General features: G+C 44.4%; 2 protein-coding genes across 3 annotated transcripts; one reads left to right on the forward strand and one right to left on the reverse strand.

Annotated features, from left to right (window-relative positions):
* Positions 1-351: 351 nt before the first annotated feature.
* eif3ea (eukaryotic translation initiation factor 3, subunit E, a) lies at positions 352-27,453 on the reverse strand. Its single transcript, XM_076096461.1, has 14 exons — positions 27,138-27,453; positions 26,630-26,757; positions 23,907-24,024; positions 23,540-23,657; positions 21,736-21,778; positions 19,934-20,038; positions 14,925-15,050; positions 14,538-14,662; positions 12,154-12,280; positions 11,340-11,441; positions 7,788-7,897; positions 2,266-2,368; positions 1,649-1,783; positions 352-523 (listed from the first exon to the last, which is right to left on the reverse strand). Exons 2-14 carry the CDS (start codon positions 26,717-26,719, stop codon positions 488-490), a joined length of 1,338 nt encoding a protein of 445 aa, XP_075952576.1. The 5' UTR covers positions 26,720-26,757; positions 27,138-27,453; the 3' UTR covers positions 352-487.
* Positions 27,454-37,812: 10,359 nt separating this feature from the next.
* Positions 37,813-59,199, forward strand: emc2 (ER membrane protein complex subunit 2). 2 transcript variants are annotated; one of them, XR_012955819.1, is made up of 12 exons: positions 37,813-37,886; positions 38,481-38,594; positions 40,729-40,793; positions 41,809-41,894; positions 43,602-43,659; positions 47,997-48,082; positions 48,357-48,416; positions 51,761-51,842; positions 52,109-52,219; positions 53,887-53,942; positions 54,086-54,190; positions 58,557-59,199. XR_012955819.1 is itself a non-coding variant. In XM_076096673.1 (11 exons), exons 1-11 carry the CDS (start codon positions 37,847-37,849, stop codon positions 58,641-58,643), a joined length of 894 nt encoding a protein of 297 aa, XP_075952788.1. In that variant the 5' UTR covers positions 37,813-37,846; the 3' UTR covers positions 58,644-59,199. The 2 variants fall into 2 exon arrangements, 1 of the variants encoding a protein (XP_075952788.1); XM_076096673.1 differs by lacking the exon at positions 53,887-53,942.
* The last annotated feature ends 12,890 nt before the right edge of the window (positions 59,200-72,089 follow it).

Consider the following 72,089-nt stretch of genomic DNA (forward strand, 5'->3'; position numbering starts at 1 on the left):
TTGTGTCCGTCTGGCTAATGGTTCTTTACGGCCCTCTCATGTCCTCAGAGGGGCAGGATGACTGGCAGAGAACGCGACCGCCGGTCTCTCTGCACATCACCTCAGTTTGCCCCCCCCCACCCTCCAGCTGACTGCCTGCCACGGTGAAGCGGACCACTGAAAACACCATAAAACCAACAGACTAAACAGCCATTCATCATTACTGCGCACACATGAGCTGTCCCGCTCGGTGACTCAATGCGCGCATTAAAACTTCGTCGGGTATTACCGACACAGAAAGAAGGTCTGACCACTCAAACCTCAACCGCCGCTTGTGCTGTCCAGAAATAAGGCAGTCATGGGTGAAACCGGTTTTCGTTGGTCACTTTTATTGAACTGGTGATGACAAAGTGCAAAAAAAAATAACAGCACTGTGCTCTTTGAGATACAAGTGTGGAATAAAAAGATGCAACTCAATGACTGGGATGGATCCGTCTTCGCTATGTGGCTAAAATCCAGTTTCAGTACCGGCCCAGTTTGGTGTCTGCAAAGAAAAAGAAAAAACGCAAAATTAGACTGTTTGTAGAACATTTGAGGCCGATCACAACAAAATTTCGCTGTGGGAAATGTGAAAAAGTTCCGTACATATGTAAGCAGTTAAGTGCTGACGTTGTGCTGTGAGGGGCTGACAGGGACCCGAAGCCGCCGTCCCAGATGGTAGGCAGTACACGTTCACTGTATGCAAGTGATTTGTAGCCTAGAGGACAGCAGGACGTAATGGCGCTCTACGAGTTGTTTGCAGCCTCTTTTGTCTAATTACAAAATTTCTATAATGTGTGGGGGGGGGGCCCCTTTGCTCCTTTTTTTTTTTTTTTTCTTCTACAGGACAGGGTTATGGCAGCAGATATGCAAACAATAGGGAGGAGGGTAATTGACACATCAAAAGATGGCCCAAAACAAAAGGGTAACATTTTAACATGTCTGTCGCAACTCCGTGGCCTTGGTGCCGCCAGGTGCCGGTTCCCATCGATCCGATTTGACGAGGGCGCGCGTCTTTTGAGGAGCGGGGGGAGTCGTGTGAAGCGACGGCTTGCAGCGCCGGTTCGGAGTTATGTGCGTGATTGTGACATTCTGTGTAGTTGTAGTGCTTGAAAAGTCTACATGCCACTAAAAAGGTGCACACGGTCAACATCAAAAACACACTTAAATGGGCTGACGGGACCCCGAGCCAGACATCTGCAACAGGTCCTAAGTGCAGGGAACTCCAGGCTCTAAGTGATGTTCACCAAAAGCTAGTGCGAGGGTCCACCTTATTTACGTTGCTGGGCTGAGTCACAGAGCTCAGCCATCATTTTATGGTTGTTTGGAATCTACCTTGTCATTAGGCCTTTGAAGGGCAATGGAGGGATGAAAGCGTTGGCTCTGTTAAACTTGCTCTTACTGGCTTATTTTCGTGTAAAGAGAGCTTTTGTTGATGGTTGCTCATCAACATTCTTCAGCCTTGTTCTTTTGAGCTGAACATTTGAGGCACTTTGGACTGCCCCCCCTCCCCCCCGCCCCCCGAGTTTCATGTTGACCTTTCAAGCAATCTGACCGGCTACGGGGCGGGCGACGAGCTGGGAATGGTGGTTTGTGTGCATTTCGTTTGTACAGTGTGTGCTTTACTCGCCTCGGTCTTGGTGCTCTGGGCCTGCTTTTTCTCAATGTTCATGGCCAACATTTGGCTGCGGAACGAGAGGCTCTTGGTCTTCTCAATCACCTGCTGGTAAGGCGATATGGCGTTGTTCCCCATGACCACATGGCCCTGCAAACACGGACAAAAAACGGACAACAGATTCAGCAGCCGATAAGCCAATCACATTCGCTCTTGCAGACACACCACGCCACAAACGCCAACCAGAGGCCGCTTAGGTCCCAATTCACATCTACTGTAGGCACATCTAGATAATTCTATGTCATTCTGGAGGACTGGGCTATGATTTGTTGATTACAGAGAACCGTTGTGATGTCTATGGCAAAACATGCAGGTTCGGAGCCTCACAAAGGGGACCCAACAAGGGTGAGATATCATGGTTACAATGTCTTTACGGTGCACCTTTCAATTACAAAATCAGGAGATAAATAATGTCTCCTTATCCCTTTCAAGTCACACAGGAAGAGCATCTAAAAAGGGCTGGATGTACCACTCCCCCCCCCCCCCCCCTTTGCAAAGGGCTGCTTAAAAAGCTTTGATTAATTAGTTAAGTGGCGAGGCGACCGATTGAGGAAGAAGACGGAAGGTCTCACCAGTTTGGAGTCTATCTTTGCATCCAGCCGGGCGTTGCGGATAAGATTGACGATCCATCTCTCGGCGTCCTCGGGGGTCATGTTCAGTTTGTCCGCCAGCATGCTGTTGAGGAAACAGAGACTTAAAGCTCTAACCTGGCCGTAAGGCAACAGAAAAGGAAGGAAGGCCTGTCTCAGGGCAGATTGTCCTGAAAATGAAGAGAATACCCAAGGATGCTGACCCTGACTAAGGGCCCAGTCTATGCTGACCCTGACTAAGGGCCCAGTCTATGCTGGCCTGGGACTACTGGTACCATATGAGGACCTCATAGAATTAGGGAATTATCCCCTCAGAATTATGTTTTGAAGGATTATGAAATTCACCACCATCACTGGTGATATACCAATTTAGCACATCAAAACCTAAAGTTTGCACTGACCCTGCATTAAAACCTTACATTTCAGATTCCACCAAATTGTCTAATCTGTTTTAGCCACGCTAGCAGCACAGCGCTACGGATGGCAATGTTCGCTCAGATTTAAAATATCAGTTAGTATTACACTTTGGTTTATGACCAAATACTTGAGAAACTAATCAGCCTCAGCTGTGTGCTGACACAAGCATTAAGCTCAAAGTGCTGCTGTGTCCGAGTCGAGCCTCACAGAGCCGCTAGCAGTTCTTGTTCAAAAGAAAAATGTCAACAAAACAAAAACGCCATTTCATAATATAAATAAAGTGAAATGACTACAGCTGAGTAGAATAATATGTCTTGTTCAAATCTCTGCTGTTACAGATCCCTCCTTTGCAAACAGCGACTTCATTTACCCCGGGCTGCTGTCTGAAGGTGCTGATGCATATAGGAAATATGTCATAACACCACATAACTCTCAGGCAAGCGCTGCACTACATCATGATGGATGTTGCACATTATGTGCAAAGTGACTCGTCATTATTTTTCATTCGACAGTGCTAATAAATGGCCGACACATTGTGTTCAGGCAAGAAAAGTGTACGACACGAAAGCCACCCCGAAAACACTCCTAATGGCCCTCTACTAATGGAGGCTTGATTTACAGACCTGTAAGAATAACTCAATTAGACATGCTGGGACTACCCCATGCTGCGAGCCACTGCAGTTACTTATCCTTCTTTTTTCTTCTTCTCTCCCCACCTGGCTGCTGACACTCGTCGTGACACACTGGTCCCACAGTGACTGTCCCCTCACAGTGAGAGCGGCCCGCTCTTTGATACAGCGGGACGTGGATGTGTCACAGCAGAGGGTGGGGGGGGGCTGGCATTCTTTGATCCAGAGCTTTCCCCAGTGCAGCTGGCTTCCCTTGTGGCTTTCAAAATAACTAGACCCCCTCTCGATACCCCCCCACCCCCCCTACGTTTCCTGCCCTCCTTCCTCCTGTCTGACCCCCACCACCCTCCACGCCTACCGCATTTCATATAAGGGCCCCAATAAATACCACTGCAAATCTCTGTGTACTGCCCACACTTACTACAGCAACCATACCTCTCATCTCAAAAAGCAGGAGACCCCTCCCCCCGCTGAAAAAAAAACAACCTATTACACACACACACACTTTGTAATTGTGTATAGGAGTAATAAGGCCTATAATAAAGCAGTTCACTCTACTAATTATCACTTCCTGGTCCAGTCATCACATTTTGTGAGACCCGTTCGGTGAGTAAGCAACGATCTGCCCGTCCACACCACTTCTCACGCCACGGCCCCGCAAACTCAGATCCCCACTACCAGAAATACTGATTCCAACTGTCGCTCTCAGAGTCGGACTTATTTAAGACATTCTTTTGGTGGAAAGTAATCCTTGGGATTTGTGATAATGTCTTTCTTACCTCAAGGCTCACCAAGACAACCACTTTCTAACCCATGGCAGTTGGCAAAATGGTGGCAAAGCCACATACAGAAGGGGGAGGAGATGATGTCAGTGTCTGGATGAGGCATTAAAAGCATAAACAACAAATAAAAGCGTTCCCTCGACATAATGAGCCAAACAGGGTTTGGTCGCCCAGTGACAGCGCATTTCTCTCAACACTCTCACCGCGGTGGAGTGATGGAGGATGTGGACGACGAGATAGAAAAGCACCGGCTGCGAGTTGATTCGTGTGCGTCCCAGCAGCCCGGAGGAGGGAAAACGGACACAGAGAGACTGATCAACCCGTCACTCACGCCGACAAACTACCAACACAGCTCTGCTGGACAACTGATTACACGCCGGGTCCTCAGAACCTGTTGAGAATGATGCTTGACAACCAAATTGCTCCTATGGATCGTTATTGGGAGCCTAACAAGTTTGGAAAAGTGTCAGCTGTCTCATGACGGCGCGTTTAGGTGGTGATGGATAACACATGCCTGTGATCACAGACACACACCATGGACATCACAGATTTGAGTCTGCAGGCCTGAAGGTTGCTAATGGAGAGTAAACAGCACATTTACCGATGGTTATAGCTGACGGCTCAGTCAATAAAGCATTTTGATTTGAGTTGGTGTCATTTGGATTATAATGCAATATAATATATAATGTAAATAATATATAATGTAATGCAACATGATGCAATCGAAAACTTAAAATACCAAAAAATAACTATCGAGTTGAATCAACGCCTGCCGGACACAGTCAACAAATACTGGCAAATAAGCCTCACGGATATAGGATGTTCAACGGTGTAAAGCTACAAAAACAATAGTCAACACTCACTGACAATCGAGTAATCCCAGGCAAATTTGAATGAAATTTGTTATTGGTTCCCATTTTACCCGTGTGATTAAGTGATTGCTGTGCAGGGGTGCTGGGTGTTTTGTTTGGCAATCCAGTAAAGTGGGGGCGCATGTCAGTCAAGTCCAGGTCAGATACGACGATCAAAACAAACACGATCTGGTTTGCTCGCCGGGGGAGTTGAGCTAACCCCTGACCTCTCTGAACGTGATCCGTGCTACATAACACAGGAACACAAGGGTGCCGCCCCCCCGAGGGCCTCGGCCCGTACCAGCCGAAAGCCCTCTAATTCAATTTATAAAAGAAAGTCTGGCAATGTTTTCCGCCCAGGAAGGACATTTCTATATCAGAGCAGGGTCACTTTATCTCATTGTCTCTCTGAGAGGTGTACGGCAGCTCCCCCGACTCAAACCTCAGGGTGAAGGGGGGAGAGAAGAAAGAGAGGATGGAGATGTGAGAAGCAGCAGGGAACGGGTCAGACTCATACAACCCATAATATTGACATCCTTTGGCCCTTAAGCCAAGCAGACAGCCTCCACGACCGGTTTTATTTTACACAACCATGATCCCGTTCGTCGGGGGAGAGGGGATCACTTTCATTTCGACCATTTACTCACTCTGGCTCCTGAGCTTTCGACTTTAGGCTAGTGGGGGGTGGGGGGTCCTTTGGGTCTCAACCTCACACTTAAAGAGAGGGGTCGGGCTTGGGGGTCTAACTCCGTTAGAGGACGATGGGGGGGGGATCTTTCTCAAAAGGAGAGCCTCCTTCACACGCCTGAATGCGTTGTTAAACGCTAACATATGATAGTGTTGTTTGGGAGACTCCAAGCCATTCGGAGAAACCTTGCCTTTCGACTTGGGGTTGAAATTGATTTTTTTCGGGGAAACCGAAATGATCATGTGGTCTTTTTAATGACTCAATTGTGAGGTGGAAAGATCCTCAGTGTTGCATCCAAATACACGAGACACTGCGTCCAACTACCAGTGGGCTGTTGTGTACAAATGCAATCTGGTGATGACGGCGGAAACGAAAAAAAAAAAAAACACACACTGCCCAAATGATCATGTGTCTACAGCGTTTACTCCAAATGTCAAAGGACGACTGTGCATTTAGGGTCAACGCAGGGTCTCGCCACTGAGACGTTCATGGGAGGACTGAGGAAATAAACCCTGTAAATCAAACAAGGAAAACAAAGCCAAATTGGAAACACACTCAGGACACTGAGAAGTCTAGACAAAAGGATGTGTGTGTGTGTGTGTGTGTGTGTGTGTGTGTGCAATTCCGAGTGCATGCGGACTCACAGTTCGACTGCCTACAGTACATTCTACAGAAGCCTTTATTGCATAAAATAACTCAATTACGCCAACTTCTGGTCTACTTTTGTGTCCCAAGCTGTGGTCAAAAGGCGAGCTAAATATCTGTGAAACCATCACGGCCAGCGGCTGTACAAATGTCCTCATTAAAAAAAACAGCCATCAAATTCATTTGAGTCCACCCTTGGGCACAGAGGGCTTCTGGGTAGAGGACTAATGACTTGGAATTTGGGTGTCTTTCAGAAATAGACAGCGCTCTGTCCATCGTCATAACGCCACCGAGAATAAAAACAGAGATCCCTGAATATGACCCGAAATTGGTGTTCCTGCTTTTAAAAACAAAAGCATAAGAAAGGAAGAAAAAAAGGTGAAAAGTAGAAAAATCGCCGTTTAACTTCCTCTTTCAGTGTTACTACTAACCTTTGTGGTCCTTAACAAGTAAATGGATCCAATTGCAGTAAGTCTGCCAAAAAGAACCCGGACTCCTAATCAATTCCAGACAATCTGCAACTGGAGATTTCGACAGGGCCCGATCGTGTTCCACGGTTCAACCTTGACTACAGACCTCGGCGACTCTATGTAACAGTCAGCGTCATCATCTTCGTGTCAACAGAAGTAATTCGCTCCCTCTTGCCGAGGAACACCGTGCGTTTGTGGACCGTATTTGAAGCGCAGAGCTTCCTTGGAATCTTCCACGTTCACTGCGACTGTAGCTTCTGAGGGCGGCGGTAAATATGTGACGTGCGTTACCTGGTGTCAGAGGTTAGAAATCCACCGTTACGAAGATGGGGAATAATGGCAGAGAAGTGCGAATGCTCTGTCGTTATCTTACACACTTTCTAAAATTGATGTTAAGAAACAGCCAAATCCCATAATCTCTGGTAATGGCGGACAATTACTATAATCTTTTTTTATGCTCACTATAATTAGCATTGACTAAATTTCTTGGTTTTGGGGAAGCATCCAAGGTCAATTTTATTTTAATGTAACTAAATTGGATTTTGAACTAGGAATCAATAGAGACCGACAGAACCCGCTGACCCCCGTTTACCCAAAGAAAATGAGCTGAAAGATTCCTGCCCGTCGCAGCAGCTGGGAACGTCTAAAGCCGCCTAAACCCTGACCTCTCCCTGGGAGAAAACGCTCCGGGAATTGGCTTCGGACAGGTGGTCTTAAAAGTTGAGTGCGCAGAGCAACCTGTGGAGACCTGGAAGCAGTTAAACCTCACAATACCTAATCCTCAAGATGTGTGGGGGGGGTCAGCATTGGCTGTGTGTCGGAAGGGGGCAATAAACACTTATCTGTAAGGAGAAATTCCACTTATCACAAAGCCCCGTGCTCTTACTTCCTGTTTACAGAGTGCTCACAAAGGCTAGTGATAGCACGTAGGACTTCCTGTTAGTCTTAAAGGGATGTACGTCTGTGCGCTGCAACACGGCGAGTGTCGTGTCTCCTAGAAGCAGAAGTGTTGCGGGACTCACTTGATGCTAATGCACTGGTGAATTCGGCAGAAGGTCTCAAAGATGAAGAGGCGGGCATTCTCAATGAAGTCCTCCAGGCAGGCGACCAGGAAGAAGTCATTCACAAGAACCTAGAGAGACAGAGAGCATCGTTACATAAGAGCAAGTGTGAATACGATGCAGAGTTATTTCTGCCTGTTTATAGGTCTGCCCTCCAAGTCGGTCTTACAGCTGTGTACGGTCTGAGTAAGGCCAAACTGTTAAATAAGACATTGAACAGCAATGGAGAGTCACGAGTGCAGCATTACTTGTTTCAATCAGTCTGTCTCCGGGCATTCATGTCTGATTCAACTAAAGAAAAATAATCTATTAACCGAAACCAAATCCAATACATTGTATACAAAAGGTTTGGAGTAAACAGTGAAGGGAGGACCATACTGGCTACATTTACGTTGTCAAAAAGGTTTTATCGAGTTCCCTGTGCAAGGTAGTAATCCCGGGCCGGGCAAGGTGCTTCAAATCAAACATTTCAAATTCAACCGCCTCACAGGACGGTGCAGGAATAGCAGAGCCTACCACAGAGGTGACCACACCGCCTGTGACTTATCACCAGTCATCTGGTCTGCTGGTAGAGTCAACTCCACTATGCAGGATCGCCGAATGCCTCGGCTACAGTCGGCCAACAACCGTAGCAGCCACCAGTCCAAATAAACTCACAGATGAGAGCAAGTCTCCTCAGCCGTCTGCATCACCTGTGGCTTGTTACGGCCTCGCTTTGGACACTTTGACACCGCCGCATATGGCCAATTCATCTGCTGTAACTGCTCGTGACCCGGCTGTGGCCCCAGAGGTACCGCTGTGTGCGTGTGTGAGAAACGCTCCCATTTCTCACTGCTTTGCCGCATTCCGACTCTTCGTTGAGCGCTGTTTCACATCGCAGGCCTCCATCTTTAAAAAAAAAAAGTTCTCCCAAGATTTGCCCGCTCTTTGTTTGATTAAGCTCAGAAAAAGCTGCTAACTGCGCAGAGCTGCGCTTGAATGAATCCCAACTGCATGGCGCTATCGGGCAACGCGCGTTTCAGCTACGACAGCGCTTATCTAAAGGCTGATGAACTTTGAACAGTTAAGTGCCCCAATTACTGTCATCTGGGATTCAGACCACGGAGCTTCAGCTCATTCTGAGAAGGGGCTTGAAGAGCCCTTTTATGCCCAATCTGAGGGCCTGACTATAGGTAGACCTATACTTTTCATTCTTTGACGTGCAAGCGTCTAACATCTGACAGTGATTCCAGATTGGGGTGGAGTGGGAAAGAAAGAAAAAAAGAAAACTGTACAGTCCGAGGAGGACAATTTAAACCAAGCTAAACCCATTTATAAGCACTTGGCTCAAACCATTATACAGGGAACACTGAACCAAAGACAGGAGAGCTGAAAACAATACCCATATCTTGCTATTACAGCAATCAGTTAATAGATGGCTGCCACTCTTCTCAATGGCTCAAAATTGATGCATTACAAATGCTCATCAAGACGAGAGCCCATCCCAACGGGGTATCAGTTTACCTCAACCCCTCCAGTCTGTGAAACCTCCCTTCAACTCGGACATAATGCACGTTTTAAAAGCTTGCGTGTGAATTTCTGCAGAGAGAGAGAAAAAAACTGCATTGCTGACTTCAAACAAGACCATTTGGGGGAAAAATGTTTGCAGACCATCACAGGTAATGCATTAAAGGTGCCGTTTAACAATTTTTTTTGGAACCACCCACCTCGCTAGACCTGCCTGTGAACTGAACGGAGGTCAATAGAGGGCTTTTGTGCCTACTGGACATGCTCTGATAAGGCCGACGGGCAGGCCGGCGTTAAAAGGCACCTGCAATAACTTGGGCTCTGACCTGAGAGCTAGTTTGTTTTTGAGCAACTGTTTAAACCACAGTAGAGTCTCTGCAAACAGAACCCCGTGAGGCGAGGTCAAGACCGACTTCCTAAAAAGTGTTGAACAAGGGCGTGTGTCATGTCTTCGCTGAAATAGGATACAACTCTAATAGTGTTGAAAATCTCTTAAAACATGCTTTGAATTGGGTTTTTTTGAGGGTATAGCTAAGAAAAAACAAATCATCCCCAGTGAGTTTGATGATAACTTCATTTGTTAAATAGTCAAATTAGGAAGTTGAAGACTCTTTGTATTAGCTTGAAAATAAGTTAAAACGAAACGGAACCGCCAGTAAACCGCTGACATGATTTATACATATCTACCCCTGGGAAGGAGCCATTTGATCGGGCCAGATGTTTTTCATTTTGGAGGCTTATCGTCAAGAGGCAGAAGATGAAAAAGGGGCCAAATAAGCCAGACTTTTGCCTTTTATTCCTCTGCAGGTCCAAATTATCGAGTCCGTAGGGGAAACCAAATTACAGCGTGTACGCAGAGAATGAACTACGTGATCAAGTTACCAAAATACACATACAGGACAACACCAGTTAGGACACCTGCTCTCTCTCTAAACTGGTTACTGTTCCCTGGACGTGTCCCACAGAATCTGACCAGCTCCTCATAACAGGGTCTGCTGGACGACTGCCATCAATGCTACACATCATTTATCATAATGATGCACAGGCTCTTCTTAACACATGTACTGTAAGGGCTGCTTGTTTCTAAAGCAAAGTACTACAAAGTAGCCAGTGGATGCTCTCTCTATGGAGAATGGAGGAAATCAGCACTGCTTCTTTTTTTTGGAGCATTTCTATTGCCTCTCAACATGGAGAAGGCGAGCCAGCGGCTCATAGTTAATGGTGCTAACAGTTCAAACAATGGGGACATTGCTAACAGAGCTAACAATGTTTACCTGAAGGGGGAACTGGAGGGCGGGCACTAGACGTTGCTTCACTACGCCTTTATTCAGCAAACAGTGGTTTGCTGCTATATTAATGCTCTGAATGTTAAAGAAAAAATTTAATAAAATTCTACTTCCTCATTTGAGGTCATAGTAACTTATCAAATCACATTGATCACCGAGTGTTCAGCTTAGTAGCAAACACACAAAGAGGACTTTTAGAGTTTACTCATTCTATTCCCGCATCAAGAACTACTACTTACATGCAGCCATTACAAACCAAAATTGAAATAAATGCTCCAAATGGCCGGGCTATGACAGATCTCCCTCTTAAAACGAGTGTCTGCACGCCTCCGCAGAGACTTCTGCTTATAAAGCTTTTACTGTTAACTACCAGCCTGATGGGTCAATTACAGGCCATAGTAAAATGTGACTGCAGCCTGAGTCATGCAGTGTCAAAGAGGACCTCCATATAACTGCTCTGTCTGAACCAGACCCAGGCAGAAGTGCAGCAGATAGAAACACTGAGTGATCGGGGAGAAGGTCGGACAGAGATCATGTGATTACTAACGATGTTGACTGCCATGCTGTGCGGACAGTTCAGGAGTGTGACCTGCACAACGGAGGTCCTCAGAAGACCTCTGTTTAGTCACGGAGAGGCACAATAAACCAAGAACCAACTGCTACTTTGGGAACAAAAGGGTTGAAATGAATTTTGGCGAGGGTTACTGAAGCCGTTACTCACCGACTCACACTCCCTGAGTTTCTTCTGAGCACTGTCGAAGTCAAAGTTCACGTACAGGCACTCCACAAACTCTGTGATTGGATCTTTGTAGGTGTAAGATTCCTGGAAAATAAATTAGGATAGAATAAAATCAATCAGCAGGCCCGAAAGACATCAATGTGATTATGGATCATAGCTGCTTTAGCTTACGTTTTTTTAATGAAGTCAATGTTTAGCTATATTACGATGACTAGAATAAAGCAGACATAAACACCATAAAATGTACCCGTTTCTTTTTGCCATCAAGTAGAAATCAAAAATCATAAATCCTAGGTTGTTTTAAGACGGTGACAATAATGACTGTGTAGTCAAAATAACAACCTGCAGGGCACAATAGTTAAATAAACAACACTTTTCTAGGGCTTGAGTGAAAGCACATTGTGAACTCTGAGGCGGTCTAAGTCATGCTTCGAGTCAGAGACCCAAGCTGACCCGAGGCCGCAGAGTAGAGAGCGCTGGGCACACGTTTTAGTGATTAAGACCAACGACCCACCGCTCAGACCTCTGCCGTAGCTACTGTCATTGGGTGGAGAAGGCGTCGCTAGAGTACACATTCACCAGAAGTAACGAGTTCAAGGCTTTGCCAGCTTGGACCTGAACCCACATCCACTCACTGAGCTTAAAAGGAAGCGTTAGCGGAGCTATTGGGTTACATTCAGTTACTCATCCTCCAAAGCCGGTGTGGCCGATGAGCATTGAGCTGATAACTGTGTGCACTTTATAAACACAGAGGGTTTGAATAAAACAACAACAACAGAAATAAAAAGTGCGGTACCTGCTGAATGACCTTCACCAAATCCTTCAGGACCTGCCGACGCTTGCGGACGTCCTTGTTGGTAATGATCGCTGTGGTCAGGTAACGCAAGATGTGTGGGCACATCGTCTGGATAGCATTGAGGTATCTGGAATGAGGAAGGATAAAGATGATCGGACTGATGTAAGCAAAGACATGATCTTTACAAGGACACATAATAGAACATTTTGGCTGCCCATCGGGCTCCTGGCATTTAGAACAGAGGCGAGGCCTTTGCGGCTAAAACAGATACAGATATGTCCGTACCGGACCCTCGCTCCTGGACGTGGACCCAGCATTAAGCCATCTCTTTCATTAGTGTCCTATGAGAGGGAGGTGGAAAAGGAAACCCTGGCGAGAAGATATAGATCAGTGAGCAGGGACCTGCCCAGTAGCCGAAACCCGATCCATCAGGGACTGATGTTTCAACCACAGGTCAACTGGCTGAGGGCTGAACACAAGAGACAGGACGCTGTTACAGGCTGATTCTAATCCCACACCAACTCTGGAGACAGGGTTCTGTAAAAACAACGCGCAAGGTCTGCTGGCACACACACACAAGCACCACTTTCCTTGTCAAGATGGCAGTCAATCGACCATTAACTGTATAACCAAAACTCCTTATTGGTTTCTAAATGTCTATCTTTGAACTTCACCCTCCACTCAACCCCAAATTGACCAAAATTCAATCTGAAAAGAGGAAGTGGAGTGGGCCCCCTCGGGTCTTCAATAGCTAAAGGAACACATGGTGTTCAGAGAACAGTTTAATTAGCTGGAACAATTAAAGGGACAGGGGACCTGTGGCAGTAGTGATGTCGAGTCTAAAAACAGCAGCGGCCATTCTGGTTTATGGAGGGCTCTCCCACCCTTTGTAGTTGCTCGACTCCCGTGGAAGACCGCAACGCTCCGCACTGTGTTCCTGATTAACTTACACCTACTCACTCTCCGAGGGGGGTGGGGGGGGGGGCTCCAATAGCAAGCAATCTTGCATGAGTCATCATACCATATCTGGGGTGGGGGGGGCATTCACCCCACTCCACTCGGGGGACTTCATCTTTTTTTCTTTTCTTTAGTTTGGAGGCAACAAGCGTCGCTGCTCTGGTTTGCTGAGGACGCTACTGAGCATGCAGCCAAGAAATCGAGTACGAGTTCAAATTTGCTCTGTTCAAGGGGGACTGTGGGAGAACACAGAAGAGGGACACGGTAACGGGGTCACGTTTCACGGCTCGTCTGGAACAGAAACTCATGTGGAACAATTGGAACGAGTGATATAGACAATCGAGTGACTCGCGGTGTATCACGGCGGTGGTGTTTGCCCAGTTTGCACCTGTATCATACTTGGTTACTGAGCACCGTTTCCCCCTGAAGTCGGTGCGGTCCGTCAATAGTACACAAACACGGCTTTGGACCAACATCTGCTGACTGCAGGGGTGAGGGAGGTCAAATGTGGAGCCGAAGGCCAGCCGATGGTCACCGACTTCTGCCAAAGGAAGTACTGACCATCAGAAGATGGGAAAACGAGAGCCAAGCCTCAGCGGGGAAAACATGAGGTTTCCCCGCTGTGAAACTGCAAAGCACACAAAACTACCTCAGTTTGTCCACACAGATGGCTGGGTGAGCTTTTCAGGAGTAATTATTGGGCAGGCCTCCTTAATCGTCCACAATAAAATTAAAAACCAAGTAAAATCCGGGGAACCAGACATTTGAGTGTGCTGTGTTGTGGTCGCCTGTCATACTCTCTGTGGCGGCCAATCATCTGCACAATTATGCAAGCCTGCAATCAGAACAGGGGGAGGGGGGGGCAACGACATCAAAATAGGCGGTGTGCAAATTTTAACGCAGTGTATAAAGTTTCCGATCTGCGATGCACATGGCCTCGTTCTCGACTTGGAGAGTAAACAGACCACACGAAAACACACACTTCTGAAAGCACTTTAAAAATACCAGCGGGGTTCATGAAGAAGCCCACCACCCAAAAATGTGTTATTGAAGCAAATGGTTTTCTTCAAGTCAAGTTAATGTTATAGAATCACCTTCAATTACCTTTTCTCCAAATCCTCTTTGGCTCCAGAATTACCTTGAGGCTACAATACTACTTTCATAGCTCTGCTATTTAAAACGGCTTACATTAGTGACTATTCTGTGTATGTTTTAGTTCAAACTGGTTTGCATCTCATTGTACCTTAATGAGCCGACAAGACACAAGGTTCACCCAAGCTACAGAACTTTGGCAACTTCCTGTTGCCCTTGTTTTGTGGAGATGGATCTTATCTTTACAACTACTTCCGGGTATTCTTGTCAACGTTTCGCAACTTCCTGGACGTAAAAGCAGGGGTTAGAGCGAGAAACTAAATAATGTTACTTACTGTGGCTGGTACAGAAAGAGCTCAATGATGTTGTCTCTGCCCTTGGGGTGGTTGAAGAAGACAAAGAGAGACCAGTGAATGAGCCATGTCCTCTGCTGGAGAGCTTGGAGAGGGGAGGTGACCGTCTGGACAAAGACAGAAATACAGGCAAGGGAGGAAGGTGAAGAAGATGACGGGTAACAATAATCATCAAGCATACAACCACTTCATACTCGAATCCAAGTTCTTAAGTAGTCAAACGAGTGTGTGTGTGTGTGTGTGTGTGCGTGTGTGTGTGTGTGGACTAAGATGCCACAGCAGAGCTCGACTGAAAGTGAAACGTCAATATGAGAGTCCATGTAAGGGAATCGAAATGTGGTATCAAATTCAGAGAAGTGGGGCATTTACGTTGTTATCGATAGTCTCCCTCAGGCGGGTGAGGTCCTCCATGGCAGCCTCCCAGTTCTGCATCAGGATCTCAGAGGCCAGCTTGCCCCACAGAGAGTTCAGGGCATTCCTGTCTGTAGCCGGGACCTTGGGAAGAGACACGGTGACTGTTAAAAACCCGACGCGCACACCGCTGCAACATGCAAAACAACAGATTTCATACACAGTGAGACTGGGGCCACGACTTGCCAGGCTTTAGTGGCCTCTTCTCTTATTTGTACTGGATGAATGTATTAAATGATGTCATCCTCAGGGAATGAAACTCGACAGAAAAAGAGACACGGATCACGAAAGGCTGTTTAGCTTTAAATGAAACCAAATTTTCTGCACTTTTAGATACTACAACCACTGCATTGCAGTTGACCATAGAGTTTGATCGCTAGATTACCACATTAAGTGAAGGCCTATTTGGAGCATGTGTGCCATTACGCTGTCTGAATAGTTTGCTAGAACTAAAGCATGTTGGTTGCAGTGCAGTTTACTTGATCGGGAAAGGCTGAAGGTCCTCAAACCTAACGGCCAATCAGCAATGACAGACTTGGAATCAATACCTGCATCGTAGGTTATTAGAGGGCCTTATTTACAGCAAGCATTTTCTATTTATATCACCAACAAAAAGTATAAAACTAAAATATGGGTCCATCTACACTCCACACCTGAAAAATCCAAAATTGTGCTATTAACTTCAATTAAATGAAAAATGAGCGACCACCAACCTGAAAGACTAACAAGCAATTAGACGGGTGGGGCACACACAGCCAAAAGATATTCCTTATGATAATGTTTTAGTTACTGCACAATGCTGTTGGGTGAAACAATTATACAGGTTGTACAAGCTAGGATTAAAAGAAAAACGACATCCCTGCCCAAGGGCGCGTTGTGTTGCTTTATAGTTGACACTACACCGACGTCCACTCTACGAGGACAGATGGAGGAGGAGACTAAGTAAAGAATCTTAAGTTCAAATCTCAAGAAACCACTTTGAGATCTGGTAAGTTGTGACGGGCTTTGGTCAATTTATATTTTGTTTTTCTTATGAAAGAAAAAAATATTCAATGTATCCATTGATGATTAATATAACTAACGGCAGCTTTAGTGATGAGACTGAAAACCTAAGAAATAACAATCGCAAAGACATATCCTGTGCACTTAAACATGACTATACATTTTTTGCGTTTTTTAACATTTTGTTTTACTCTACTTCAGTCTTGAGAATGATAATTGCAATAACCCCCCCCCCCCTTTCCCTCAGTAACTCTGGACAACTCCGTTGTTATCACGAGGTAATTAGGCTGAAATATGAACCGACACTAACAAGACACATCTTTGTGAGGATAATCACTCACACAAAAATGTCAGAGGCTACTGTTTCTGATTTCCAGAACAGACTAGAAACAAACAGAAAAAAACAAAGAGTCAGGTAATGAAGCACAGGTTGAGAATGCCTCTGAACCTCAGCGAGGCAATCACTCTGTAGTAGGACACTGGACTGCACCCCGGGGCTCATGGGAAACTCTGCGCCGCGGTGGTTCACGATAACACCAAACACCAGACGCAGTGACATGAGTCAAGCAGGAAGTCAGGGTGGGTGTCTGCTGAGCGGCCGGAGAAACCGAGATCCTAACCACACACCCCCGTCCGCCGTCGGACAGCCGCTGAAGTGGACTGTGAGACACGACAGACGTGCAAGCAGAGGAAACACTAAAAAAAGAGCAGGCTTCCGCAGGAACCCCACAAATTGGTGAAGATTATCCGGATATAGAGGATTTCTTTTTTTTTTAACTTGGCAAATACCATTTAATCTCTGATAACATGTCAACGAGCTGCTATAATGACATGGTAACATTTAGAAAGTCTCCTGTGCCCATCTATCCGGTACAACAGACGTTCTTTGATCACACACCACAACTAGGGTCCATTATAAATGTTTTTTAAAGTGTAGAAGTCCAAAGAAAGATCAGCATTGTAACAGTGAGGAAAAAAAAAAATAGCTCCACTGCCAGTAGAAAGGTCAGCGTCTCATCTGTTGAAAGTGTTGTGTTTGTTATTTTTTTTCCCTCTCCTGGAAGTCCCTGCCTGCTACGTTTGGCTGACCTTCAGGTCATTATGGCAACTTTCTACACACACTCACACACAGTCTGGCTTTCACTAGTGGCCACGCTAGAAAAGTTTCAGTACCTGGGTTTTTCCAGCAGTTACCTTAAGTTTCCATTGGTTTGTGAAACGGGCACATTTTCGTTGACTGACCAGCAACAATAAATGGACTGTGTTGGTGATCCGTCGGGATACTTAATCTTTATTCTTAACATTCAATCCCTGCATTAAGTGATGATATGAATAAGTTGCTCTTTTCGGGCTAGGCCACGCTGTAACTGGACCTGAGGCATGGATTTTGCAAGGCTGGCTTCCTTCGTTTAATTGACTGGGTTTCCCACGTTAAATGACTTTATGGAGCCTCACCTCTCCCATGCGGGGGAGGGAGAGACGGACAAGGGGCCTGTGAGGATGGGAGGTCCACAAAACACCGAAAAGAGAGGGGGGGGGGGGGGGTATACAGACTCACACTAATGAAATCCATTTCCACCTTTTCCACGTCTGAAAAGCCTCTCGCGTTGTCAAGAGTAAGCAACAGATATCTAGTTCCAGAGCCTGATCTGCTTGGAACTCAAAATGTTTTAGGGGTAAAACAAAAAAAACAATCAGTGCTGGACTTCGAACAACATACCTCAATTAGAGCAATTTTGGTTTATTTAGACTGAGTTGCAAAGCCATAAACAACTGTTGTTGGAACAGTGGGACATATCCATTGCAAGCTTTTGAAGACCTTTCTTAAATGCTTTCTTTTTTTGGTCGGGAGTGGAAGTGGAAACCTCGGGTGAATTACCAGTCATCTTGTCTCGGATGTTACTCGTCCTTCTACAGATTTGAGCAGATCAGTAGAAAAACCCATCAAATGAAGTGCCCGACTGCTTCGGGTTGCTTGTAGCGATGCGGGTTCATCATCGCTCGGAGCCACTGCCAAGTCTTTCCAGCATAGTGACGTGTGCACGACTAGCCAGAGTCACTGACATCCCAAAAGACAAGGGGCGACGCGGTGCAGTATCAAATGCCAATTAGGAGAGGAACAAAAAGACGGTCTGAATGTCTTTCGCTGTAATGAATAGACAAAATGTTGAACTTATTCTTGCCCATTCTTTCAGGGGCTGATTTTGGCGCGAGTCCCTGGTTTACCGCAGAGCTAAATGCCGAACCAAAGACAAACAAAAGCAGGAGGACAAGTGAGTGACACTTGGAAAACCACTGGCTACGCGGGTCGGTTCAACTGGTCATTATGGGACGTTCAGTTGGGTTGGATTTACAAACACTTGATGCGAGATAACATCGAAGAGAGCTGAATTTCTGCTGGAACTGTGGTGTTATTACAACTGGAACAATAATCTAAGTCAACAAAGGGGAGCTACTAGGCTGAGGATGCCCGACATGTGACCTTGAAGGCAGCTTCAGCGAAGGCAACAACTGACGCCAGCCAGGCGCAGCTGCTTGCATAGTTAATGATGTAATCACCTTGGACGCAGACCTCAGAGCTGCTGTACAGTTCACACCACTCGGTAACTTCACAGTAGAGAACTCTATGGTTGAGATAGTCAATGAGTGCAAAGTCTAGGTGCCTGATTTCTCGCCCCAATTCCTGGTTCCATTGGTAAGGGGAAAAAAAGTTTACTTTTTATCATAAAAATTTGTGTTATGACCGGCGCAACACAACCTCCACTTGGTGTTGTTTCCTCCAGCTCACTCTCTTACATTTAATAATACACAAGCTGGACACCTGTTGTGTTTCTCATGTGAACTCTGGACAATGTCCGGAGAATCAGGTCCGTGACTTAAAAAAAACTGAAATCACGTAGCGGTCTCGTAATTTAATAAACATAAACAACCAAGTCGCTTGCTGTTCCTTGAATTTTCAAAGTCAATTTCAGCGTTTCTACGTACCTCTGGAAGTTCCCTGAATCTCGTCATCTAATATGGAACATCGTTTTGTGGTCAATTTTGACAGCCCTCCTTCACTGTTAATGTGCCATGGGATCTAGTCAACAGCAGATCAGCGCCTGCTAAAAACTTCTATTGTGAAGTTACCTTGAATCTAACCACAAGCTTTTTTCTTCACATACCCCGAACTCCGGAAACTTCCACTTCACTAAGAATGCCGATCACTGCAACAATGCAGCTACCTGTATACCTCTTCTTTTGTGATGGAAGAAAAGCCCGGTCCAGAAGATAAAGCTGAACAGTTCAAATTCATTGACGAGAATACTGCGAATACTCTCTGTGAACTATAATTATCATCTTTTGCGTAACATACTTTGGCATTATTTGATTTTTGTATAAACATTTATCTACCTTTGGATTGTATGATTTGAAATCACAGCCTAATGAAAAGACGTCACAGGTGCGCAGCCCTCCCTGCTAACTCAGACATGCCTCGCATAACTTAAGCCCATCGTAAGCTCAAGAAGTCGTGACTAGGGACTCTCTGGCCACAGCACTCAAATCAATAAGCTGTCTGCTGAAGCAGACTACAGACAGATTATGCAGTCCGGTCCACCACTGATCACTTGGCCCCCGTAAGAGATCCTACTCCAGTCTTAGTGCAGCAGCCCCCCCCTCCCCCAATACTAAAGACGTGCGTGGAATTGAACAGGCAGTGACATCAGCTTTTCATATTCAATTACTTCTAAGTGTTCATTTCCTCTCCTATGCGAGCGTTGGCCTTATGAGGAATTAAAGCAATCCGGCAAACATAATGTGATGTTCAATGTCAGAGATGCCTTAAGCCAGTATATGAATGGGGACGGTAAAATAGTCCAGACACTCTGTTAAGTGAGGTAAGGCGTGCAGTGATCAGCAAACATCACTAATAAACCTTAACTGGTGTCAATGACGCTGAAAAAAAAAAATTAAAAAAAACTTACCAAGACGCGGAAGAAGTAGAGGTATTCTGCAGCTCCGGAGTAGTTCCCGCACTCGTACTGGAACTTGGCATATCTGTACAGCGTGTCCAAGTACTCCTGACGGAACTTCAAAAAGGAAGACGAAGAAAGTATCAATATCACAAACGGAGAAAATGTGAACCGTTGCCGGACCGAGTCAAAACAACACATATTTTGAAATCAAACATTGTGCTCGCTCTGTAATGTCATGCAGCTGTGGCGCCGAAGGAAATCCCCCGTTTTTTGTCATATATATTGGGTGTTTCAGGGTGAGGGCGAGTCATCAAATATTACTTCTCAAACATCTGGGCTGCAGCGAAATATATGAACTAAATTGCACATCAAATTATTTAATTGCATATTTATTTGTAGCAGTAACATCATTTGGTGGCACACCGCTGCTAAATGAATAGATAGCATATCGGTGGTATTCTGCCATGAGCAGCGAGATATTTCACTATATATATATATATATATATATTTATTTATTAGTGCTGGGCAAGTTAACGCGTTAACGCATTCATTAATTGACGCCGACAATTATTTTATAGCACGTTAACGCATTTTTTTATTTTGAAAGTCCGTGGAGGAAGTCATCAGCAGACTACGTTGATGCAGCTTGTGGGAGATGTTTAGATAAACAAAAGCAAGACAAGCAGCGTTACAACATGCACCAGCTGTTGCTCTGCCTGGAGACTACTGGACATCGCTGCGGTAAAGTCAGCAGACACTTACATTTTAGTGCACCGATATGCTGAAATTCACGGTAAACGCATTCAAACGGCACAGGTCGGGAGCAAGCGAAGGACTTTGAAAGTTAACAAATAGATTAGCGTGCGACAACATCCGGTTTCTTCAGACGAACATCCGGTTTTCAGAATAAGATGCCAACAATGTATGAATTATATTCACATTAAGTATAAAACATGCTACCTGCATCTCGTGAGTTAAAAGGAAAATATACATATGATATAAGAATGATATAATATAAGATATATGATCGCTACTGTGTAAAGAGAATACTGCTGTTAAAAAGCACCTTATTTGTTTTAATAAGTGTTTGCAAACCAAATGTTATTGCCCTTTTGTTCATATAGCAGTACTTTTAAAATAAAAGTGCGCAATACACTACCTTTGAATTCATTATTGAACTTTGTCATAACAATGCGATTAATCGCAAAAAATCCATGCGATTAAATATTTTAATCATAGCCCTATATATATATATATACATATATATATATATATATATATATATATATACACATATATATAGGGCTATCCTATCAAGCCTGCTCGTCTTCCTATATTTAACCATCCTTCCTGCTGTCCAGTATCTCACAGCAGTGCACTGACGTCAGGCCATCCACTGAGATCCAGTAGAACTGTGACGGGCCGTGGGTGCTCCTTTCCCACAGCGTGCTGAGGGGCCCTGAGGACAGCGAGCAGGTCAGCGGGACACCGGATTGGGAGGGGACCGACGGAGGGGGAGGGCGAGGAGCCAAACGTCCCGGTAAATATAGAACCTCCGGCATTCTTGCGGCTCTTTCCACGAGTCCGCGAGCATTTATTCTTAACACGTCACCGCAGAATGCAAATGTCCGCAGGATTTGTGCAAGCCATACAAACCCCGAAAATGAGTTAAGGGTTTTTGGGAAGTAGTTCTGCAGTTCCCTGCTCGGCCCGCCCCTCCCACTTCGCCCCCTAAAACAACCGTGGGTTCACACAGGAGCCATGGGAAATGCAGCGCAGAAGTGAGATGTCAGCAGATCGGGCCAACTTACGTTATGCTTTTCTGCCAAGTAGTCAAAGAGCATTCGTCCATCTCTGCAAAAGAAGAAAAAAGAGAGACAGTTCCTGTAGTTAGAGGCCATTTAACTTGAGTCGCCGTTTGGCTGACATCCTGGGGTTTCGGAGTCCAGTTCAGGTATATTTTTCCACTTCTGGTCAACAGCCGTACGTGAATGAAGACCACTCTTAAAACTGTGCGATCGGCTGTTTATCCAAGCCATGTCTAACAAATTATATCTTATTTCTCAGCACAGCTTTTAAGTCTCCATGGCTTCGTCAAAACTGGCTCCTCTAAGCTGTCGTATCGCCCGTAACCTAAAATGTGGACACCACATTTAAACATTGTGTGCTTCCAGAGTACGCTCACTTCTACAGTGTGACTGTGTGTTACGTGAAGCTCATTTAGGCCGAGGCAGAATTCTTCACGGCCTCAGCCCAGGACGTGTTGACGCGGATACAAAATATGTAATATTGTGCGTTGCACTTGTTATGGGATTTAGATGAGAGTCAGCTGCCGAGCTGTCCGACAAGTGGCAACTGTTGGTGGAAAAGTATGCACGGCATTGTGCCGCCATCTTCAGCGCCAAAAAAAGTCAAGGGGCCATCGGCAGCGTGTCGACTCAAAAAAACACCAAAAGTGTTTCTCGCTGCTTTAACAAGTCCAAACAAATGAGAACATGCATCAAAGTTCACCCTAATGGTGATCCTAATCCACGGAGTGCGTCTTATAATGACAGATTGTTTATAGATATGGTACTAACATGATTTATTATAATAGCTGGGCTCGGTTTCTGGCTTCAGCAGTTGTCCAAATAAAGCCTGGTAAGGCGTGTAGGCCTATTAGCTAACTGTTCAATGAAAGTACTTAGACCATTAGGTTCTATTAGCCATTAAAATGCTTTGTGGATCCGCACGTGTAAACCCCAAAGGACAGGATTCAAATATTAAACTGTTCCTGGTTTCCAGCTCTGGATGATCCTCTAATGCAGAAATAATGTTAAAAACAAGCAACTGCATGGAGCGTAACTTGGGTCATAATGATGGAGTAAAACTTTTTGCATGTCCGTTGGCTCGAGAGAGAGAATTCTTCATTGACCCCAGATGAGTTTCCTATTGTTTTACGAACCCAATGGTTTGAAGAAAAAAAGCAATGCATAACTTAAGACAGACATGTGAGCCCTCATCCAAAACAAAAAGGACGATTTCCTCCTTACTTCGTCCTGACAGCAACCTAACGATAGCACAGACATGTGCTAAGTCAATGTTGCCATTATCGGGCTTCCAATCTCACATAGCAGTTCCTACAAAGCCGCATCTTAAATAAACAAATGTCTGCAGCCCAACTGAAACAATATAACAAAACGGTATAAGCTAAAGAGAGAGGGAAATGGAAAATGCTTTTGATTAACTGTACACACTCCCGACAAGAAACAAAAAGGAGAGGATAAAGACCGAATGTGACCAAACTATTTTAATCACGGCGTACGACAAAACAGTCTTAATAAAGTTAACCGCAACATCTTGCGTCCCTTACTTTTTACGTCTGTATTTGCTGTAAGGCTGAATGCATTTTTCATTCAAAGCGGGCCGTTGCATGGACTCCACAGAATCCTTCCTTGGTGCTGCTGTGCCGTCTACCGTTTCAAATAACCCGTTCTACTGATCCCGGAATCACGGCAAGTAAGACCGGGAATAAACTCCACGACCTCACTGAGGCTTATCAAAAATCTATTTTAGGATAATGGTTAAACAGAGAAATGCTACTACTCTCTATTTAGCAAAGGAAACGGGCTTTACCTGGTGGACTGCATCTGCCTCGTTGTCTCTGGGTCCTCGAACATTTTCACAATGGGCTCCGTCTCGGACTGCAGCTGCTTCAGCTGGGCCACGACCTCCGTCCTCTTCTCCCTGAGAGCTGACACAGAGCGGATGAAGACAGTCATGAGCTCCAGCAGCACCATAAACCGACATTGTACACGGCCTGCTACCCCGAGCACTGAAAACACTATCAAAGTTTACTGCTAAATCAATTCGGAATGGAGTGCTGTGGTGTAGTGCAGTGCCCCTTTACGATTTCCATAAAGCAACATTAACATCTTCCTTGGGTTTTTTATTTTTAGTAATGGGGATGAGGAGTGTGTATCCACCAGGCGTCATCACTTACTCTGGGGAATTTCCTTGTCTAAATAAAGGCTTCTGTACACGTCCATGGCGAAGTCCACCATGTTAGTGTCACTGAGGAGGTCCAGTTTTCCATGAAGCAGCTCCTGCTCATTGTAGATCTGAGACACAGGGACAAGGATGGAAGACAGAGGTGAGTGTGGTGTTTTTGTACAATGTTATTATCTTCATTAGGTTCTGATGAAGTTATAAAGAACCCCCCAGACAAGCAGGGGTGGAGAGTAGCGAGGGCTGAGAGAAAGCCTAATTATACACGATAATGTATTGTCTTTCAATGGAATCATATCGTGATGAAATCATATTAAGGAATGATTACGACGTCTATATTGATAAAACGCACATACTAAGTCAAATTTCTCAGAAAATATGATTATTTTGCACTAAAGTTATTAATTAAATGAGAAAATAGTCACTTTTCATTTGTCAAGAATTTAGAAAACCCAAGTGGTAATTACATATAAACTATATATTTATTGAATTACCAGAAACATGCTATATATATATATATATATATATATATATATATATATATATATATATATATATATATATATATATATATATTGTGATATATATGTTAGAGATATGAAAAGAGATATGAAATCAACTATGACACCAACAGTAATTTTCTATTATCTTCACTATATTTTCCATTAATGCCTTTGTTACAACTAGTTGTTTTCTACGATGCATTTTTTTGCAACATGACCCAAAATGAGCTGCCATCCAAGCTGTGGGGGTGCAGTCATGCAGGAGAACTTTAACAGGTCTTCCTCGTGGTACTAAGAGACATGCGCTTGTGACAGATATTAAGATTAAGATATTGTTATGTGCTAGGCAATTCCAAGAATTGAGAAAATCTGATTCATTTTTCAATTTAAAGGTTTGCTTGTTCTACGAATGTAACTCAAATCCCGTGACTGCACACTGGTGGCCATGTTGGATTGTTTCTGATAGATTAACAGAATCCTCTCGTTGAGCCGATTTTGGTGGATTGTTGAGACAGAATAATAAATTGTATGAGGAGGCCGCCATGTTGTTTCCTGTTTGAAAGGGCGAGTAGAGAACCAGGGACCAATCAGGTGCATTCCACAATAGGCAATGTCACCAGAGGGAGTATACACTTATTCATGAAGGGGACAATTTAATTGGCAGTAAGTCCTCTAGCGCACTCACTGGATTGGGTGGAGATGTAGCGTAACGCTACTTCTTTCAGCAACGGGCTGCTCCTGTATTATTGCCACATCAAGTCTTTACGTTGTAAAGGCGTTCATAGATGCTTCAGGATGAATCCCATTGTATCGGTCGCCTGTGCTATTGGAGAAGGTGAATCCTATGCAGGGGCCTTCATAATTCAATAAAGTGGTTTAATTGGCTACGTGTCCACATCAAGAAAACAACAGATACAGGCCACAATAGTTAGGCTAGGCAACTATTTTCAAGTGATCTCCTTGAAACCTTCATGTAGATTAAAAAACAATAAGTAAAATAATTGTATTAAAACAGAAATAGCTAAATTAGAGATTATCAACATACAACGCAAAGTGCGTTCCAGGAAATAACCATGTTGCACAGTGACTATTACTTAATTGATCCACTGTAACAAAAGAGACTTGACCTAAAGTGAAACTTGACTGGGACTTGCATAAAATAACTTAATGTTAATATCTTTGGCCCGTACACACTAAACAATATCAAAACATAAAGTTACTTGTGCTTTGAGTAATTTCATGTCAAATGGTCATTTTTAATTTTACTTGAGCAATTATAATCGGAGTTATCGTGCTTTTAACGTTAATTGAGTATTTTCATTAGCGTTACCCACCACTGCATGGCATACTGGCTAAAGGTTAGCTTGTTATTAGCTTAGCAATTTACGTTAAAGGTTAGCTAGGCCACCCTTACGTTACTATAAGTGAACATGGCGGGTGTCTGCTAATAGTTAACATCGTTAATAACGGTACATATCTTCCAGCTGTTGAGCAATACGTCACAACAGTAACCTAAATATGTGTCCCGTTATGTTATTACTGCTTTTTTTAGCTTCCAAGGGTTAGCATAGCCTGTGCTAGCCTGGGTATGACTGGTTCATTTCCCAGTATATAAGGTACTGGGCGGCATCTGGGCTGACCTGCAGTCTATGAAAGGCACCACAGAACAACTGTGTAACGTTACAACCATAGACTGCGTTCAACCCAGCTACTGATAACGAGTTTAGTGATAAGGCGCTCTCCAACAATCATCTGAATCTGAAACAGCGCGTGGTTGGCTCAACCATTGTAAAGTTAGTCGAAATCAAAGCATGACTTCCGGTACTATATTTTCAATGTAAAAATCAAGTAATGTGTGGTAATACGGTGTGTAACATAACATATAACTATTATTCCGAAATATCAAATTGTATTTTCTCTACATGTGTTGATCTGATCACTGACACGTTGTTCTGCTATTTCTTTTGTTCTGTTCTCCACAACAGTTTCTCGTTCCGTTTTTCAAAGGTGACATATTTTTCGCTTTTATTTTGAAGGCAGGGAGGTATATATCCGGCTCCACTCTGGTTGAATGCGTTTACTTTACACAGCTACAGAAAATGTGACCAACTCCTTAACGCGCACACAGCTTTTAAAACGGTTATAAAGCCGTATATAGCTTTTTGAAACAACGAAAAAATGTAACGAAATGTTTACGTGTTTATATATTTCATACCTCTTTTACAGACAGGAACTCCAGCAGAGGAAAAACGAGATGACGGTCTAAAAAGTGAGCAATTTTGGTGGTGAGGTCGTATTCCGCCATCTTTGCTCCGGGGAAAGGAAACCGGAAGTGTGATGCAGCTGTGTAAAGAGGGACTGACCAATCAGCGACATGCTCAACATCCTCAACCTCCAAGGTGTCTATCTATCTATCTATCTATGATAGATAGACTGATAGTTTTTTTGCACTTTATTTATTTATTTGTTTAACTATGCACTCTTATACCACTGTACACTCCTTTCAATATATTTATTTCTGATATGCTTGAACTGTTACGTTTCTATGATTATTATTATTATATTACTTTCTGGTTCTAGTCATGCTTTTGCAATGTGCAGGCATTCATAATATATATATATATATATATATATATATATATATATATATATATATATATATACAGTCAGGATTTCATTCAGCCCACAGCACTTAAACAGCTTTACTCAGGGTGACGAATGACCTGTTGATGACAGCCGATGCAGGATCACCCTCACTCCTCATCCTCCTGGACCTGACTGCTGCATTTGACACAGTGGATCACACTATCCTCCTAGAGCGCCTCCACACCACCATTGGACTATCAGACTCTGCACTCAAGTGGTTTCAGTCCTACCTTTCAGGCAGAACTGAATATGTCTCACTGGGAAGATGCAAGTCCAGACTGCTCCCTGTCTCCTGTGGTGTTCCGCAAGGGTCGGTCCTCGGCCCCATCCTCTTCATTATTTACATGCTCCCCCTCGGTCGTGTCATCAGCAGACATAGGATGTCTTTCCACTGTTATGCCGACGATACACAGCTCTACATCAAGGCTGCCCCAAGCCCCTCTGCAGCCATGTCATGTCTCACCGCCTGTCTTGGGGAGATAAAGGCGTGGATGAGCAACAACTTTCTCCAGTTAAACAGTAGCAAAACCGAAGCCCTCCTTGTTGGCACTCCACAGGTTCAGTCATCCTCCATAACTCATCTCACCTTCGACGGTCAGGTCATTCCCCTCTCCTCCACAGTCACTAATCTGGGAGTTAGGTTTGACCCATACCTCACCTTTAATGACCATATAAAACACCTGTGCAAAACCTCGTTTTATCACCTCAAAAACATCTCCAAACTCCGCCCCACTTTAACCCTGTCAGATGCAGAGAAGCTCGTCCACGCCTTTATCTCCTCAAGACTGGACTACTGTAACTCAGTCTTCACTGGGATCACTGCCAAGAACATCCAGAAGCTGCAATACATTCAAAACAGCGCTGCCAGGATCCTGATGAGAGTCCGGAAGTATGAGCACATAACACCCATTCTGCACTCACTACACTGGCTCCCTGTCTCATTCCGGATTGACTACAAAGTCCTACTACTCACACATAAATTCAGTTATTTCTTTTGTGTTTCTGTTTTTTTATGCTTACTACTTCTTTTATTATAGTTTGATTTTAACTATGTTTTAACTATGTATTTTTTACTATGTTTTTACTATGTAGGCTACTGGCTCTGTGGCACTCTGAGATTTTTTAAATGAAAAGTGCGTTACAAATAAAATGCATTATTATTATTATTATTATTATATACATATTTCATTATATATCATTTTATGAATATAAATACGTTGAACCAGGATATAGTGCATGTGTTTATGTTACACAGAGGAGCAATTATTGGGTTATGATCATTTTGCACTAAAGTGAGGTTGGAAGGTCACAGAGGTTTTCCTGCTTGGTAAGGGACCATACACGTTGTTAGTGCATGATCGGGGTTGAACCATTGTAGAACAATAAGGCCGTCCCCAGGGCTATTGATGTTTTCTCTGAACCCTCCTATAGACTTGTGATAACATGCCAGAATTATATATTTATGTATGTATTTTATATTTTAAAACAACAGTGTTAAACAAAAAAAAAAGTATATATTACTGGTAGGTATTACATAATTATACTTTTGTATTTAACATCTTATTAGAAATTCTAACATGTACACTAATGTTAATGAAACCCACATATATATATATATTAATAATAATAATAGAAACGTAACAGTTTAAGCATATTAGAAATAAATATATTGAAAGGAGGATGTGCAGAGTGGTAAAAGAGTTCCTATACCACTCTTATAAACAAATACATTAAAAAGTGTAAAAATATAATATAATATATATAATAACAAATGTAACATTTTACCCTTTCACTCTTGCACATGAATGGAAATGTGCATTTTTTTTTGTTGCTTCATTGGTTTCTCAAAAGGACGCACAACTGTGACTTGTAAATCTTTCAAAATTCCAATAATTTCCTTGTGGTGTTGATACAGTGAAACATTTCATTTATAAAGAGGAATACAAGTGAATGTTTTGTTGAATTTGAAAACATAGGCTTTCCTCCAGACACCACCAATATTTGTTTTTAAAAGCTTGTCTGTGACTATGAATGACTTCCTCATAGAACTAAAAAACATTTGAGGGAAAATACAGTCATGATGAACCCCACTCACGAGCCTGCTAAATTTGAAAGAAAACAACCAGATCATTTCCAATCAATTGACTTTCCCACAAGGTAAGAATGTCTTCACTGTGCATCTGAACCATCCTCCTTTCTTTTCCTTTACTTCAGCAGCTGCCTCATAAAGGTGCCCATGTGTCGACCATACACCCGGCTGACAAGAGCCAATATTAGCTACTAAATGGTCCATTTCTAATAGGTTTCACGACCTTGTTTTCTTGACAGCCACACGGCACTGTCTTATATCCTCACACAATTCTCCCCTTGTTACCACTGGACTCTCTCTCTCTTCCACTCCCCCCTCTCCCATGCTGCCCGATGGCAGGTAGAAATGAGTCATAAACAGACACCTCTCAGCATGGCCAGTTGTTGTTTTACTGGGTGCTCCTGACACAGTCAGCTCTGGTTCAGTGGCAGCTTGCTTTAATTGGAAAAAAAAAGAAGAGAAAACCCAGCGTTTACTCTGCTGAAGCCTCCTTTGTGTCGTCTGCTTCATTTCAGGAAAGGTTTGCCAGTAAAAAAGACTCACCAATACAACCATTTGGTCAGTTTGTCAAGTATCATTTGGGAATTTGTCTCTATTATACATATTTAATTCTAATAATTAAAAATTCTGCCAGTTTGGCTCCCGCTAAGTTGGCTTTAGGTCACAATGAAATACTTTCTCTGTTAAGCTTATTTACCACAGTTTTACTATACATACAATGTATTGCTTCATGATAATGTCTTCTTGCTGTGTGTGTTGTGTAATTATTTAACTTGTGCATTCTGGCTCAGTATTTTCTTGAAGCATTTAAAAGATTCATTGTGTTAAAATTGTTTGTGTAATCGTGATATTTGTTCTTTGAACCTCCTATTTTCCACCAGGAACCACACTTACAGTGCATATATACCTTTCTTGACAATGTTGTATGGTTAGGGACTGAGAGGAAATTATTAGAGTCTGAGAGGGGTCACAAAAAATAGGGAGGTTTTGTATTTTTTTTTTTTTCTGAAGGCCTGAGGTCAGGGGAGGGTCCTTACCAGCTGTGACGGCGTGCGGCTGGTGTTGTTTTCCGCCTTGTGAGTCTGTGTGTATGTCATAATGGCAAAATGTGGTCCTGGAGACACCGAGTGTAGCGGGAACTACCACAGAAACAGGTTTGAGTACTTTGCCAGATGATTATATTTCTGTCTGTGCGCAGATTTTGTCAACGCGATAGCGTCACAACCGTGTTTGATGCAGTCACGAAACTTTACAAGTGTGTCGTTGAGATCACAGTGAAGGTTGAGTTTGAAGATGGGTGTGGTCCGAGGAGGGGCGCCAGAAGTAAAGGGGGAAGGAAGCCATTGGCTCCTCCGCTTTACGCTGCTGGCACGATTCGGCGTTGCGGGTGGTGTGATCCCATCGCAAGATTATCTGTAGTTTATTTTATTATTAGTCCTAAAAATCTAAATATTATTTCGGCCTTCCTTTGAAACATAGTTTAGAGTTAAATCAAAACTTTATGCACCACGGTTCATAAAGATGTACTTTGCCATATACAGAGGATAACAGTTCTGGCTCTAAGTGGGTTTTTTAATGTGTACATTCGTGCTACATGTTGGAATTTCTAATAATCATGTAATACCTACCAGTAATTATATAAAGATATAAAGGTTTTTTTGTTCAACACTGTTGTTTTAAAATATAAAATATATAATTCTGGCATGTTATCACAAGTCTAGGAGGGTTCAGAGAAAACATCAATAGCCCTGGGGACGGCCTCATTGTTCTACAATGGTTCAACCCCGATCATGTACTAATAACGTGTATGGTCCCTTACCAAGCAGGAAAACATCTGTGTGTCCTTCCAACCTCACTTTAGTGCAAAATGATCATAACCCAATAATTGCTCCTCTGTGTAACATAAACACATGCACTATATCCTCCATTTTCAGTGTAATTTGAGCTGGATTTTATGTGCAGGGCAATAATACTTGCTATTACACAATATTGAAAGCAGCGGGAGGAATCTTTACCGGTCCAGGCAAAGCCAATAAGCATTCTCAGATCCAAATCCAAAAGGACAAGAAAGCGTGTGTTTTAAACACTGATGTGAAGGCCAAATTGCTTTGCTTTGTCTTGTTCCAACCGGCCAATCTTCATATAAAAAAATGGTGGGAGTATAGTATTTTGGAAAAGCATTTCAACTTCTAATTTCTTTAGGTTCTTCAGTTTCTTTCCTGACACAACACTAATGTAATTCTGCTAATAACACACTGACACTGAACACACAAAAACATGTTACATCATGTGCAATCATCTTTCCATTCAAAACAACCCCTGATCAGTTTTTACATTTGCAAAAAGAAGTCTCAGATATGCAGGAGCGTGTGAGGAGTGCATGATGAAATTTGCAAACCCAACAATCCTAGCCACTGAGCACTATTAAGGCCTGAACTATGTGCAGCCCGTGCTTTTTAAAAGGTCCAGTGCCAGGTTGCTCATCCATCCCCTTAGAGAAAAACAAAGCAAAACCAATGATTTGCAGAGATTTGGGAAAATGGGCAAGGGGTGATTGAAACAAACAATAAAGCAGTTCAGGGAGGTGGATTGAGGCAATTTCCTGCTGGACACTCAGTAATATCTTGGGTATCAGCTACATTAATCATATGATACTTTCAGACATTTTCTCATGCTGGCCAAACAAATATATGCTATTTTTCTTTAACTTCATTAAATAGCTGTGGCCATCACACAGCAGCAGGATCAATATATGCATGTATCCGAACTGAGAGAGCGACCGTGTGCAATTGACTCGTGGCACAGCAGTGGCAACTTCTGCTGATGTGGCATTGTGATCTTATGGTAGTTTTATCGACCTAAATGTCAAGTTTATGCAGTGAAATCACTGGGAACAGGAGTCCAGCATCATCAAAGCAGTCGGTACATTTTTACTCTCAGCAAAAGTCCATTGTTTTCTCTGGAAAATCGCAATAGTTTTTTTTTCCCTGGTGTGTCAAGTGAATTATCACTAGGAGATTTCAGGTTTTGCTGCATGAATGTAATAATGTTTGCTTTAGTGGCATTAGCAGCATACTCCTCATCTAACCACTTAAGCAAATACAAAATAGGGCAACCGTTTGTAGGTCTGATAATGAAAAGTGAAGTTGTTGCAGTCAGCCTATAAATTATAGTGACATTGTCTCTGTGCTAAGATGCCTGTTTTTAAGCTGGGACAGGGATTTTAGTGTTTTGTAAACCATAAATTCAGTGCTAAAAAAATAAATAATAACTATTCTGCCACTGGCAGTATTTCACTTTAGACCTATCTACATGGGTGTTGTATTATATTCTTTTGGAACATCACAGTGCTTCACAGAGGTCAACTTCCCTCAAATTAATTAAAAGGGTGGCTCCACCCAACTTACCAATTTAGCAAAAATTTGCAGAAATTTGCAGGTATAGCGCAACACTTTAAAGCAAATTTTAGATAGTGGCCAAACTGTGGAAAAACAACATCTGGGTCCCTCACGTGAAAAATACTTTTTCTGATTGACTTACATTGAGACGTCTGTAAATCAGTGGAGGATTTTAATGATGTGAATCAACTTCCCATGTACAAACACTTGAAAATCACTTATCTAAATCATTAGGTCCTACAAGTTAGAAAATGCATTATTAGCCCAATCCAGAGTTATTTTCCTTCCTCCGTTCATGCGAATGAGCCCCAGAACGGGGCTGCACCGAGGGCTGGGAGGTGGGGTTAAAGGAACAAGTGTGCATGCTCTATGGGCTCATGAATGTGGAAGATTGATTGCCTAAAAAGGTCTTGTTCAGCTTTCGGTTGTACTTATCTCTACCCTCTCATGTCACTTCTGGTTGCAAAAAGTGAATCTTCGTGAAAACTAAGATGGCGATGGCCAAAATGTCAAACTAGAGGTTTCAAAGCAGCAGTCCACAAACCAACGGGTGACGTCACTGTGACTACGTCCACTTCTTATAGTCTATGCTTCGCACCCACACACTTCTATGACCTCTATGTTAAATTCAGCCTCTTAGGGACGAAAATTGTGGTCGCCAATGGATGGGGACAATTTTGTGGACCGACCGAACAACAGCAAGACTGGTCCCAGCTGATCAAATAAAGTTGAAAATGTGCGATGTCTCTGTAATCCAACACAATACAAGGGAGGTGAATATAATTAGTTTGTGGTAAAGCATTTTAAAAGTATATATACAGTATATATACTGTATATATTTATTACAACATCTCTTTCCAGACACAGAGCCATTCCTACTCTGGACAATCTGCACCCACAGACCTCACTGTCAACACTTTACCCAACTTCCAACCTCATAGGACAACGGCTCCCCCTCCTCACAAATCCCAATGTAACCACTGCAAACAAGATATAACATGTTTGTGAATTTTTTCAGGTGCTGGTAGGTGGATTTTGTTACCTTCAGTCATGCCATGCTAGCGTTTCCCCCCTGTCTACAGACTTCATGCTAAGCTAAACAGCTGCTTGCTGTTGCTAGCTTACAGATATGAGAGCAGATTTGATCTTTCCATCAGACTCTCGGCAAGAAAGCAAATTATGCGTTCTTCCCGAAACGCCTTCCCGTTAAGGCCAGTGTGCTATTGTGCACAGTTACTGCAAACTGATTGTTGTTTGTCAAATCCAACCTCTGTGTGGATTCAGTTCATGGTGGTCTGCTCGCTAAAATAACTATGACTTGGCCATGTTTATTGCATCTCTGTAATCCCCTCCTGCCAATGCGCTTCTCAGTCAACCCAACCAACAGGGTGAATGTAACTAATGGTTTGCTCCCAGCAACTCCCGCAGCACTCAGCCAGGCTATTGAATGAAAAGCTTTGGGCTAAGCGCCTATCAAAACACAAAGTCCGTAAAAGTGGAGTAAATATGAACAGTCGTCCACCAATTTCTGTCTCTGTAAATCAAAGCATGCGTGTGTTTTTTGAAGGGTGATCGGTTGCAGGCAGTGATGTGTTTGGCCACGCATGATACAGGGACGCTATCAGGAGCACCGACACATTTCAGCACGCACAACAGTTATCCATCATTCTACATGTTTGTCTTGCAGAAAATGCTCCTCGGCCTTAATGTGATAAATACAAAGGGTGCTGGAGTGATGGGCTAAATATTCCACGAAAAACCTCAACTCTCCAGTTCCCTGAAAGCTTTCTTGGTCAACAAATGGATCCAAGAGAGGGGGAGCGGCGATGACACTGCCAAAGACACCCACTGCTGGCCTCCGTCTAATATCTGTCAAAAGTGTAAATCAATGAGTCCTGAAGACGAATGACTCGCCGCTGGATGTTGCGCGGCCAAGCGTCCCTGCTCTGAATCCGAATTCCAGCATCTCATATGAATTTCAATGATTCTTCTGTAAACTTTTTAGCTATGCATCACCTCACTCAGAGTGCATGGCAGGTTATAAATCAGCGGGCCCACGCTCCTGTTTCGGAGCCCAGTGCCGACTTCAGCACTGTCACACTCAATGGCGACGGGGTGAAGGTGATCGACCAGGCTCACACGGGCCAGAAAACAATACAAATTTCCAGCGAGCACCCGGTGGCACCAAACATCTGCGCAACACATGTCTGCGGCACAAAACAAGGAGTGACTTGCACTCACACACATCAGCGACATGCAGCACAGTCGATCAATATTTTGGACCCTCTAATCCTTCCTCAACAAGCTCTGCTCCCAGGCTCCGCTCCTCTTGTTATGCATAACTTCACTTTTCCTCTGCAATTTTCTCTAAACGCACGGCATTACGGAGAACATGGAGCTATCTCCAAATTTGCGGTCATGAACATTCTTACCAGGAACGAAAAGTGAAATCTGATAACTCCAGATTATGCTGTTTATTTACAGGCTTCCACTGCACGGGGGGGATGGGATTTGAATATTCCGCTTCTTGCGGATTTTAGATTTCTGCAATAATTGCTATTGTGTGTATTTATGTAGCTAAGTGGAGGCCTCTGAATGAAAACCACTTCTTGAAACAATTAAAAGAAAGGAAGATCAATGAACAGTAACCATGACTAGAATGACTGTGAATTTTCAAACCTCAACTCAGACCCTCTCAGAGGTTGTCGAGGTGCTTTGTATTTCAAGTTGGAACCGTACAAAAAAAAGAAACAAGGCTTGAATGAATGAACTTCACCAGCCGCCACATTTTAGGATGGAGATGATGTGACTGTTGAACACAAGAGAGGAAAACATTTTTTGGCTGGGATGTGTCAAAATTGTCACGTCGCTCCCAAATACTCTCTTCGAGATCAAACTTTCTCTTTAATGAGACTGCATGATGGTTATGTAAGATGAGGCTCAAATGTGGAGTCCTCCAATATGATTTTTTTTTTAACTGTAATAAATTCCAGGAGGAGGGCAGAAATGCGTTCACGTGGAAATGGTCTCCGAAGCTTGTATGGATGAGTTTTTCGAAATTACCATCACTTCTGATGAATGCGGCCATCACCTGCAGCGTGTGCTGAAGTCTTGTGGAGCTAATCTCACGCATGGGGATGTTAAAACCTAGTTTCGAATTTAATGAGAAAGGACGATTGGCTGTTAAAACCAATCTAGCGACACATAATATACTACATGTGGTAATACTCCGATCCACAACAAGCAGTCGCGCTACCAAGCGGGGCTGTCAGGGGAGCAATACATCCGAAGCCTCGTACTGTGTGAGCAACGAGAATTACCAGCGTGGTGCTGCTCCGACATGGGCCTGAATATTGTTCTTGGCACTGAAGTCGAGAGAGAGAGAAGAGCAGGAGAGTGAGGAAGCCTAATTGTGATGTGCCATAATTTCCGGCACCGGGCCTCTCACTCAGGATATGGGTGAGGTCAAAGGTGCAATAGAGGGAGTCCATCAGAGGCAAAGCGTGCTGAAGTCATCTGTACGGAGTTATTCGCGGTGAGGTGAAAGCAACTTGGTCAGACAGGGGACCTAATCAGATTTCAAAGTAAACACGGTGCCGCCGGCTCCAGAAGGCTAAGTCCAAACATTGTTGCTAATTGCATCTGTCTTCATTTTCCGCAACTCACTGTATAACACCAACTAAAAAGAAATCTAGATGGAACAAGAACTATTTCGAAACCACAGAGAGCACCTCAAACTTACCTCAATTCTTAGTCCGTAGCTGTACATTTTAGAGATTGCCAACTCTGATTGCTTCTGTCAGAAATCAAAATATAACGCCTGTGAAGTGTTTCTACTGGAATATTTCTCTTTTTTTTTTCATACATGGAGACTGAAAAGGAAAATATATATACATGCTTGTCCCGTGTGCCATATGTGGGGGCACCGAGAGCATGGAAACCTACGTAAGCACCAGTCAAGTAGTACAATTTGGGTTTTCAGATGGCTGCAAGTGATCTCCCATATTGTGACATTTCAGTACACGAGGACTGCTCCAAGTTAAACAGGCGCCTTATGTCACAAGGATTTTTTTTCACCACCACATGTCCAGCTGCATCTCAAAGTTATGGACAGCTTGTTCACAGAGTGCTTTTACCGTCAAGTCCTGAAATCCCGAGAGTCACACCCGCTGCAGGTCACTGTGAGGGCCCTGGCCTTCAATGGCACCTTGGCAGACAGGGGAAAGCCCTCTAGCCCAAAGGACAGTGTATGATTGTTTTAATATATCGACTGACTGCCGTGTGCAGACTTGGAAATTACAAGTGCACAGATCGCCAAAGCATGAGCGTAACTAAAACTGTACACAGAGTTATTATTTGCATCCCTGACAGAGAGATGATGACATTTCATCGTCCCCTTGTGCACTTGCCCGTTACTGATGATGCTGAGCTGTTTTTACAATATCAGTGTCCTTGAGAGACTAAAAAAAAAATCTCTGTGTTGCCCTTTCACAACGGAACATCGACAAAGTGTGCATAACAGTAGGCTATGTGTGCAGTGAGCAGCACTGGATATGACATCAGATCTCTGAAATGTCTCCGTAAGCAAGTTTGTGCTGAGTCCACATCAACAAGTGTGTAATGTGGTAAGAGAGAAGTGCGTAAGCAAGCAAACACATCGAGAGGATGAGATCCACAGGGGCTCCTGAGGGAAATCTGGATAAAATGGTAGATGTGCTTGGAAAGCACATCTAACATTTTCTGATGAAACTGATAGATTCTAGACTCAGCTGACTGTCCTCTCCAATACAGGGAATTATATAAAAATGGAAACGGAGCATGAGAACGACATCATCTGGATTGTTAAGGTCTGCTCTTGCTTGCTAACCATCATGCTGGATGTTGCTGACTGCTGAACAGTGCAATGGCTGTGCAAGTGTGGGTTTACGGTATATTGGAATCACATTTGACCTGTGCCTAAGGCAGAACATGTGCAATTTAGCCTTGAAAATCAAATTCACCTGATTGCAAGTCTAGGACAAAACATTAAGTGATTCTGTAGATGTAAATATGTAAGCTTTTTAAATGAATCATATCACATCTCAAAACATTGCAAAACAAGACACTATGTCCATCACTCATAACTATTATTACATCATTAGAACATTAGAATAATTTCTACGGTATTATTATTATATTTATTATTATTATTTAAAAAAAGGTGTATTTTATTTTATTTCATTTTATTTTCAACGTCAGTCACGCCCACAGCTGGCGAGACCATGACGTAGGCACGGCGTATGCTGTCAAACGAGAAAAAATGGCGTCGATATCAGAAATGTACGATGTGGGTTGGGAAGGTAAGACAAAAGACAATATAGATTCTCCTCAAGTGACATTGAGACTTGTTGTTACATTCTTTAGGGCATTCCGCGGTTTCTTTTGTTCTTTTTATTGTGCAAGAGCACGAGGGAGAGTTCTGTCCAGGACTTAAAAATACGAGCCAACAAGTCGGCGTGTAGAAGAGTAAGCTATTGCTAGTTAGCATGGTTAGCTAACGTATTGTGTTCATCCATACAGCAGACCCATACAGCACATCCTCACTAAGTGAAAGCCGTCATGTGTAACGTAACTGTCGGTGGTGTTAAAAGGTGCGTTCAATGTAAAGCGGTGTCGTTAAGCGGTGTCTGTCTGTTTTCAGGTAACGGCTGTAGCATGCTAGCCAGTCACAGTCATGGCATCGGCTAACGTCAGCTAACGGTATAGCTGAAGTTGCGTCGCAATACATTTCTGGTTCTGCAAAACACAATTGTTCTGTCAGTGCCGTCCTGTCCATGTGCGAGTGCACTGGTAGCACACACGGTATTAAACGTTTCACTCGCTTCTCTGATAATCTTTTAATTTGCACTAACGTTAAATCTGCTTAATGTGCATTTGTGCTATTTTGTCCACAGAGATGAGAGACAAGCTGCGTAAATGGAGAGAAGATAACTGCAGGAATAGTGAGCAAATTGTGGATGTTGGCGAGGAGCTGATCAGTGAACACTCATCTAAACTGGGAGATGACGGTAAGTGTGTCAAGAGTAAATTATTTAACATAATTCCAAAGAATCCTTCAGCAAGCATGCACCCTACTGTTCAGGTAAACACAACAGACAGCGTGTCATCCTTTCCCTGTGGCAGTGCTCACGCCATATAATGGAAGTAAGAGATGAGGACAGCCTGCAGGTCTGTTCAAAGTTTAAAAAATGTTTGTGCTTTGAAAACCAGCAAAGGTCCCTCTGTAATAAAACAGCCAGGCTAGTGTTATTGACTGTGGGTTCATCTGTGAGATAAGATTGATCTCAGTGGGCAATATTCCGCAAGCTAGATTCCGCTCCCCCCTTTTCTTTATTTTTTTTATGGTATATATTTTTCTTTTGGATAATTTTTACACAGGATCGTAGGTTTCCTGTGATGAAGAAAACAGTCATAGCTGAAAAGCCAAGTCCAGAAGTACAAGATCACTTCCATTAAACAGATACTTAGCTGATTTTAGGGGTAAAGGTAAGATACTTAAAGCATGAGAGGAGACAGTTAACAATTTCTTTACCTTGCTTTAGTGTCTTAGATGATGAGTAGGCAACTTCATAAAATAAACGAGTACATTATCAGTAAAAGCAGACAATAGTATTGAATATATGCCAGACTTACTGTAAATGGGGATACAAGACAGTAATGGTGCCAAAGGTGCAATAGAAAGCATCGTCTGTTGCCTAATAACGCACTGGCTTTTTGAAGCAGGAGTGAGTTCTACTTCCCATAAACATATTAAAGGTCATGGTCTTCCTTACAGTACTGTCCTTCTGCATTACCCCATACAACTCCCCCTTTTTCCCTGGTCATTATGATTCATATGGTCCTCAGAAGAGGTGGATAAACACTTAACATGCCATGGGGTTTTTATTGAAACCAGCTCTTAAATTGGCTGTGAAATGGGATGGCAATTATCAAAACAAGAGTTGGAATCATTAAAGTCAAGAAAAACTAGAGGCATTTGTTTGTTTTGGCACGACCCGCCAGATTATGGGTGGAGTTGGATTTTTATTATTCTTTCCAATTAGCGGGGGGGCGTTCATTTGGCTGAGCACGTCCAATTCGCTTGTCAGAGCTGTCCGTCTAGCATGTTGTATTAATTCCATTAATTGGCTTCTGTAGCCAGGCTATTAGTCAGTATGTTATAATGTTACAGTCGACTGAACGAATAAACATTTATAGCTAACCACCAAGTGAACAACATGTTTAAGGAATGGTTGTGCCTGTTAATGATGGCGCTCAACATGCCGTGTTCTACAAATATAATAAATATAATTGTGCTGTGATGTTCAAACTTGCTTGAGATTGGTTTTGCATGACTAGAGAAACATATATATTTGACAATATTCAACCATTAAGCATCACGGATAGGAAAATAGACAAAGCAGACGTCTGTAATTTGAACAATTCATAGGAACCACTCGACAGCACAGTGTCACAATGTTGTGTCAAAGAAATATTAATGTGAACCACAGTCGCACCATCCAGAGGGAGGGATGAGAAACAGAATTCTTCGGTCAGCTACTTTGCTTTCACAAAGCATCAGCAGTGTTTTTAACAATGTTAGCAATGCTGCTATTTAGCTTTGCTCTGATTTATATGCCCAACGTTTTCTGAAAGTATAAAAATCCCCTTTATCGTGTCTCTATAATAGTAGTATATAGTTCAAATGTTTTTACATTTCCTCAAATGTAACATTTCTCCTGAAATTGAATTTGTCATTTATTACCAACCCAGTGTGGGAAAATGAGTAACATGACTGTAAAGCCTTACACGAGGGCGTCTACTTGAAAGAGAGATTATTCTTGTACTTCTGTCCAAGTTTTAAATGAATGTAAGGTTTTTGAACATGATCCTCGATGTATTTCATACACAGAAAGTGGTAAATGGAGCGTTGCATATGAAATTAAATGGGGGGGAAAGTTCTTTGAGTGAACTCTTAAAGCCGAGTCGCATCACAGAAGCTTGTTTGTACGAGCAGCAAACACCACGAGCAGCTGTTGGGGACGGTCTCTGAAGTTGCGACGTAGAGTGTTCGGTTGGATCTGTAATGTGCCGTGTTACAGCAGACAGCGGAATGGAAAGGGCGTTAACACAGTCTTCTTTGTCTGTGTCTCTTCTGCCCAGTATGGATTATTTATGAGCAGGTGATGATTGCAGCGCTGGACTGCAGTCGAGATGACTTGGCTCTGGTAAGTTTTTTTTTATTTTTATTTTTTCCGCTCTTCCTCACACGCCCTAGAGCTTCAAAAGCCATCGTTCACTCTCTCACAGCCATTCCTACTTTGCAGCAACCCCCCCCCCCCCTCTGCCAAAATGTGAAAATCTGATTTTTTATTTGGCCAAATGTCATTACTCCGTCTGTACTTTGAGGGAAAAAAACAATTTTCTGAGAGTTTGGAATTAGAGGGTGTAGCAAATGAGCGGAGAAGCATGCTTCAAGTGTTAGCTGAACTTGGCCATCATTCATGGAGTTCAACTCATTTTTCCCCCTCAGTGTTTATTTTGCCATCCAAAAGCTTAAAGCGATGGTTCTGTCTTCACGTTTTGAAGTATTCATAGCTCTGAAAATGTTCAAATCTGCATGGGATTAAAAAAAAAAAAGACGACAGATCATGATTATTGAAATAGTTGATCTCCAATCAGTATGGACGTGACAACTCCCTCTGCAAAACAGAATGACTCACCGAGTACCGAACAGGCAGGACTCAGTCAGTGGATTTAGTTGCCTGTTGGCGATCCTCTCAGCCCTGCTGCCAGACAGGGAAAGCATACGGACCAGCCTACAGCTGATGGATAGCGTTAACATTTCAGGTCCCACTGCAGACTCTTTCATCTCTTTCAGGAGAATGCTGAATGTGATTCCAACAATTCCTCTGCTCTTATCAAGCCCATCCAAGCTCCACGTGGAGGCATCCTCGACCCCCTTCTTATAGTAGCAAACGTGTTCGCTGAACGGTTAACACACGCAGCAGTAACGGCAGGTTCGCACATCAAAGACTGTGAAATTGGCCTTTCGACGGACTGTTTTGAAGTCGGTGCATTACGTTTGTTTAAGCTGAAACACCGGCAAAATCTGACATTTTCAAGACGGGTGGTTTCTATCTGTAGAGGTATGTGTGTGTGTGTGTGTGAGCAAGAGTGTAACATAACCTTTAGGTGCAGCCAACTATAATTGGTCTCTCTCCTCTGCCCACATCCTTACAGACCTGTCTACAGGAACTGAGGAAGCAGTTTCCAGATAGCCACAGAGTGAAGCGATTATCGGGCATGAGGCTGGAAGCTTTGGAAAGGTAAGCATCAGGTACCAACAGCGCCGGAGGCAAAAGGAGGGCAAGAAAGCCTCGCTGTTTTATAGTAAGGAGGCTCGGGGGCAAGAAACTGTTAGCGGATCTTAAGTGGTACGATGTTCTGGGTGTGTACAGTACGTGTGTGGGGTAGGTTGTGTTTATGTTGGGTCACCCCGCATTCCGTTCAGCACTGGGTAGTACTGTGGCCCTTTTTAAGCCTGAGTCAGGGATTCCCGGGAAGGAAGTGGTCTGGATCTGGATCCCACTGTTATTCTGGGGGTCCCTTAATCTTCTCTGGTTTCAATTCCGACGTTTCCTTATTGTGTTACCCCCTCCTCTCTCTCTTTGCCCTCCCTATTTTCATGCTTTCTTTTCCTGTTTAGTTTTGATCTCGGTTTCGCAAGTTAGTCAGACCCACGTCCATAATGACATGTCCCCCCCCCCCCCCCCTTTCAATGATTGCTTTTCTTTGTGAATCTGCGGATAAAGTAAGCATATTGGAGAGCAAGAGCAGGAAAGATAGACAGGTGGAGTTTTAGTCTGTTCTTAGCCTAAGTGAGGGTGCTCCAATCTGTTTACTAGCTCGCTCACGTTCCCCGCCCGGATCACCATCGCTGGTTTATCGGTTGTGTCGGAGTTTATGTGATAATTGAGAGTGATTGCTTCGGTGCTGTCACATTAAATAAACGACACTCTGGGATCTAATTGGCAGCAGACAGAGCTACACTTGAATGACACAGCTTCAAACAGCTAGGCCCTTCCCCTCCACCCATGTGCGCACACACACACACACACGGTTCCTAAATAAATAAAGCAAATCAAAGTGGCTCGTGAGTGGTCGCCTGGTGCCATCTGAAATCTCCCAAAGTGTGGCTGAGTAATAAAGTGAATGTGAGGGAAGCAGCAGCGCTGGAAGTGGGCCTTCTCAGCGCTAATGGGAACCAGAGTTGCTTCTGTCTGTTGCAGGCGGTGGGCGGGAAAGTTTCTGATCACTGAACCCTGCCTTTGGCTGCTAAAACGTCAGCGTTGCAGATTGCCCCTAATAGGAAAAAAAAAAAGAGTAAAAATCATCCTTCAGCGCATGATTTGACATGACAAGTGAAGTGCACATACCTCCTATTCCCAGATTTCTTTACCGTATGATTTGATATTTACAGCTCATAAATTTCCCTTTTAAACAGTCATGTGAGCTCAGTCCAACCGTTTGAGGCGCTCTGTGTTGGATATTGTTGCCGATCCGGTTCGTGTGTGTGCGTGTGTGTGTGTGTGTGTGTGTGTGTGTTGTGGTATCATTCATGGGCCAAGAGACGGATAACTGAAACAACAGCTTAGCTGCGGATCTGGACCGACGTAAAAGCAGCAATTTCATTTTGTTTAAAGGTGAATCAAACTGGATACAATCAAATCAAAACGCAATCTTCCAAACGGTGCTTTGTTTGTATTGATTTCATGAATCATGGTGAAGCGATATAAGCCTCTCGCATCGTCGGCCGTGTGACCAGCAACCTGAACTTAAACCAGTGTTTATTTCTCCCCTTTAGATCACCACTGATTCCTGCACAGCCTCACTGTAATCATAGGAACCTGCCATGTTGTATACAGAAACTTGATTACCTTGAACTGTGTTTCCCCACCGCCTCATTTTTCGCGACTGGGATTGGTTATAAAACTAATTTGTATCCTTTTCTCTCTCTCTCTCGCTGTCTGAAGGTACGACGAAGCCAACAAGCACTACGATTCCATTCTCCAAGACGACCCCACCAACACGGTAAGACTGAGGAGGAGGGGAAAGAAAGGGAGAAATCCCTCAGTTTAGCGTTCTGCTTTGTGGTCTCAGCTTTAAAAAAAAAAAAAAATTAAAAAAAAAAAAAATATTTGGAGGGCTTTAAATCTGCCGAGGCACTTCGGTGTTAGCAGTGTGAGTTTGCTAAGTTAAACTCCCCTTGGCCCCTCCGACCTCAACCACAGTGCTCATGAGCCCTTCACCCACACAACTGCAAAGTGTTCAAGGGAAGGGGGCTAGGTGGGTGGGGGCTGATTCATGGTCTTAGTCAGTGGCAGACATGTTTGATGGAAGTAAACCGTAAATAAAGGTCTGGCCTTTGAAGATGGTGATTTACTGGACCTCTCAGACCCCCCCCCCCCCCCCGAGTGAACGTGGCTGAGCTCCTGTCCCACCTTCTCCGTTGCCGTCTACCAGCTTCAGGTGCAAAGTCTGCTGTTAAACCAGACAAGCCCTAAATAAATCTTTATTCAACTTCTCTGAAGCTCCCTCCTTGCTATCATCTCAATTTACTATTCACCTCTGTGAGATGACTTGCAGGAGCGTGTCCAGCCAGTGTTCTGCCAATCCCAAACCACCAACCCGAAACATCATGTACCTGCTGTTAATTGTTTCCATAAGGACATGTGGCCCATGCGAGAAAATAAATCTTTTATAGGGTTTTCAAAAGAAACCATGGCCTTATTTATTTTGGCTACACCTCCCGACCCGAAGATGTTCGACACGCTTTTAGATGTTTGAAACATTTTCTCTCAGCTGGCAGAGTGCTACAGACACAGCATAGGCATTTGTGCTTTGGATGCCATGCGAAAAGTTCTGCACATCATCAGTTATCTTCTTTAAACAAATAGAAGGCTAAAGAATCGTTACCTCACTCTGATACACCCCAGCCCGCCTGCTCCCACTGTAGCCTCCTCATCTTTATCAAGCCACAGCTGCTGCTGCCTCCCACCATGTCTCACTCCCACCCTCCCTTTATCAAGACCATCCTGGCTTAAAACACGGCCGCTCACCTCACTTGTACTAAAACTTCAGGACCTCGTCTGGGGCAGAAAGTCAATTTCAAGTTGTTTTGATACAGTTTGAAAGCATCTAATAAGTATAGATTCTATTAAAAATGGCGACGCTACCTAACACTAATGCCACAGAACCGACAGCTGAAGGAATTATAGTTTCTCTCTCTCTCATAGCTGTCGCATTTCTGTCGGAATCAATAACACAAACATTTGTATGGTCTACTTTCCCCAGTGTATGCTCAAGTCTTGATCCATGCCATGGAGATATAACACTGTGACGTTTGCAGTGAATACTTTGAGAATGTTTTATCCCAGTCCTGCTGTCCCAACACAAGATTGAAGAAAAGCCTCAAATCAACGTTGTTTTCTTTAAAACGCATTGAACCACTGTTTAGACAATGGGAGTTTTAACTTCAGTGAATCCCAGGGCACCTCCCCGACACGGCGCAGGTCTTCTGGGGATTCCAGTGACATCGTCGGAAAGGGAATGGTCTGTTTCCTGGTCTCTGCATGCTGGATACTGCCACCCTAGCGAGCGGAGGCTGTCAGTCAAACCCCGGGGCTAGGAATGGAACAAAACAGACAAATAGGTCTTCTGTCCCTGGGATGTTAACCTTTTAAACCTTTTTTTTTTTTTTCACCACAATCCTCGTCCTGAATGCCTTGCGTGTAGCGGCTGGTAGGATGGCATTGTTTGGGTCACCTGTCTTGTGAGCGAGGGGCATATCTCCTCCCTACATGTTCTCCAGCATTGCTCCATAGGATGGGGGCCTGAGAAATGGCGGAAAATTGGCGACCACAAGGAAGACTTGCGAGGCATCCCAGCATGCGAAGCAGAGATTGGAAACTGAGCTGTTGTAATTACAGGCTGTGGAATAGATGTGGTACCCATTAACCAAAATTGTTGAATCAACAAAAATTGCTCAAGGTTTTTATTTTTTTTTTTGCCATGGCAGCGTCCAAAAAATGTTTCAAACTCTTAGCCCTTCCATTTCTTGCTATGTTCCAATACCTACAGCAATGATCTGGCAAAATTCTTGTCTGCGTGCGTAAATGCATTTTTTTCCACCTTTTTTAAATGTTGTATTATTATATCTTCGTGTGAGCATTTCAGATTATGCATTAACCACAACATTTGCATACAAGGATGCACCAATTTCACATTTTTTTGAATCATTGAGTTGACTCAGTGATTGCATTGATACTGGATTCCAAACGGTCTCGTTTCACCCTAATTTTTCAATATAAAAAGCTCGTGTTTCTTAAATAAGCCACTGAGGTTGACCTACATCAGGATCAATTACAGATTCACTGTCGGCCACGATTATATCGTCATCTGAAATTTAAAGCCCCCATTCAGAATTGGTGGACCACATGAATGTGAAGGAAATTGACAGAAATAATAGTTTGACTTACAGAAAACAAAATTGACATTACGTTTTGTAACAAAAATAAAATAAATGACCCGTCTTTCGCTCTTTCACCTCCCCCTTTTTTTCTTCCGTCCAATCCCGCGCATGTACAGTGCTAGGTGTGCCACCCTTGCCGCGATGGTTGTTGTTATAAGGGGAGGTTGCAGAGAGCCAGAGGTGATGTAAATAATCCAGTCCTCACTCCTGAGGCCTCCTCAGACCGCTAATTAAAAACGAATCACGACAACAGAGGGATCAGACCCACTGCCAGGTTTTTCTGGATCATTAGTTAGAGAGAGGAGGAGAGAGAGAGAGGAGTGGTTTGGAATTGCTCTCATTTAATAAAGTGCTGTGTGACTCTCTGGGCTACCAACTTCCATATGTTCTCTTTGAGCCCCAAGTGGTTCTTTATCTGGGAAAGAAAAAAATCTGGGAGAGAGAGAGGGGTGGGTGTGGTGATGGCCGGAGCGCACAAGTGCAAAAAAAAAAAAATCCCCATTGAACCTCAATATAGTGTTTGTTGAATTTTTTTTTTTTGCTTCCCTTTTTTGATATGGTGAGAGGAAAGATCCCACATGCTTGTAATTTAGTCTGAAGTGAGTATACATTCCTGAATCTCACACAGCATCAAGTTCTGGTGAAGTGCACTGCGTGTAAAATAGTGTGATCTTTGTTTTATCGTCAGCGGATGTAAAAAAGAAGAAAGGACGGGCTGACCTCTCACCGGTCATTGTTGCTCGATAACTTCATAACATATTTTAATCATTTACTCTCAATTGGCCTTTAGACCACCCCGATAATAGAAATACTCACTGCTTCTGATGTGAACGGTGTGTTTTGCGAGTAAGATGTAGGAATATTACATTTTAGTGTATGAAGAAGTCATTACTTTTGATCCTGTTAGAATCCTTGGTTTTATCACGATGTTAACTTATTGCTTGTGTGTGTGTTTTCTCTTGAGAAGCTTAAAATATAGCTTGAGGCTGCAGTGTCTCTGCAGGTCGCCGTCCCAGCTTGATGGATGAGTGGATTTCTTGCGACGGCGGTGTCACGAGGCCCAAATTTACAGCTCCCGAGACATGACTCACACACAGCCTTCAATGGCTTTGGTTAGGACTGCAGGAGGGGAAGCCCTACTTCATCAAGTGCCAGTCCATAAATACAATGGGCTGGGGCAGGGCAGTGCTCTTCTAATGGAGCGGCAGCCTCCTGTTAAGGTTTTCACTTACTACCAAAAGGACGAGGGGGGGGGGAAGGAGTAAAACATTTGGAAAAGTCGCAGCAGCAGGAGTAATACTTTCTAATTCAGATTGATGAGAATCTAATCCACTTTAAGGTCATTCCAACATCAAAACGGACGGAAAGCAATTTCCAGCTGATGTCAGTTGGGCTGGTGGAGCTCTAGATGCGTGCCGGCGGGAAGACGAGTGTTGGGGTTTGAGGGAGTGTGCCATTTTCCCCACTTGGTTAGGTTATGACTCACCCCTTTATCGCAGCCACTGAGCTCATTCCAGCTCCCCCAAGCGTGGACTCAATGTGTGTCCATCTCCTGTTGGACGCCGCCACTAACTATTTCCAATCACGTCTCGGGAGGCTTATGTTCAGTTGAGATTCCCAGCGATAAAATGAATTAACTCGACAAACTTGGCGTTCGCGTCGAATGTGTCGCCGCCCTTTTATTTATTTTTTTTTCACGCTGATTCATCTCGCAGAAATGATTCAGTCTCACAGAGATACTTGGAACCGGATTGTGGTGTGCTGAAAAGGAGCTAATGTACACACTTAAAACTCACAACTCTTACACTCACCACCCCCCCCCCCCCCCCCTCCCCCTCCCTCACAGACAAACACTCGAGAGCTGAGCTCCTAATCCTGTTTACTCTCTGCTCCACAGGCAGCAAGGAAGCGCAAGATCTCCATACTGAAGGCCCAGGGGAAGAACGCTGAAGCCATCCGGGAGCTCAATGAGTATCTGGAGCAGTGAGTGTTTGTACGAGAGGGTCAACCCCCCCCCCCCCCCTCTCCCCCCCTCCCCTCTCCTGGCTTTTATTTTAATTAAAAACCAAGTTTGCTTTCAATTGAGCTGGCACGACTAGCGCATGAAATGCCAGCAGACTGTTTCTCCTACCTTGACGGTTGAATGTTGTACTTGCATCTCTACATTACTATGTAACAAGTGCATTCCCTGTTTTAATATTCGCGCACGGTGCTGTGTTTGAGGAGGAGGAGTTATTGTCATGGTTTTTGTTCACAGGTTTGTGGGGGATCAAGAAGCGTGGCATGAGTTGTCAGAGCTCTACATCAACGAACACGAGTAAATACATCTCTTTTTTTTAATGCACCATATTTTATATATGAAATCAGATTTACTTTGCACTTCCTAATGGCATACAACACAATTGTGACTTTTCTTTACATTTATTTGAAAAAGTAATTCATCACATAAATGAAGCTCGATAAGTTTGCTTTTCAACTTTGCATTGAAATGTTTTTATCAAGCTTTACAACGTGCATCCATTCATGAGTAGACTCTTAATAGATGTAACAGGAGGGCCTCATTTTCTCCATTACGTGCATGTACTTTTCAGCCTGTCTAATCAATGTACAGCTTTGAAACAAAAGCCCATATTCTTTGTGGTTATGACCAATTTGAACCAAAACACAATTCAGACCTTTTGATCTTACAGTTGGAGGATAAACTAAACTCCTGTTATTACAAGGGTTAGCTACTAAGTATTCCGGAGCATTGATTTCTCAACAACAAATTGAATAAAGAACCAAGACGAGGTAGAAATGGTAAATATCTCAACGGGGTAAAAGCATAAAAGGAGACGCAAAACAGGAAATGATGTATTCAACCAGCTGTGTGCTCATTGTCTGTTCAAACACGCTCACTTGACCTAAGAAATGGTTAAACTCCAAAAACAAGCATACGTTCTTTTCCTCACATCAGTTAAATATGTCGGCATGGCATCATCATGCTCGACCTCATAAAAACAAATCATTTGAACGTGAATTTCGTTGTCTGCGTGGCAGAAAGTACACGTTCTGAGGAGAGATGAGGTGTATCTGCTGCACGTGAAGTTTTTTATTTTAGTGTGTAAATGGCAGATGTTTACCATTTAAAAAAAAAAAAAAAAAAGTGCCTTGGAAACCAGTAATCTGTTTCCAGTAAGGCGGCCACATGTCCGAGATGTATCTGTCAGCTTAACGGGCCGTCCCATCAGACTGACGGCTTGATCTCCGGAGGGCCGTTGCATGGGCCACAATGGAAGGCGGCGAGATGCCGAACTCAGCCAGGGGTCTGAATGGAGCCCTGTCCATGTTTGTCACATAAGAGTAGTTTAATAGGATTTCGGTCCTAAGCCCCCTCTCCTACATATGAGAGCAGAAAGACTTCCCGGCCTCCCGCTGATATCTCAGTTGCCAAGGAGAATGGCCAGACAGACAAGAGCATTGTCGGGAGAAAAAAATAATTTTGTTTGTGTCACCTTTTATTCTCCCCCCCCCCCCCCCCCCCCCCCTTAATTGTCTGGGGCTCAGAAGTAAGTGAAGCGGTGTCTGTAGTTTGAACTATGGTTCTATACGTACGTGTGTGTGTGTGTGTGTGTGTGGGGGGGGGGCGCTGGCTGATCGGTTGCTCCGGTACGACGGCAGCGGCAGCAGGAATGTGCAGCGCGCTGAGAAGGCTACTTATTGGATATTTCGTGCTTTTGTCCTGGAGGCTTTATTGCTGTAGTAGCCAGAGGAAATCCAGGGGTGAGCGGATTATCTCCCGGCTTATCCCAACACTTCTAATATCACACCATTCACTCCCACAGCCCCTTATCTACAGGCGTGTCAATTTCTTTTCTTTGTTTTCTTTATTTTGGGTTACAAAACTCCCTGTTTCCCCTCCTCCTCCTCTTCCGGAGAGCCGGGCATTATCGTCGCTCTTTTCCAGAGGGATAGAGCAGGGGCCCAGAGAGAGGGAGAGAGAGAGAGAGAGAGAGAGAGAGAGAGCACTTGCTGTGAGATTCCCAGGAGAAGGTGGTGGCACTTTTCTACCCCCCCACCCTCCACCCCTCCCAGCCAGAGAAAACAGAGGGTGATGGAGAAGCGAGGAAGAGAAATAAACTCTCCTCCCCTAACTGCGCGACACCCTGGGAGCTAAAAATATACAAAGCAGTGTGTCTCTGCCCTGCCGTTGTTAGGGGTTGCAGCAGGCATCGGTGTTAACGCATTAAAAGCGTAATTAATAGCCCCTGAGTTGACACTGTTAAAACAATCCTCGTGCCAGCGGTGTTTAGATTATTTTGTCTGTTTTTGTCTGCACGGAGCAACTGTCGGTACCGGCTGCCGGCTCTCCTTCTGACCCAGCCCTGCCAGACTTGCAGAATTGGACTGGTCATCCAGAATTACAGGATAAATAGTAATCATTTATTCAAACGTACTTAGCCCAGTCTGAATCCATGTTTGTCTCACTACGCACTCAGAATGTGGTATTGAAATGGGGGTGGTGATGGTTTTTTACTAACCTCCAAAAGAAACAAATAGGATTCTCACAGCCTCGCACATGATGGTGGCTACAACCTTACTCCAGCACTGTGGTGAAGAGCGAGCTCAGGAGCGTCCGTAGAGAGCGGCTCGGTGATGGGGGGGGGGGGTCAGATGGCTTAGAGGAGGAGTGGAAGAGGTAAGGGTCTGGCTCTGGTACAAGACTCTGGTTGAGGGGCTGATGGAGCGGGCTCTGTTGCAGGCCGCGGCATGAACATCTGAAAGTCTTTATGGAGAGGAAGTGGTAATTGTAAGCAGCCCCCAACCTTCCAAGCCCTCTGATTTCCCCCCCCCCCCCCCCACTAACCCCCTTCCCCCTGTTTATTTCTTTCTTTCTCTGTCCCCACCTTCCTCTCCCTTCTATCCTGTTAATCTGTCAGCTAGTTGCCATGGCTGACTTAAAATAGGCCGATGTGGCGGGCAACATTTTTGGACCATTTAGGTTCCCGCAAAAACTCTTTACTCAGCATTTCCCTCTTCCATAAGTCCGTCGATGCGAGCAGTTGTCCATCGGTGTCTCTTTTAACTGATAAGGATCGTTCGCAAAAACGCGTAAAATCTTTAAATGTGCTGATGGACGGCCAGAGCAGCCCCACCGGCTTCTGTTTTACGGCTCTGTGTCCGATGATATACTGTATCTGGGCCGGTGAAGGGGAAACTGTCTGAGTAGTGGAGTAGCGGCAGATTAGTGTGAGGTCAACAGCTCAGCAGTCTGCTGCTGAGAAGTGATCTCATCTGAGTATAGGCACAGTGTGCCAGCTCCTACTGTAGTGCTGACCTCAGGAAGGTAGTTAACTACACACTAACGGCTGACAAAAAACAACACACACGGACGGACAGCATTGATCCTCAGGAGTGAAGATCATCACCGCGCTAGATCGGCTTTTACCTTTTTGTTTGCTGTCTGGACTTAAGCTTGTAAATAATGATGTCATGTAGTGGATCTTTACAGATCTCCGGGCTCAAATTCTGTCGTGTGTCAACTGACCCGTACCCCATTTCAGATTTATACCCGCAACTTTATTAGGCGTAGATGTTGTGCTTCACAGTTGAGCAGGCTCGAGGATGACACGTGCACAGCTGTATCAATCGGCTCCCTTGTTCTCCTTGTCATTTGCACAGCTATGGAAAAGCGGCGTTTTGTCTGGAGGAGCTGATGATGTCCAACCCTCACAATCACTTGTACTGTGAGCAGTACGCTGAGGTAGGTACTCTGCCTGGATGTCCGTCATCGAGCATGGGGGGGGGGGGCAAGCTGTGGAATAAATGTTAGCGCTCTGTGAACGGCGTCTCTCTGTAAACCAAGAGAGACACCGACACGTACTTAACGTCAGTGGGAGTACAGGCCCATGAAAGCAGATGTGTTTACACTGGGGTTGTCACGTGTTGCTTATTCAGATGTCATGCTGTCATTGCTCGAGCCGCCCTTCAGCACCGCTTATTGGCCGTGTTTAATGCCTCCTCACACAGGTGAAGTACACTCAGGGGGGGCTGGAAAACCTGGAGCTGTCCCGGAAGTATTTTGCGCAGGCGCTGCGGCTGAACAACCGAAACATGAGGGCATTGTTTGGTCTGTACATGGTGAGTACTGCTTTGCATGAGGAGAAAGAAAGAAAAAACAAAAACAGTTTTTTTTTTTTGGTAACTCTGTGGTTTGTCAAGGTTGAGGCTGGTCACTGAGTGTGTCAAGCACAACGTGTGTGTGTGTGTGTGTGTGTGTGTGTGTGTGTGTGTGTGTGTGTGTGTGTGTGTGTGTGTGTGTGTGTGTGTGTGTGTGTGTGTGTGTGTGTGTGTGTGTGTGTGTGTGTGTGTGTGTGTGTGTGTGTGTGTGTGTGTGTGTGTGTGTGTGTGTGTGTGTGTGTGTGTGTGTGTGTGGGGGAGTGAAGAAGGGGCTCTCAGACAGGTCATCTCACTGCTGACTCAGACGGTGAACTCCAGCATTGGAAAAAAGTCTGCCCCTCTGGAGTGCTTTATTTTAGTAATAACACCCCTTTGGTTTGACTTTTTTTTATGTTTATGACTTAAATAAATAAAGTAGTCGCGGAGTAAAAAAAGAGGCAGGAGAGAGAGAGAGCAGGAAGACTGCTGCAAGCATTTTGTCACCGGCAAATTATCCAACCAGGTGCCAGTTTGATTGTAGTCTCGGCCCAGCAGCCCTTTAATCTACATATTTCTTTAAACAGGATGTTGTCCGCTGGTGCCAATGCATCATATGTAAGTGAGACTTGACATAAAAACACAAACGAATAAAAAGGTCGAGAGGGGAAGCAGGCCCAACACAGAGAGGCCCCAGTGTTTTTCCTCTGTGCTGCGCTGGGATTCTTCAGGTAGTCCAAACACCTCACAGCAGCTCATTGCCTCTGAAAGCACTCGGAGGTGTAGGCGGAGTACGGCAGGGCCAGAACCAAGACATTGGCTTTCTGGTAACGCTCACGTTCTGTCCGGAGACAGAGCAGGCCCTGTGCGGGTCTCCTGACAAGTCGTCCACTGACACCCGGGGTATTATCAAGCGGGAGTTTATTCTTTATCAGTCACAGATCCGTCTCGAGAGTGTGTGTTTTGCAGATCGTCAGCGAGTTTCGGGGGTCCACATCTTTGACAGGTGCAGGAAGTTCAGTGAAAGGACAGGAAACTGTCACCAAACCACTCAGTCGGACAGAAGACCTGGTAGCACTAACCGCAGTCGGGTTGTGGGTTAGTTACTCACAACACTTGCTTGGGGATAAAAAATAAACCGGCGCACGCAGTTGTTCTGGGATAGCCTGTCTGAGTTGACAAAATCTAAATTAAGGTTGCTCTTGGGTCAAGAATAGAGAAAATGCTTACTAAAAAATACAGAAGCCAAACCGTTTGATAGAAGAAGAAAGGAGCAGGGCCAGGTTGATTTGGTGTGTAGTTAAAGTTCCAGCGCGCTGGTGGCGAGGGCTTTGAAGTGCATGCAGGGAAAGCCCTCTGGGGTTCGCTGTGTGGCGATGATGGCAGCAACATGGGAAAGACATGGGATGTGTGGTTGTGGAGGGGAGCTGTCGGGGGCGAGCAGAGGTCGTGAATCACACAGCGGTCCTCTCACTGAGCGCCGCTTTTATTCTTTCTTTAAAAAAAAAAAAAAAAAAAGACATACAAGGTCTTTTCATCGCAGTGAATCGATGGTGTCGGAGGAATTAGGCCCCGTTAAGTGACAGTTCACGTACGAAGCATTAAAGCACTCACTTTTTCCTCCCCGTGAGTGATTTCTCCTGTGTCATCAGGTCATGGTCTGCTTTTGCTCTCCATTCTGCCACAATGACTGGTGGAGTGGTAGATGGTAAGAGTGGTTGCACATTCATCTCAATTACATTTAATTTTTTATTGCTGTTTCAACAAGTTTTGATATAAGGAACCCCCCCCCCCCCCCCCCCTCCGGTTTCTCTCCTTCACTACTTCTTCCCGTTTTGTTTCCCCCTCTAGTCCGCAAGTCACATCGCTGCCAGTCCAAAAGTTAGTGCCAAGGTGAAGAAGGACAACATGAAGTACGCTGGCTGGGCTGCCACTCAAATAAATAGAGCCTATAAGGTGAGTCGCATAACAACCGTCATCTCCTCTGTGTGTGTTATTCTTGCCGCTGTCGTCATTACTCTCGTCTTGCCTCCATATCGTTTGTGCCCCTCTCTTACTGAAAAACTACTTTTTCCCCCACATCCCCCTTCATTCCACCAGACGCAACCACTTCTCATGACTCTTCTGTTGTGTGTTTTTTTTATTTGCTTTCATGGGTTGTTTGTACACAACATCCTAGAAATCCCCTCATTTGCATAGTATGTGAAAAGAATTCCCGGCCACCGAATGACCCCAGAATGCACGGCGATCCTGGAGGATGCCTTTCGAACTCGCAGCGTTGTAATAACAACCTGGAGTGTCTTTCGCCGTGTCTGGGTACATTTACTGTTAATGTGTTGATTTAAGGCCACAAACGTCTGCAAAGACTTTATTCCACACCCGGGCCTCGCCGATGAGCTTCTCGCAGAGCCACAGGCTGCTCCTGCGAGGACCACAATCACGCTAAACTGTAGCAGAGAGCTGTCTACATCAGTGGTTCTCAACGCGAGGTTCAATGACCCTCACGGGCCTTTGGCCTGAATCTAGGAGGTCCCCAAGCCAATTCACAAGCCGGATTATTGATATTGATGTTTCTTCAGTTACAGCGTTTCCTAACTAAGCATACATTTAATATGAAATCAACGTAGACATTTAGATTGGAGTCTCTGAAGTTAAATCTGATCGTCGGCGGCCAATGAACCTATTTGTGGTCCATTTTGAGTGTAGGACAGTAAGTATAGTGACGGACCCTTGAGGTATGTGTTGTGACTTGATATATTACTATAGAGTGTAAGAATGTGGACGTACCAAGTTGATACGGGATGGAACTCTGTGTGTGTGTACATGTGTGCCCACGTATTAGTATCGGCACATGCACACAAAGCAAGAAGAGGGAAAAAGTGAGGAGCCTCCTCACATGGTATCACTAAAATGGTTTGTGCTGTTGTCATAGAAACACAAGTATAAAAGCATATTTATAAAAAAATTAAAAAAATCTTGCCGTGTGTTATTCGAGCAGCGGCAGTTAAACATGTAATAAGCGGTTCCTTGCTGAGCATGTGTGCGTCCTGTTGAGAGAGGCTGAGCCTCTAAAGAGCTCGTCTCACCACACTCGGCCTCACAGACACAAGTATGACGGCTCTATTGGAAAAAAGTGTGCACGTGAGTGACGTCCCGGTGGATGGCCGTTCTCTTTGGGAGCTCTTGCAGAAGCGTCGTGGAAGAGCTCCGACTTGTTCCTTCAGGTTTGACTCAAAGTGGAACGTTGTAACCGAAGAGGTGCGGCTTGTTTGGTTTACGTTAACACGTCATGTGTTTGTAGATGTCCCTGATGAATGGCAACATGTAGAGGTGGTTTGGTGAACCAGATCAGTCGGTCAAATGTCTGGTTTCCAACTGTGTTTTGAATCCGTTATTGCCAGTTTCCTGGCTGTATACGAGCACATCGAATACGTTTGGAAACGGACATATTGTAACATGACTTTGGGACATCATCTGAAACTCGTTAAAGAGATGAGACGGCGGCATGATTGGTAGTGTAGCACATGTTTTCCTCGCTTAAATATCTTCTTTATTGCAAAGGTTGTGTGGCAGATGGTTTACCCACAGACGGGGAACACATTTCCTCTCGTGCTTTCAGTGCATGTGAGCGTGCCCCAAAGGTTAGCCCCGGGGCACCGCTCTGCACCGCTCTGTTGCGGCAGTTACAACACTGTTCCAACCATCGGCGTCATCGCGGAAGCATAGCACCCTTTAGGTAAACACAGTCAGCTCTGTCGGCACCGTTGGCTCGCCTTTGACATGTTCAGAGCCGCTGAGAGGCAATAGAAATGTCCCCGATCTCGGATCTTGCACCTTTTTTAAATCGGGAAGCTGATGCGAGCATCACTATGACCCACTAGAGCTTCATCCCGCCCCTCTGCTTCTGCCCTGCTCTACATCCTCTTGTATTTATTTACGTTGAGTGTGTACGTACAGTGTGTGTGTATGCAAGCCTGGCACCACGCACATGTGTGCTTGTAGATGTTGTTTTTTGGGTTGCCGTGTGAGACAAGCTAAATGACAAGGTGTGAGGTTGCCTCCCCTCCTCCAGTGAAGTGACTTCTGAGACTGTGGGCCTCCGTCAGACCGCTGCTGTGGGCTTGTGCTTGCTGATTGATGACCCCCTTTTCTTATTTTTTTTTTTTAAGCGTTTGCTCGTGTCAGTCGTCTACTTTTATTAGGCCCCCGGTACCTGGTGATTGTCATACCTCAGTGTGAGAAAAAGGTGGGCAGGTGAGTGCAAGTGGGTGCAGACGTCAGCGAGAGGTCGCCACCGACTGGGTTTTAATAAGAAATGTAATTACCTCGGTGGGGTCGGTTGACGTGTAAAAGACCCGGAGATGTGTGTGTCGTAGGTGCGGGGGGAGGGAGAGGCTTCAAAGCAGCACTACACGGCCTGCCCTCCTGCCCTGAACCTCCTCACAGATTCTCTGATTAGCTCCTCTGTCACGGACCACAGGCTCCCGCTGCGTCACGACTCTATTATCAGAAGCTCTAAATAGTCGTGGAGCTGTCGGGTCTGCTCCTACTGTTTGCAGAGCAGGGCGGGAGTTAATGTGGTGGTCTCACCTCAGGCCGGGGGAGATAATTGACTACCGGGCCCGGGGTAATGGCGCATTAGGCAGCGAGACAATGAAATGCACCGATCATTACGGCTACCCCACCGTGCGCACACACACCCTACATCTAGACGGATGAGTCACACTGGGAAATTACGTGGCCAATTGCACACCTTTAGCCAGCTGCTCTGCCGTGGAAATACAGTAACGGCTCGGTTCAGGCTGCAGTTGGTTCCTGTTTTTGTAAAGGCCTGAGCGTGGCCAAAGGGGGGGGGGGGTTTGGAAGAAAGCCAGGATGAGGGCACAATACTTTACTTCCTACAGCCAACCTTGTGTCTCAAGTATTGAAATGATTATGTTTACAATGAGTGAGTGTGCACACACACACACACACACACACTCTCGAGGAGCTCATCTCTCACCTTGGAGGACATGCAGCGATGCGCTCTGTTGTCCAGCGGCAGCATTGAAACAGTATCTCTCCCCCCCCCCCCCCCCGCCTGCCTTTGACTCTGGGTAATGGTGTTTTCATAATGATTTAATTGAAAGGACACCCGCAATGCTGTTCCCTCCTGCTTGTCCTCTGCTGTGTTAGATGTGTCGTCGTAGTTGCTGACACATCTGCAATGCTTCTACACAGTAGCCGTCTCTTTTATATGATGATTGATCCCCTTCAGGATGAATTGTAATAACTTTGATGATCCCATCATCAGGATAACCTTTGTCATTTGTCCAATACTTTGGCTTTCTGACCAAATACCTGTTAAACTATTGGCATTGCCCTCAGCCACAACTGTACTCTGTCATTGGTGCTAATTGGTGAACGTTAAGGTGGTGAACATGGTAAGCATTGTACTTATGTAAGCACGCTGATGTTAGCATCTAGCTCTAAGAACCGCTGTGCCTAAATACAGGGTGTGTACTTCAACAATACATAATGGTGTTGCTATGTTTTACATCTCAGTGTAGCTCCGCAAGCTTTAACATTATAGTAACTACGATGGAAGCTGAGAAAGAAAATGCATCTGACTCGACTGCATACCATCGTTTAATACATTTACTGTAATATATATTTGTGAGTTATTTTTAGAAAGATCTTGATTCATGTCGATCTCTAAATGTGGGTGAAGTGAGGGTAATTAGACCGGCCCATCAGTCTAACCCTGGTCCCCTGCCCAAGGTTAGGGAAGTTGTCTCTCTCTCTCTGTATTTTTTGAGGGGATGCCTCGTCCGCTGCAGAGTTTAATTGGGAAGAAGAAGAAAAAAAGAGTGTGCCTGTATGTGCGCGCATGAGTAATCCTGGATGTGCTTGTGGATTATCATTCGCGGCACTTCCTGTGAAGCCCCGTGGACGCAGTGCACAGATTAGAGAGGAGTGCTACGTACTCCTGTACTGGAGGCCATGGAAGTGGACTAATCATGTGGGCATCCTGTTTCAGAACACACACACACACACAGATCTAAAATGGCACTTACGCAACAGTTGAGGGAAAAACCTGATTAAAAACCGATTAGTGGTATTATGTGACTTTGCACGGCCTGTCTACCAATGCTATGTAAAGACCACTGTCGCCTCTCTCTTGATCATTTTTTGCGAACTCCTTGAAGCGTGGTGTAAGGTGGATGTTTTGTGGATGTGTTTTAAAGTGTGTGTTCGGCAGAGAGACCAAACGAGCTGATGTTCTCCCCCCCTCCCCCCCTTGTGTCTCTCTCGCCTTTCACCTTCCCTCTCTGTCGTGCAGCTGGCCGGTCGCGGCACCAAGGAGAGCAAATGCTCCATGAAGGCGGTGGAGGAGATGCTGGAGTCCATGCAGATCACCATGTCCTAGATGTCCTCGTCCTACGCCTTCCTCCTGTTCACACGCAGCCACTTGGGGAGAGACACGGCAGCTCAACTGTTTGTTTTTTTCCCCTTGTTTTTCCTTTCAAGTTCGGCTTTGTAATTGATTGAACTAGACACGGACAATGGAAGACATTAGTTTAACTCAAGTGCAAAGGTTTCCTCCCCCCACCCATCTGGAACCCGCAAACAGCAAATTCCAAGTACTCCAATTTATTTAAACAAGTTCTACTTAGTATTAACCCAGCTGTGATTTCCCATCTGACTGGATTATTTTTTCCGTCTGCATCCCATGCTGTCTTTTAGGGCCGTCTCTAACCCTAGATCACTAATTTAGCACATCAAGGCTGTAGCTGTGTGAGCAGGAAAGATACGCTGTACAGTAAAAGCTATTTATAAAGACAATGTGGAGCCCCCACCTGTCTGCACTGAGGTCCTTTACTGTTTCCGTGCTATCTGTAAATGAAACATCTTTTATCGAATACTTTTTTTGTTTTGTTTAATCTATCAAAATGTCTTAATAAAAGTAGAACTGATTACCAATACTTTTTCTTCATGGGTGTTTGTAGCAGCGCAGTTAGTCGGTTGTTGTTTTTTTTGTTTTCCATGCGGTGAAATAGCCCCGTTGTACTCAGCAGGGACACTTGTCACATTTGAACCTGCTATAATTATCCTGGAGAAGGATGAGGGACGTTTGTCATGTCAAGGCCGATGTGGTAACAACAGGGGCATCAGACGGGGGGGCGGGGCCTCTTCTTTCCCAGCAATTCCAGCTGCAAAGTCCTGCCTTTCAATTACGTTGGACAGCAGCTGAACCAACTTCAGCGCGCTGAAGAACACCTCTGTCATTTCAGTTTAGAGAGCCTCCAGAGAGCGCTGCCAGTAATTTACACGCCACAAGTTGGAAAGAAGAAAAAAAAAAAAAGTGTATTCATGAATCTGAACTGTCGAGACAGGCGGCGAGGAAAGACATTTTAGTGCTGTGAGAGGCCGCTTTCCTCTGCTGTTCACTTCGGTGTAAGTATCGAATCTGAATTGATCCAAGCGATCGTCAAAAGCTGTCGCTCACCCGTGCAGTGTCAGCTGTTGCATCCATTTCTTTTGATTATTAAGTCGCAGCAATTGTCTCATAATTTCACTCTCCGGCTGGTGGAAAACTTGAGTGTTGAGTTTATGCTTTTTTTTTTTTTTTTTTTTTTGGACAGCGTTTGAATTGAGAGGTCACCAGCTCAAAGCCCCGAGTGTGGAAAGCTGTTTTCTGAAGTTTTTAATACTCTCTGGACTTGGTCAGTGGATGAATGCGTCTGCGTTTGATTTGTCTCACCAATCTGGCGGAACCAATGAAGGCCAGGGGGACGTTTGAGTGTAAACTGATTTGAGTTATTTTTACAGGAAAAGGGCCGAGGCTAACTGAGGCTCCTTTTGAAGAGTTACAGGGTGAGAGCTGTTTTGATTCGGAGCAATTTTTTGTGTTGCAGCTCCCACGCAAATATTGCCATATAGGTCATTTATGAACTTGTAAAAAGAGTGGGGAATAGAAGGTTGTCAATCAGTTTGATGGCTCGTCGTGACTGAGGCAATAGTGCCATCTGTAGTCTGGATGAAGAACTCAGGACTTGTGAGACCCTTTGACTGCATGCTGCAGTGAGTGAGACGGATCGCACCTGGAAGTAGACCGTCACCGTCATGCATTAAACATCATGCAAACTTGACCGGCGTGTTCTGTTATTTCTAGCCTGTCTTTGACTCTGATTTGCTGAGAAAGAAAAAGACAAAGTGGGTTACGCATCATTTATCAGTCATGAATTCTGATGAATCTTTTCCTCGCGCTCAGATGTGCAATCCAAACATACCCTCGAGTATGAGTAAGAGTCAAGAAGACTAGCGTCTTGGGCCCCCGCCGAGTCTATTAGACACTTCTCCACTGTTCCCAACACCTCCGGCTCCTGAGAGGCCCTTTCAAACCTTTGTCCCAGTAGCTCGGATCTCACGGACATCTCGTCGGTCCATACCTGGACAGCAGAGCCAGACCAAAAGACGGAGGAGAGGTGATGAGAGAACCCGCTAAGCCCGCCGGCTCAGTTTAGTGAGTGTAGGGGGATTCGCTATTAGTGCTGCCCATAATCCCGGATTCCCTGGGAGATTAGCCCCCGGAGAGGGTTTGCTTGTCCTCTGCTGCTCCATGGCGGCCAGGTTAGCTGAACAGGATGAGCTCTGGGATGATGAGCTTACACCGGGATGGAGCAGAACCTGATCGGCCTATTCAGGAGGGGTGGCGATAGCGGTTGATTTACAAGTGTCCCAAGGTTGGCTCTGAGAGGCAAATTATAGAGCAGCTTCACAGTGGCACTGGCGTGGCTGTCGTGGTAATTGAAGCATAGGAGGGTGCAAGCCGGTGGAAAGACCAAGGTCTGCGGGAGATCAAAGTGGAGGTCGAAGAGGAGCGGATTTCGGCGAGGGCGGGGGGGGGGGGTAAAGGAGAAACTGGGAAGGAACAAGAAAGCGGAGGGCTGCAGGACATGGAGGGAGGAGCGAAATCTGCTCCATGACGCTCGGGACCGGAGCAAGAGAAGTTTCCCAAGGTGAGGGAGGGAGGGAGTGGAAAGGGAGAGCGGGGCTCCAGCTAGCTCATCCATCTCTGTCTGTTTTAGGGGGAGCGGCTGGGCGCGCGAAAGTGGATGAGGCATGCAGTGCTAAATCCTGCCCTGCCCAGGGTCTGGTGATGAAATAGTGTTTTGGCTACGAGCGAGGACAGACCGACCCACACTCCCCCCCCCCCCCCTTTTTTTTTTTTTTCCTCAGAATGGAGATGTGGGGTTGGACCAGCGAAATGACACCTGACATTACTGGAGGAGATGACCACCGCGGTCGACGCACAACTGGCCACTTAACAGATTCACAATGATCGGCAACTCTTGATGTGCTTCCGAGCGTTTGATCTATTTCAATTAGCTTTGAATACTACCACACATACATCATAGTAAATGCACATTTATTCATTCTGGTGTATTTGCGTAGATCTGCTTGACTTATCGTGTCAAATTAACTGTGTTTTCATGATGATGAATACATCATGTGGAAAAATGATTTGGACAAGTATGCATTCATCAAAGTAGTTTTTTTTGCGGCCTTTGATAAAGTGCTGAGAGTTGACCACAGAATTTAAACTGCTTCACTACATATTGATAAGGAGGTGCGATGTTTGTGTGAAGGGGAGACTCGTATTTCCTAATGCAATGCAATCTTTGCACATGAAGCACTAAGGTCGTCTGGCAAAGTAGTGATTCTTTTTTCTTTTCTTTTGTGATCATTGCACAATATCTCTTTGTTGATTCTGTATTATTTTTCCCCCTACACAAAAAGCGCACCAGCATGAATGCAAACTTAATTTTTTTTTCTCCAAGGGCATCGGCGCAGGGAAAATGATTTCCTCTCAAGGAAAGTGTGTGTGTGTGAGAGAGTGAGTGTGTGAGAGAGAGAGAGAGTAGTGGTTACGAAAGTGTGATTATGAATGTGCAGACAATGTGCAGGCATGCCTCTGTGTCAGCTTGAGTTTGTGCGTGCATGCGAGTGAGACTGTGTGGTAATTTCAACAATGTGAAGAGCTTTTGCCCCGTGGAATTAAAACTATTGGCTTCAGGCGATGCTCGTACTCCTAAACCTGTCTTGACTGGGAGGCTCCAGACTGCTGCGATCTTCTTCCAGAGGATATTCTGTGGCCTCCACGGGCCGTTCTGGTTGTTTTGCGCCGGCCTCTCTGGCAGCAGCCTCTGCAGTGCACGTCGAGGCTGCATCCTGTCTGCAAACTCTGTCGCAGTCGTAGGGCATGTGTCAAATCAGAGAAGGGGCAAGTTGCTGGCTCCAACAGACGGCTGTTCTTTCCAGCACAGGCTTCCCAAACCGCAAATCCCCTCTCAGGGCGTCTTCTCAGCCAGAATGCACAGGCTTACCCCACACAAGGCCTGGGGCCTTAATTACAAAAAGGAGGGAAAACCAGAGTTGGCGACTGATTGAGCTTCCTGGGTGAATGTTAATGGCAACCACAGAGGGGTATTTTATACCCTGAGAAGGATGCAACGGAGCCTGGGAGTATCTGAAATGGGTTTGTGAATGCATACAAGCTGAAACGTGCTCTTTTATTCCATAGGCATTGTGAGACATCTCATCTGTGTACACTGACATGATACCGTCCAGGAATGGTAAACACTATTTTACTACAGTGCTGGAGTCAAAGGAGTTCCAAGGCGTCGTGCCAGACCTCATTCCAACTGGAAACAATGGGACGCATATTCCCCCACGTTGTAGCTTTGATGCCGTGTGAACACTTCCCTCTCTCGATTTAAATTACCCACATACCATACTGTCAGTGGGAGAACATGACTTGGCACAGTCGCTCAAGGAGGCTGCTGTCTTTAGTAGCCTACAGTTTTGAGGTGCTTTTACTGTACAATTATCATTTTATGCTCATTTATATTTCTACTTCTCTATTTCTGAAGCTTGCTTTTTACTCCACTAGATATGAGACAGCTGTAGTAGCCTAACTAGTTACTTTTTAGACAGTATAAAGCTACAGCCAGCAACTGGTTAGCTTATTAGCGTAAAGACTGGAAATAAGGACAGCTAGCTTGGTTCTGTCCAGTAACACTGTAACATTACACTTTGGTTTTTGAACAGACTTAACACAGAAGACATATCTTGTTAATTAGTGGGATTTAGGCATGCTGACAGATGGATTTCATTAGCTTTGGACAGAACCAGGCTAGCTGTTTCCCCTCTTCTAGTCTTTGTGGTGAGCTAAGCTAACCCTCTGCTAGCTGCTGTTCCATATTTAGAGTGGTATAAATCTTAGCTTAGTCTCTGCAAGAATGCAAATACAGTAAGCGCACATCCCTAAATGTCAAACTGTTCCTTTTAAAACAACCTCATATTTTAATTGTGTCAGGCTTCTCACTTAAATATCCAAATACTTCTTCCACCACTGCATGCTGTTAGCTCCTGACTCAGCATCGCTCTACTTGTTACAGCACGAGGCACGATAGGCCAAGACCTCAGCTTCATTCCCAGGCATTGTGCTCTAACTCCAACAGCACATTTTCTGTTTTAGTTATCTCTGGCAATATTGTTATTAATTACATCCATATGTGCTCATAAGAGCTGCGGCCATGCATAGTTTAATTTATCAGTTCGCTGTATCCTGTATCCTCATGGTAGCCGTTTGTCTCCTCCACTGTCTCTGAGGTGGTTGGTCACTGTTAATTTCCCCAACTATGATAACTGGAGGGGTTTAAAAAAGAAACGAAACAAAAAGATCCCCAGTGAAAAGCCAGTCGCAGCCTGGTGTTTGATATGTGTAAATTATGGCATCAGTGAGCGGTTCAAGCCTACATCTGCAGGACATACTGACATGCAATGTGGTCTGCTGACTCGCTTTGACTGTATTCGTTTCCCCGCTGTTCACTTGCCGTCTCATTTCGCGGCATAGTAGGGTTACCGTATTACATCCTTTCTCGCATTCATCCAGTCAAGATTCATCACTCTCTTCCCCTGTGACATCTCTAGGCTAAAAGACACGAAAAACATACAGAACACCCTCACGTGGAAGATAAGGAGGGGGACAAGTAGCCTTTCGCCATGGGTTGCGAGGAACTCTACCGTGTTATTGCCACGTACGATTTCGTGTGCGGTCATGTACACACGCATACACCATTGGATACTCGTGACACACACACACACACACACATTCTCGTCAGTGTAAACTTGGCAGGCTAGCGATGCTACCATCTGCTTGTGGGGAGAGGGATATGGCAGGCTGACGACCACAAACAGCCAAGGTAATGGTGATGGGTTCCACTCAGTCTCTATCTCCCAGACAGCGTCGACTCAGCGCTTGGACCTCGTACAGCATGGGCCGCGACAGAGTGCTTCTCCAGTCCGCTGGCAGCCACTGTAGCATTTCTCAGACATCTACGTAGTTCGGTGTAAACCAAACAGAATTTCTTATTCATACAGTTCCTACCCATGTAAATCTTGGAGCCAGTTTCCGCCACTACTTCCAGGTAGGGATATCTGAATAAATGCTAATTGGGGTGAGAGTTCTGCTCGTGTAGGATTCTTTGCTCATGGAGACACATAAAGTATGGCACAGAAACACGCAGAGAGAGAGCTTGAAACTGATGTATAGCCAAAAGGACTAATAGAAAAACAGAAAAACAAAATAAAAGAAGTTTATGAGTTGGGTCCTCGACCAAATGAATAGTTTGAATCAATGCCAGAATATAAATAGCATAGGCTACAAAACCATTACCTATATGGCATCATCTTAATGGAGATTCTGTTCATCTGGACTGCGGACAGCAGAAGCGCTTAATTATGCATTTCTCTATTTCAGGAACACTAAAACATCCAGATATTCATGGTGCCACTAATGATACTTGTTAAACCCGGTTTTGAGTGATCACATTAAAGTTACAGGCGTCGGTCCAACGTTGTGTTTCTTCAATCTACGAGTAGGTGTAAATTCTCACATATAAGTCGTTACATTTCCTATATTAAATTACACGGTTGATCATCTAAATTGCGGTTGGCCCCGTGACCCCCCCCCCCCCCCCCCCCACACACACACACTATTAGTGTTGGCTAAAGTTTCCAGGTTTTTCTTCGTTCTCCCAGAGAGCCAAACCATAGTCTGATTTCACCACATATTCCTCTTGGGTCAAAGTGGGAATCTTTCACATGAAAAAGATGCAACACCTCAACATTATGTTGAGGTGTTGCATGGCGGAAGATCCCCACAGTCAGTCTTGTTGCCGCTCGCCGTGACACATTCGACGTCGCAGATTGCATTGCGAAAAGCATAAAGCATTACAATCAATACTGGCAGTGATCCGCTTTGTCCATTCTTAATTATTCATCAGAAGCAGCAGAGGGAATAATTATATGCGCCATGGAGGGAGACAGCAAACACACTTTACATGGTTGCTAACGATGGAGGATGCTTACTCAGGTCTCTTGGCCATTTAAAAGACACGAGTCGATATTTTAATGGTATCAAATAACAAGGTGAAAACAATATGACCACACTCGTAATGATGAATCCACGGAGAATTATCGCCTGTATCGGACACTTTTCTCTGCTTTAAGGACTACATAGCGAGTCTCAGCTCATTGTTTAGCTGCAAAGCCTGCAACTTTACTATCACGGTTCACTCTCACGCTCTCATAACCTCGAGCAGCTGTTTTCACTGAATAATAAAGAAATGAGAACTTGAGGGAGACGTTCAAACCGTGCTTAGTTTCTCACCTGTGCTCACCTGATCGACAGCTGCTTGAAGGAGCTGCAGGAGTATTGGATCTTCGGTATTGGAAAGTCCTCTCGCATATTACATTTTACTTTTGATACTTTCAGTACATTTTTGCTTATAATATGTCGTACTTTTATTTGATTTTGAACGCAGGACTTTTACTTGTAATGGAATATTTTTACGTCGTTGCGTCAGTACTTCTATTGAGGTAATGGATCCGAGTACTTCTTCCACCACTGGATGACGGTAAAAAGATTCAAGGCCATCTTTTCAAGTAATATCATCACGCAGGCTTTAGGTAGAATTACTTAAATGACACCAGTCTGTGTATTGCAGCAGTGTATCAGCACATCCAAAGGAGCACCAACAGCGAACAGAAAGAGCAGATCAGGTTCTCTTTTAAGCTATCAAATTCTGCAAGGTCCAATGAAGTTTACTTTCTCATTGGCGACCGAGACACTTAAATCCAGCTCAATAATCTCAATTGCCACTGCCTGCTCACATTAAGGCCACTGTATCGTACAGCAATGCAACACTTGTAAAGATCTGTACAAGTAATGTATATCGCATGCTGAACGAAGCATACTCGTCAGAAGGGTAAGGTTACCTTTCGCGGTGACTGTTAGTCAATAATTGCGCTGTTTATACCTCTGGAAAGTTTCTGGAAGATTTTTCTCCCCCTTCGGAAAATAATCACTGATACAAATTTGTTTTGTTGTGGAGGCTATGATTCAGTCCAAGATTGAGACCGGTCCGGTTTCCACGCACCCCAAATTGGGCTATTTCTTCCTCCTAGAGGTCTGAGCGATGGGATTAAAAAACCAAAAACTATTAAGTTCCCTGACTGAGAGCATCACTGTTTTGCCCTCGTGCGTCAACACTCTTATGGTTGTTATTTTCCTCTGATACATTGTTGGAGCGTTATCAAGCCCCTTGAATGTGCAGTCTGCGAGTCTACCTGAATGCTTGGTGGGCATGTTTTTCCTCCTCTGAATTATAATTAGTACAGATGGCAGCATAGACTTGGACTGTGGTTTATGTTCATTTGAAAAGCTGAGTTTGACATGTTGCCAGAGCTTTTGTAAGAGGGAATAGGTTGAGCTTCATTGGTGCAGGGGTAACGAGTGAGAGCAGGGTTGACTTAAGATGTCTTAACTGTGTATTCAAAGGGGTAAAGGGACCACTGGGCTAGGGCTACTCCCTGGAGATTAATGAGACAGGCTACATCCTACAGACACACACAGACCATCATCATTCAAACTGACAGGTCGAGGGATGGCACTTTAGGTACTTTTCATTTGAATAGATAACTCTCCTTGGAGATGCACACCATCTCATTACTTATCCTCACTGCTACTGCTGATGTCATCCCCCCCCCATCCCCCTCTGCAGTCCAATTCAGAGCTATAAGGGGTTAAATCTTACCAAGTCTTCCTCTGGGGTTGGATCGACCATTTTGTTGTCTGTTTTCGGTGAAATAAAGAAAGCAAATGTTCCATCATCAAGAAGCAGAGAAGCAGGGATTTGTTCATGGCCACCCAGGCCAGCCTGCACCAAATCATCCAGAACACATGCCCTGATCTCCTTGCTTGCCGTCTCTGGATTCTGGGAATCAGGGATGCTGTCACTCATCATCAGCCAGTCAAGTGGTAAGCCAGAGCTTTATATGGATGCTGAAGTGGAGAGGGTTAGAATGACAACAAGCCAAGCGGCTGGTAGTGTTATTTTTAGTAGATGTAAAAAGTGCACAGCAGTGGTAGCAATTGCAGTGTTGAATAATATACGGTATATATTACTACTGACTTTGCTACAGTCATTCAAGTATTAAACTGGAAGTATTAATCTTGGTTAAACACCTCCATATGCTAAGAAGCTCATATTCTGGGTAACATCACAAATAAAGTCTGTTCGAAACAGACAGTGTGCTGGCAGTGACGCATTTCACACCATATTTGTATTTTCACACATTGAAATCAAGCATAGGCGCCCAGCAGTGTTGCTCACCGGCACCTTTTCCAAGTTTTGCAATTGGTTAATCAAAGAGAAAGAAATATGTTTTTGCATATCAAATAATGGACTGTGGAGGGTTAATTGATGTGCAAATACCAAACATTCAGCACAGCCTTTGAATGAATTGATCAAGTCTTTATTTAACAGCACACAATAATGTGGCTTTTGTTAAGCAATCTGTCCCTCTCAACACTACATTGGTGAATGGCAATCCTCATTTTCAGGGGGGCTTTGAATATGAATGCATGAAAACTTTTCAGACAATGTGCTGAAAGTAGCTGAGACCCTTGTTGATCTCTGCTTCAGTTCATCCAAATGTGTGGGTATTTTGTTTGACAGCACACTCAACAAGGGTTGGAATAATAAAATATGTATTTACCCTTCCAAAGATGATGTGCTATTGGGGATTTATGTTTTCTGGAACCGTGTGTATGTTTGAAACCATTATGCGGCAGTATAGGCATGTTTGGTCTGCACGAGAGGGTCTGAGATTCACTTCCTGACCACACAGAGGAATCAATTCAACGGCTGTCATAACCCTTCAATAAATCTCATGGCTCAATACAGGAAGTGTCGAAGTGCTGTCTGAGGCTCCAACGTGATTTTACTGCTGCTCTGTTGACATGCTCTCCTAACACTTCGAGTCAGCACCAGTCCAACCTGGAGGATATTGTATTCATAGATTCCCAGAAAAACATTTGATATTTCTGAGACTCAACACATGGAGTCACGATTTTTGACCATATGAGCACAGTGTTCTGTCTGTAGTTTCTTTTCTCCTTCTCAATGCATGACCAAGCACCCATTAACCTCATACACACCCTTGGATACGGACACTTTCTTTCAGCGGTCATTTTTTACAAAGGCTTGGCAGTCGTGTCGCTCATGCACCGTGTGATCACGGTGGTCCTACAGACCGACTGTCCTCTCACTAATAACTCTAAAAACATACAAGCTGGATAAGCATAGACACAGTTGTGGTGGGAGTGTAGGTCCATTTATTTATTTTTTACGAATAACCAAACACATGAACCCTAAGGCTGTGCGCTATTGGCTGGTATTGGTAGTGATGTCACATTGTGGAAGTGGCATCAGTTTAAAATAAAGACCATCCAATAGCACTAGACTATGCGTTGCTATCTAATAAGTCACTGTGAGGCTGTATTCAGGAGCAGCAGTGCTCTGAGCTAAATGCTAACCTCTGCATGGTGCTAGAGAAAAAGTCAGAGGAACACCAAAGTCATTAGGACACATTGTCTGGGAACCACGAATGTTTGTACAACATTGTGCAGTCTCTGTCGTTATCCTAGTGTTTTTTTTGGTTTGTTACCTGTTTTATTTTGTAAGTTACTCTCCTTGTGTGTCCTGCTTGGTTTTACTTCCTGTCTTTGTGTTTTTTCCCGCCTTTTTAATTATCTGCCTCGCCCTGATTAGTTTCACCTGTCCCTCGTTATCACCCTTGTGTAGTCTGTTTGCCCCCCTTTGTCTGTGTTTCAGTGAGCGGCCCAGCCTTAAATTCCTTGTGTTTTTCCTTCTGATTAAAGTGTTTTTCAACCTTTAGTTACCTAAACTCAAATCTTGCCTTACGTTTTTGGATTACTTTGCCTGTCTTTGGACTACTACCTGTGTACCAAACATCTTCTAGTGAACACTTTATGTTCACTTCATCTCAATGTGTCAAGTCTTGCATTTGAGCCCTTTGTCCTTTGTGCACCAGCTTTCCAGTCGCTACAAAATATCATGGCAATCCATCCAGTTGTTGTTCAGATATTTCAATCGGGACCAAAGTGGTGGACCACCTGACCGGCCGACATTGCCATCCTTAGAACCACGTCGCTAGCAAGTGCTATCCACTGTTTTCTTCCACTTCTTGCTGAAAGCCAATGGAGGACTCTTGAAGGACACCGTGCTCATTTTCTTGTGTATTGCAGTGGTCCCCCGAGAGCTCCCCAGAAATAAGGACCAGCCTTTTTAAGGACACCGTACAAACTGAAAGCCCTCTATACCAATTAGGTAGCTGGTGAATAAATAGACAATAAAAGAGAGAGATGCTACAATGATTTGACCTGTTCCACTTGTGTGGAATCTGTGAGAATGTGCTCCAGGTATTCATGTCAAATTTTACTCCTGGAGAGTGCTTGGCTCAACTGCCAAAGACTCTGAGTTACTAAACAGAGCCAATAGTGTTGGGTAGACGAGTCTGGCCTCAGGTCCTCGCCGAGCGGCAGGGGTCCTGTGGTAGGAAGTCGTGGTCTGTAGAAGGCAGGCTAGGGGCTTGGGAAGCGTGAAGTCCAAGACACATGGTCGGCCGACTGGACCGGAGTACGAAAGAGATGTCTGGGAAAATATGTGGATATATTGGATTCCTCATATTTAAGAGACCACAGAAGACACTGAATCTCACTGTCCATCTTCCTCCACCAGTCTCCTGACACGCACAACCAGGAAATCGCTTTTGTATAGTATGCAAATGGTATTTCATCCATTCCTTTGTACTTTCTCTCTGACTGTTTTGCATGGAGGAGAGAAATGGGAATTGAGAATTTTCACTGACGCCACCGTATGTATTGTATATCATCCAGCAGGATATGCGAGTATTAGTGTGTCATTCATTGAACAGACTTAAACAGTTTGATCCAGGTACAGTCATGGTACAGAGCAGATCAAAGCACCTTCATTTCCTGTTGATTTGAATGTTAGATCCCACTGTAGCAAATGCTGGAAATGACTTGGTTGCTGTTGAATAGCTCGGATTTTGAGAACTTATGACCATTGACTTTGGCTGGGCATTTGGAAAAAGACGCAAACTATTAAAATCTATTTCCAGTTGTAAGTTGTGGTTTTAAAAATATTTTCTACATTTTTTTCTGATCTTTATTGAATTAATGAGGTGAAAAAGAAAACGTACGTAAGAGAACAGCCAAAGGCTTAGCATTATGGCACTAAAAGTTACAGTAGCTTTATGTGGCAGAGAATAAACATTTCCCATTTGAATAAAGTCAATCAATGAAAGTAATGCCATTTAAAAAATTTGCTCCACTTTTAGTTTAGTTTACTCATGAAGAATAGACTGTGTGAAAGTACAATTTTATAAATCGCTGATATTTAGCCTCCGTCACCTTGTTCTGCTACACACGAGGAAGTTCCAAGCTCAACACAGCAGAGAGTGGGGACTGACCATAAGAACTTTCCCCCTGAGGGAAGGTGTGCCCAGAGCCAACAGGTGGATGTTCCCCCTCTTAAGTCACTTCTGTAACGTTCTGGCTCTGTGTCCAGAGCCCTCGGACTTTTAAGAGTATTTGACATTATAATCTTTCAGTGGTCTTTAGTAGTTAATCTGCTGTTGCCTTTATTTTATTTTTGTTTTCAGTTTTTTGTTTCTTGTGTTTTTTGTGGAGTCCGTTTCCTGTTTTATTTTGTAGGTTCACTCATGTGTCACGTTCTGTTTCACTTACTGCCTATTGTGTGTTTCCTGCCTCCTTGATTATCCACACCTGCCCTCAATTAGCCTACTCACCTGTCCCTGATTTTGCCATTAGACATATACTCTCTTGTTTTCCCTGTTCCCCTGCCAGATTATCTTTGTTCTACCCAGTGTGCTCGGTGCTTTCCAACAATTCACCAGTGGAAGTTCTTCCAGGTTTTTGAATTTTGCCTACTCCTACTTCGAATCTGTTCCTGGACTGATTAACTGTGTATGACCACTTGCGTTTCAGTAAAGACCTAGCCTTTTGGAATCATATCTCGTGTCCTGTGTTTACAGTTGAGTCTCTGTTCAACCCAGAATCGTCAAACCTTCTCTGTATGAGCTGCGGGTCTGCGCAGAGTCCGTACTTGCTTTGGAGAGGCCCAGCAGTTATCACATCAAACGCTTACCACATCTTTTTGCATCCAGGAGGGGTTTTTACCTGTGGTTGCATTTACTTCCAGCTCTAATGAAATCCCACAAAAGGGCAACATAAAAAGCCAACTGCTAATTTGTTTACTTTCAACAGCTCTGTTCCCTTCATGTGATCTCTGTGTTTGGGGAGCTTCTGGCACCTGCTGGGGGTTTTTCTTTGTGGTAGGGGTCAGCCAGACTATCCTCATCACCCCTGCGGGTTATTTCAGCCACACTGGACGGG

The sequence above is a fragment of the Anarhichas minor genome, unplaced genomic scaffold (assembly GCF_050575085.1).
Source record: "Anarhichas minor isolate MPS153535 unplaced genomic scaffold, ASM5057508v1 ptg000022l, whole genome shotgun sequence".
NCBI classification, from domain to species: Eukaryota; Metazoa; Chordata; class Actinopteri; order Perciformes; family Anarhichadidae; genus Anarhichas; species Anarhichas minor.

Excerpts from the sequence above, each read along its gene's own strand:
- eif3ea (XM_076096461.1), bottom strand. The coding sequence starts at position 26,719 with ATGGCGGAATACGACCTCACCACCAAAATTGCTCACTTTTTAGACCGT. Across the intron at positions 14,663-14,924 it reads GGGAGACTATCGATAACAAC|ACGGTCACCTCCCCTCTCCA; the intron begins GTAAATGCCCCA and ends GTCTTTGTCCAG. Across the intron at positions 1,784-2,265 it reads CAAAGATAGACTCCAAACTG|GGCCATGTGGTCATGGGGAA; the intron begins GTGAGACCTTCC and ends CCGTGTTTGCAG.
- emc2 (XM_076096673.1), top strand. The coding sequence starts at position 37,847 with ATGGCGTCGATATCAGAAATGTACGATGTGGGTTGGGAAG. Across the intron at positions 41,895-43,601 it reads AGGCTGGAAGCTTTGGAAAG|GTACGACGAAGCCAACAAGC; the intron begins GTAAGCATCAGG and ends CGCTGTCTGAAG. Across the intron at positions 48,417-51,760 it reads CTCTACATCAACGAACACGA|CTATGGAAAAGCGGCGTTTT; the intron begins GTAAATACATCT and ends TCATTTGCACAG.